This window comes from Tinamus guttatus, unplaced genomic scaffold (genome assembly GCF_059628265.1).
Source record: "Tinamus guttatus ecotype Peru unplaced genomic scaffold, ASM5962826v1 Tinamus_guttatus_pri_ptg000122l, whole genome shotgun sequence".
In the NCBI taxonomy this organism is placed as follows: Eukaryota; Metazoa; Chordata; class Aves; order Tinamiformes; family Tinamidae; genus Tinamus; species Tinamus guttatus.
The window spans coordinates 73,396-145,484 of NW_028288656.1; the positions used below are offsets into that span (position 1 = coordinate 73,396).

Here is a 72,089-nt window from a genome sequence, read left to right on the forward strand (position 1 = left end):
TTTGATGTGTTTACAATGCATCTCTGCTTTCCTTTGGTGGGCCAAACTGCTGCTTGTTAAAGGCTTGCTTTACTTAAATGTAGCCTTCAGCTTGTTTTGTTTGCCCCTTTACAATCTTTTTTTTTTCTGGATATACATTTATTCAGAGCATCTCGTTGCTTTATAGCCGTTTGCCAGATAGCTGCAAGAATATTACCTTTTTTGGCAGCAAGTTTTTTTAGTTTTCGGAAAACTAGAATTACCTTTTCATGTGCTTGCCCCAACAAAGGGATGTTTACAGTGGCTACGCAGGTAGTGTCGGGATGCAGTGTACACGGAGACAAGGGAAGGTTTCCATTGGCATTTGGCTCTGTGCCTTTGCTGTTCCTTAGGACTCTCCCAAGAAATGCTAAAGAAACCAATGGACTAAGCAGGTAGACAGGGACTAGTGATACATCTTGCTTTTCTGCAAGGCCTGTGATCCTAAGAGGACTTTCTATTTCTTAGTGGTACAGTTAAATTAGTCTAAGGGTTTGTGTTTTTTCCTTTTTTTAAGCACACACAGTAACCTCTCCTCCAGCATAGCCTACTGTCACTTCTCTGTAACTGCACCTGCAATTACTTTTTTTTTTAAATATATGCTTACATGTGCCTGTATAAAAATGTACACATGATTTTATCTTGGTTTAAATCATTTCTATAGTTGCCTGCTTCATTATCTGTTTAAACAGGATTCCCACTGGTTGAGACTATCCCTGACTCTACACTGTTGAACATACTATTCTGTTATGAGATATGAGGATAAAGAGTTTTATTACTTCATGTGTTGTAGGATACAGCATCCTAAAACAAATGCTTTTGCACCAAGATCAGAGTGCCAGGGTTAGGCTGGGGGACTACAGAAAAACCGTGCTGCCAGGCATACTTGCCGAAGCAAGGTAGAAAAAGGGGGGGAAAAAGTAAAACTGGTATGGAAAAGTTTCCTGCAAACCACTATACATTCAAAAGTATATTACATTATACCCTCACAGTTATTTTGCAATAATAAAAGTTCTTAAAAATGGTGGGGCTTTTCATTTAGTAGTTACTTCTCACATGGCCCAGAAAGCAGAGAGGGGACAGGCTGTGAAGAGCTTCCAGCTCCAAGGAAGTTGCGCCTTACCTGGGATTATGTCTTTCAGCTGTCTCCTAAGGATCTCTGGCGTGTGCCAAAGCGTTGCCTGCTCCGTGAGGCTGTGTTGTTCTTCCTATCCAAATGCCAGTAGGAAACCTAGGCTCCCACAAACTCATTAAAATAGCCTCTAGAGAAGGCCTTGGAAGCAAGTGGACAGCAGTGCCAGGCACCTAGCACAACTCCGAGGGGAGTAGTTATCCAAATTTGTAAGTAACAGTGCTTATTTCCATTTCAGTGAAGGACACATAGTAAATGAATACAAATAGATCCATGGAAAAGGAAATGGAAAAAGAAAAAAGAAAAAGAAGAAATTCTGACTTAAATGCTGAGGAAGATGTGATGCTATATATTTAACATCAGAAGTTTAAGACTCTTCGGCTAAATTATCTTTATACCTCCGAACTATTAACAGTCGATACCTTTCATATTCAAGACATTTTTATTACAAGTAGGTATAACAATTATTGGCAAAAGAGGGAGGCTATATATACATATATAAAATCCAGTGCAAAAGGGAAGCACCCTACAGAACCTGCATTTCTGTTCCCATTAACAGGCAACATTTAGATGTTGGATGAGCAACTGTCATCTTGGACTTCAAGCAGTTCCTCACCGACACAAAGTTTAGACAGGAATTGCTAGAATTTTAGCTGTCCACTTCAAAAGAAAAAAAAATGAAAGACTTGCTGACAGGTGCAAAAATTAATACAAAATGTATTAATAAAAATATGAAACAAACATACATTAAATAGTTTTGCTTCCTGGTACATACTTCAGATTTTCAAAAGAATTTTATAAAATTTACATTCTTAATGAAATGATTTATTGTTGTAGAAAACACATTTTTAATTTCAAGTTTATATTATATTAACTATAAATATCTAAGGACAGAAAAAATATCCCTCCAGCTGGCGTGCGGTATTTCTCAATCGTTTATGTCTTCTGCTCTTTGCCTTTTGGGGAAAACATTACAGCATAGGGCTGACGTCTCTTTGGACGCTGACAGGGAGCAAGATCCTCTTTAATGTATCCTAAAAGAATAAGGCAGACTTGAGGTAAGAAATACAACACGGAAATGCATGCAACTTCTGTTTCTTATTTATTTTAGACCCTCAGGTGGACCTCTGTCCACCTGAAAAAGGCCAAACAGTAACCTATGGATCAAACACAACTTGAACTGCCCTCTGATGAGAAATCTGCGTAGACAATTTCCACAGCCTGCCCAACCTAGCTCACACTGACAGTAAGCAGAAATTTCACGCAAATCAGTTAGAGCATCTGGTTTTTGTCAAACCCTTACTGTTTATCAGCACTAACATCTGCTGAAGTAAGAAGAGTAGAGTTGTACCTCATCATTGGAAGAGCTTCTGTTCAATTCTCAGTTGTTCAAAACACAGGGTACCGTTAAGAGACAGAAAATACATCCCCTGCATCCTACTTCTACCGAGCGACAACTGCAATTGCTTGCCATGCTGTATCTTCCCTTTCCATTTTCTGATTTTTTATTGCATTCTTGTGCAACACGGCCACTGCCATAGAAAGAGAGATCTAAAATCTGCCTCTGATACCCTGCTGAGAACCACAAAGAACCAAACAGCTGCTGCTTTAGCAGAACAAGGAGGCAGCTACAAAGCTGGTTTCAACAAGGGCTAGTAACAGTCTCCCCTCACAGGTTACCTTATCCCTTGAAGTTATTATCAGACTAACCAAGCCCAAGGGCACTTACCAGCCTGTAACTGGGGGAAACCCTTGCAGTAGATAATTAAGGAGGGGCAACGAAACTAGAGCTTCAACAGGAAATCTGACCCCCACAAAGCGAAAGGCTTCTATTCTGAACCCCATATTCATATTATTTGGAACCATGGGTTCAAATTCAAATGAGGTTGACTCAGTATGTCTCTAAAATTCAATCTGCAACTCATACTGTAAGTCATATTATAAGTCTATCTGTAAGAAACAAACCAACCAAGCACTACTCATATTGAGGTCAAAAAAACTACTAAAAAAAACCTACTAAAACTGTTCTCTATCCTGAAAGATTTTTTAAGGATGATACTGTAGCAGTACTACACAACATCACACACATGACCCTGGCCTTTCTTATGTCTGACCTGAATAGAGGAAAAAAAGGCAGAGATGAACGTTTTATAACTAACAGCAAGTGCATTAATATGTAAGTAATTCTGAGTTCATCTAGGACTCCTTACATCCCAATTTCACTTATTCTAAAGAAATATCCAGTATAGTATAAACTTAGTAGATTTTAGAGTCATTAGTAAAAACTAAGTTCTATTCCAAGTTCCAGAGGCTTTAGAAAAGTTATTTATGGATAGAAATATCTTCTCTGTGAACAGGAGTCAAAAAACAAACCCCCAAAATAACCAGCTTCTGAGTTTCACTAACAGGCAGGGGATATGTATTAGAACTACTTAATCACACCCTATTCTCAGTCTTTCCATTATTATATGATTATGGGGAGCTCTAAAGATCCAGGCAAAGACCAACAGTGCTACCTGCCTGTCTTCAGCAAGCACTACCTTTGCCTCTTAAAATGTCAGCCTAGCTCTTGCTTTGGTTCAAAGACAAGTAAATTAAATTCTCTGAAAACCTCTATTATTTCCACCTTCTCTATCTAGGCTCATGAGAAAAGCCTCTCCTGCTTTGTATCCTTGGTGCTGCTGGAAAAGGCAGTATTTGTTCTGAGTAATAATTGCCAGTGGATAAATGGAGCTCAACAGACCTGTGTGAGAAAGGCTGCTTTACGAAAAACATATAATTTCAGGAGTCCATTTTAGAAAGAATCAGCTGCAAGAAAAGTGCTTTATAACTCATTTTATACACAAACCTCTTTCCACACAAGTTTGAGTGGAAGGAAATCCAACCTCCCAGAAATTTTCAGGTGTACTTGGAGGAATGTAGCGAAATCTGTGCCTTGAACACGAAGCTAGTTTCTTTTCTCTCTCTTCTGCTGGAATGTCTGCATAATACTATATGTTAGAAAATAAAAATGCCGAGTTAACAAATTTATAGATCACAAGTAACTGCATTACACGCTGAAACTATCCATCACTGTTTATGAACTGTTATCCAAATATGCTGGTGAGACTAGCCAAGAGCAAAGATATGTTATCTGGCCATTAGCCAAAAAGTTTACTGAATTGACAGATAGCACAGGGGTCAAAATAAAAGAGAATTTTCGAGTGAGTCAAAACTTTAGTATTTGCAAATAAAAGAGAAAAAATGAAAACCCAAAAATCTATGCTAAAAAATCTCAGGGTCTAAATTTACAGTATTTACAGCAGACAAGTCAAAAAGCTTCCTGGTTCACTACCCTCAAATTTGGAGTGTGAAAAGAGCTGGTGAAACATATGCTAACTGACACTGGGATTCCAGGAACTATCTGCCAGCTGGGGATTCTCCAGGGTATGTAGCAAGTTGGCTACCCACTCTCTTATCTGTCAGCTGTGCTGGGGGCTGTGCTGAGAATAGTGTATGCTCTGCAGGCTTCTTTGCAGAGAGATCCCTATGCGTAGCATCACAAAACCACATTTGTTTAGTGCAGCTTTCTAGTGTTTTCAACTGTGATTCAACTTAGCATCTCCCCAAAATAGCAATTTGGAATCTAGGTATTATACAGTAGTGAAGTATTTTCAAAGCTGAATGCACTACGTGATTCAAGTGGCAAACCCAGTCCCTTCCCAGGCAGGACTGCACAAGCAACCTCGTAATAAAATGGTTCTACCACAGTAGGACAGTACTGTGAGCCAGAGGGGCAAACTAGTTTCAAACCTCATTCAGTTGGCTAGAAAATGATCTGGAGTGGAGATTAGGAGAGGAGCAGAGCATTTGTGTCAATGGAGTTTGCTACCTATCTCCATCTACCAGAGAAAGGATCGCAGAATCCTTACTCGGAATATTAAAGCGCACCAATAGATTCCCTTTTTTTCTTAATAGGTGGCAAGTGAATTATAAAACAGGTATAAAAATACTGTTCCCCAAGAGCATGATATATATGTATACAGATGGACAGACATGTACACGCATGCACTGATGATGAGAGAGTAGTCACAACCAGGGCTGCGGGAGACAAAGCTGCACGAAACAGGAAAAGAGGCAAAAGGGGTTTTTTTAATTTTAATGTCTCTGTAAACTACAGGAAGGGGAGCTCTGCCTGAAACTGAGGTATATTTTCTTCTCCTGAAGAGCTGTACAAATATCTTGTCTCATTCAAAGCTTTAACACCAGAGCATATTTTCCTTTCATTTTACAGGAATTTTATTGCATGTGTGTTTCCTGGTCTAAAACATAGATTCCGTTTGTTAGCAGGTTGTATGCAACATAGGAGATTACTGGTCTGTCTTCTACATAGTCCTGCTACCCAGGGTAGAATGAACTGCCAGTTCCACAGAAAACAGTCAGAAATGGTTATAAGGTCCTAGTAAAAGGTTCTACAAAACATTTGTGCACTGAGCCAAATACAGCCCCAATAGTAGAACTGCTGCCAGTTAGTGAATGTGGATAAATTCACTTTGAAAGCATTTGCCACTGTCTTATGCAATGCTCCCTCAGAAAGGAAAAAGTCTCTGCAAATACACTGCTTGCAAAACCTTGCCAGAAACAATTCATTCATTTCTATCCACTCCCTAAATATTTCCTCAGACTTTGGAGACTTTTCCAAGCCATATGGCTAATAGGTAAGCCAAGATGTTTTAAGCATCCTTTCTGCTTTGCCTAATACTCCCCCTTTCCATAAGCATTTCCTTCAGAGCTATTCTTGTGGTGGTGCAATGATAGAGCCAAGTATTCCATACATTCCTAGGCATCTGTCTTGAAGGGACTATCATTTATAAAGCCTAATGCAGAAATCTGTGTTGCAATATTCCGTATTACATATGCAATAATCTCACTATTTTATATCTGTACAATGTGTCTGTACAATGTGTCTAATGTGTTCTAAAGCAGAGGCTATAAATGTTTCCATATGCCATAGTTACCACTTGAATTAACTTGCCAGAAAGTGACAAGAACTAGATTTGCTGAGAGAAGATCCATGGCTTGCAGAGACAGGAAATTAAAATAGTTAAGACACAGTGCTTGGCCCAAGAAATAGACTGAAGTATTTTTTTTTCATCCTGTTTTCTTTCAAAGTCCCTAAATTAAACGTATTTTTGAAAATGGAATTTATAGTTGACTGTAAAACTTGATAAAACTCATTAAATGCAAAATATTAAGCCAATTTTTCAGGAACATGTTTTTGTTCAAAATACATTCCAATGAATATTTTCAGCTAACCAAATGTGACAACTATAAAATGAATAGCAGAAGAATTTAAGAAAAATGTTGGTTCTAAATAGGTATGGAAACCAAATGAAAAGTCTCCAGAGAGAATCTGTTCTTCAGTCCACACTTCTGGAATGTCATAATGTATTAGATCATAGCCTAATTAACTCCAGGCTGAAAGCTTATTAATGACCAAGTTGAACATTCTTGTTACATATGTAATAATCTCACTATTTTTTATCTGTACAAAGTATCTGAAAGCAGTTTAGTAATTTGAAAGAGAGGAAGGACTTGCTAGAGTAATAAAAGGGAAACTTGTAATGCAAAACCTAAAATCTCATACTTTTAAACATTTTGCAAATATTTTTGTATGCATTTGCATATATATACACATTGGCACCTATGCTGGGGTAGCCATCTGAAAATACAAACGCTCCAGAACACAAAAACAAAACCAAACCAAGACAGAGGAACAACACTTATGCTAGTTACGAGGGCTGGAGAGGACAAAAAGCAGTCCTAATCCAGCAGCTTTAAATTTTAGTAAAGCTTTTGAGCAAACGTGTATATATAGATGTATATATAAATTTTATATTTAATATATATTTTTATATATAATATTTTTATATAAATTTATATATAATTTATACATATTTTATATATATATAAATTTTATATTTATATTTATATATATATTTATATATATATAAATGATTCTTTGACTAGCTCGTGTGTATATATTTATATATGTGTATATATATACACACACACGTGTGTATATATACTTATATACTTATATATATGTATATTTAATAATGAAATAAAGAAAATCTTATTCAATCCATGATGTACTAAGTTTCTATCTTCAAAGCGATGTAAGAAAAAAAATGAAGACATTAACTTCTTTGCAGTTACTACAGGTAAAAACAAATAACTTATTTACTTCTTTGCCACTGTATGCCACTGTATGATGATGCAACTATATTCCTAATTTCAACAGCATTTTAAAGATAAAATGCAAGATTGACTAAAATTTAGGGCACTACTTACTACTTCACATTCTTTACAGGTATGACCCAGCAACTTTCGTCTTTCTTCCTTTTTTCGAATTACCTCAATATGAGGAAAATCTAACACAGTATTCTTTCTGAAAAACAAAAATGTTTTCACATGATGTATCTCCTTTACAAGTCTGGAAGATTTCTTTTATCAAAACACAATGAAGCACAGTCTTAAGAGGAAAAAATAAAATAAAATAAAATAAAATAAAATAAAATAAAATAAAATAAAATAAAATAAAATAAAATAAAATAAAATAAAATAAAATAAAATAACAAAATGCTGCAATATACAACCACTCTCCATTTCACCTCTGAAAAAGACTATTTTTATAACCAAAACTGTTTGAGGATTTTTTAATGTAATATGACCATTTTCTAGAAATGTGTGTCTGTCTCAGATTTTGATGGCTTTTCATAGGTCTAAAATAATTACTACATATAATTTCCTTAAAAAATATACTTTTTTAACATATAAAAAGGTAAGGCCTGTAACAGAAGTTCTTGCAATGATTTCTGAAAGAGGAAAGCATGTTGGGGGTCTAACAGATTGTTTTCAACTTTGTGTTTTCTTTTTCAAATGTGTATTAGGTTCCTACCTTCTGCCTTCTACATCTACAATGTAAAAAAAAAAAATTCTTTTGCATCTTTCCTTCTCTATAGAGAGAGCACAAGCTGAAGTAAAAAAAAAAAAAAAAAAAGAGCCAGTAAGTAATTGAAGGTTTAATATTATTACGAAATGAAGATTCGGATTACTAATAATGACTGTACAGAAAGGTAACAGATGCAGCATTAAGAGGTACAGTTATGAAATATTCCTGATTTATTGCCTGGAATGGGAAAAAAAGTCAGAGGTAAAGAAATGCTTTTTGGACAAATATCTTTGATCATAAACGCCTGCATGACCACATAACTCTAAGCAACAGCTTGGATTATGAAATACTGTGATCAATAACATTACAAAAAGCAAGAGTAGCAGTCTCTCTTTTTTAGTGAATGTGATGGACGTAGTTCTCCAACTGCTTATAGGGTGTTCTCCTACCTGAGCTTTTATCTAACGAACTGGGTTTTCTTCCTGAACACCTACAGCTACTAATAAGCTGTGTACAAATAATCTTATTTTATGGAAAAAAACAATCTCTATGGGGAGGAAAAAAGTCTTAAAATGCCTATATTAATAAACAAACTGTATTACCTTTCATCACTTTTGAAGTAGGGCTCCACAAAAGCTTTCTGTTTGGTCTTATCTTGTTTATCTTCATATTCTGGAAATATATATGGAGGGGAAAAATAAACAAAAATAAAAACCAGTCACATAAGGCTAACAAGCTGCCTAGAGATGTGTCTATAAAATGATTAGTCAGTTATTAAGAAATACAAAGATGGCATGTGCAGTCTGCTCTGAGGAAGAGATACTAAAAATAATAGAGAATTGGATGAACCAGAAACTAAAAAGTGTAACTGGAGAAGCAGGAATACAGTAATAAGACAAGTAAAGAAAAAAGATCATCATAATAGCAAAGAAAAGTTTGCCTAAATTTCAAAACATTAAGAAATCAAAGAAGAGAGGAAGTAAACAATGCATAGTCATAAATCACAGCCAAAAAGTGGTGTTTCCTTTCAGAGTCATCCTGCTCTACAGCCCCTGACTTAACATCCATCACAGCTTCCATATTTGTGTGGTGGCTACATCAATGAATTCCTAAAGTGGCTTATGTGTTTGCAATGAATGAATTGCCCCATGAACTGAAAAATGAGCTCATGGTTTGTTTGACAGACTTGATCCAAGAAAAAAGATCTGATTTCAAATCAACTCTTGCAGTCTAATAAAGATAAAAAAAAATCCCACTTTTTAGATTCTTGTTTGCTGCTGCTATTTCTTTATCCTGATCATCATCATGAAGAGTTTCTTTTTCATCACATGCAGACAGATCATCTTCTGCTAGGCAGGATTCATATTCTTCGTGACTTGTTCGATCAAACATTTCTGCTAAGGTATCATTCATTTTTTTTTCTCCTCCTATTAAAAAAATAAAAATAAATCCATAATAAATATCCAAATCAGTCTCCCAACAATTTAAGTCAAGAAAACAATGCTTATATATATTTTGATTGAATGCTTATCAAAAGAACAAATACCTACTTCCCTCTCCAGCACGAGTTAATACTGTTGACACACTTATTCTTTCTGTTCTTTTCTCAATCTTCTAAATGTGGGTAATGCATGCTTATTTTTCATAAAGATACCTCAATTTCATTGGTAAACACTGATTAACTGCTGAATCACTCTGATTGTCTTTAACCTTAATAGTCACGGACAATATTTTCTTGTTATTGTAACTATGGCGATATCCAAGCACAAGGAAATACCTTGTGTGGGGAGGAGATAACCTAACGTGATCAAGTTGCAACTTCAAACACACGCAAGGACACAGACGCACACCCTTAGAAGTCAGTGCCCTGCAGCCACAGATCACCATACATTAAATGTGATGTAAACACGTTTGGATTTATTTTAAATGCAACAGTTCTATTTATGCCTCATTAAAAATGAAATTAGTCTTTCCACGGAAAGTTTCATACAATTACAAAGCAAGTTTCCAAATTTGACTTGCGCGTATATTTGTTGCAGAGAAGTAAAATATGATAAATATTTAACAACTTCAGCGGTGTTAAAAGGAAAGGCACTGCCTCAGCAAGTCCTATCAGTTTATCTTATGTTGAAAAGGCCACTGATTCTATTAGGAAACAGACTGGTGATCACTGTAATCTCCAAAACTCACCAGTGCTATATAATGCAAACCATGTTCTACCCTATATACACACAGAAGAAAAATAACATACATTATTCTTTCCTCTTCCAAAAGAAGTCCTACCTGGACTACTTTCCCGGTTTTGCTCTTGGTTTTTCCTTTTTAATAGCACGCTTTCACTAACAAATGTATAATCCATATCAACACCTTCCCCAGCAGTCCTTGAGTGAGAACCATCCTGAATAAACAAAGCAAACAGACAATAATTGCACTCAGCTATAATTATGTACTCAGCACCACGTTTCATATTCTTTAATGACAATTACTGCAGCTTCTTAGACACCTTCTCCAATATTATTTTCTGCAGTAATATTTGCATAATAAAGATGCAGAAACCAGGTAATAGAATAACTCAAAGCACCAATTAAGCACAGCAGAATTTAGAAGTCATTCCCAAGTTATTATGTTTTAGGATATCCCATAAGCAAAACAAAACAAATACTGCTATGGAGAATTGTCAGTAACCCTGTTCTAACAGCTAAGCTGCATACAAATCAAAGCAGAACAGTCAAGATTTACACATCTTCCTCTGCTTAGCATACAGAGATATCACAGGGAACAATTTTCATGGGAAAAGAAATACGAGATTTGAAACATTTGTCTAAAAAATCATTTTCTTATTTAGTACCTGCTGCAAAGCTTATCAAATACAAGAAGAAAGTTGGAACTTTTTAGGATAACTTACAACAAATACTTGAAAAATGAAACCATATGTCAAGTGAGCTGAATTCAGATTTTTGTTAGAAAGTGGCAGTTCATGCTATAAAGAATAAAGTTTGTAATACTATTTTTTTCAGTACTGTGGAACACATGGACAAGTTACAGAAAAAGTGGCTTACCTTTGTATCAATCACAGTAATGTCCATTTTGTACTGGGAAAGGTCAGCTCCTGGGTCTATGCTCCACTGAAAGTTTTCTAATGAAGATTTATCTTTAAGATCTAGGTGCAGAGAATATGATAAAAAGACAATCCAAAAAAAATAGTATCTATCAGCAGCATGCATAGCATCTAAATTGTAAGTTGTTTTTTTTTCTTTTTTTTTTAATTAAATCGATTCCTCTTTGGATGTTTTAAGGACTGATTATTCTTAAATGATAAGCATACTAACTGGTATAAATCATTTTTTATTTAAAGATTCAAAAGCGATGAGTAATAATTTGAATTATTGAGTTATAATTTGTCAGATTTGGGAAGCACATTGCTCCTATGTGTTTGTATGAGGTAAGCACATAAGTATTCTTACAGTAAAAATGCCTGCACTATGTAAATGAACTAATAATAAAATTGTATAGGAGATCAATAAGAATACAAAAACTGAAGTAATAAAGACACTCCGGATCATTGTTCTAGAGATGACTCTGGAGTCTTTTGTCAAGTAGATGTTTAGCTTCCTAGCTACATGAATGGCTGAGACTTTTAATTCACAAGTATTTCTAAATAAAGGACGCAGTGTAATGGCTTAGCTGAGGAGTACACAGGCAGTAATTCTGCAGTCCCAGCTGGGAAAATTAAATTGTTAGTAATGGCACCACTTATGGTAAAGAAGATACAACATCTGTTAAGGGTAATATTTGGCAGAACCTGCAATTACTAATAGGAGCAGAAATTCTTTATAAGATGATCCAGAATCATAACTAACATTAACGACCGAGCTTATCCTTACACTTGAATACAGTTCTCATGCATTTGGTGTGGACGGCAAAATTCAGAATTCCTAAGACTGTTTCATCATCTCTTATTCATATTTTGCAGTAAGCCACTGTATACTAGTAATAATAATGCTAAATAAAACTAAGAAGAAGTTTCAACTAACCTGTTGAGTTTAAAGCTGAAAGCCAATGATATATTTATTGTAGAGAAAAAAAAAGAATACCAGGAAAATATTACTAAACAAAAACTTATTGAAATATAGTAAGTTCTGATACAGATTGAAAAGCTAGAGGTGATTTTGAAAAGTCCTGAATAACATGGCATAGGCTGGCAAGGAGGAGGGAAAGAGGAGCATTTTCATGAAGTTACCTTGTTCATTTTGCAGTGCTTTACTTTTTGGTAGTCTACAAGGGTTTGGTTGAAGTACAGATGCTGGTTCAGACTCTCCATACCCTGTCCTTGTTTTCTTTCTATTTGGTACATGGCCACTGGCAACCTAACAACATATTTAAATTTTACCATTTCCAAGCACTTAAAGTAATATTCCAAAGAGGAGGAAAAAAAAAAAAGAAAAAAAACAGAAAGACATACCTTCATGTCATCAAAAAGAGATTCTGTCTCTACTGTGTTCAGTAGTGGTACAATTTTGAAGGCAGGGATATCATCTTTCACTTGGATCTGTTTCCTGTTGTCTGGGAATGTTTTTCCCAGCACTGCCTCTTGTACATAAGGTTCCTCTTGTAAATCCCTGCCAAACAGGCAACTCTCGCTAGTGGCACCATTCTGAATGGATGGTGAACCCTCTGCAACGGGCTTCCCTAGCTGTGAAAACACGTCATGCAGAGTCACCTGCTTCAGTCTTTTACAGGCTTCCTCACTTCCTTGTTTTTTCTCTTGGCAACGACCTCCAGAGAAGCGATCAGACAGATCCAGGGGTTTGTCAACAGTATGTTCTCCATTAACAAGCTCAATATCTGCTCGGAAATGCACAGAGTTCTCTTTGTTGAAGGATGTTTTTTCACAACTAATGGCATGCTCATCTTCAGCTTTCTTTCTCTTAGCACACCTGCCTTCTAGTTGCTTATGGTGTATGAGAAAAATATCATTCTTGATAGCCTCATTTTTATCTGTACAAGTGTTTCCAACACAAATTCCAGCCTCGTTAGTGTTCTTCTTCACAACCATCTGCCTATTGATAGAAGCCTGGCTGATAACTGAGTTTATTTCAGTTCCAAGATTAAGTGGTGCAACAAAAGCAACATCTTCAGATTTTGATCTACTTTTATGAGATCTGGAACTGGAAGGATTGTTGAAGGGGTTGGTTTTAGGATTAGGCTTCAATACTGAATCTAAAATACAAGGGGCATGACTTGTGCTTGAGTTGTTCTTCACATTGCTAGAAGCTCCAAAAACAGGAGAAGCTACCTGAGAATCCCAGTCAACGTGTGGTGGAGTGTTCTGAGATGGCTCTGAAAGACTGAATACAGCAAGAGATTAAATATTTTTAAACACAGAGAGCTGGAGGGAGAAGAAGAAAGGATATGCAAAAGGCATCGGTTTCCTTAGAGCGATACATGCCAAAGCTGTCAGAACTGCTTGCAGTAACTGAAAACTGAAGTAAAAAGAAAAGGAAAACTTCTGGTCTAGGAGTATTGTTGCAAGAACTCTTAAAAGGTAAGCGAAACCACACCCGGTCTTTTACTTCAGTGTGGAGTCAAATTCTATTCCACATTCAACTGAGAATCAAGGACAGAATTGAGCCCACCTAAGAATCATTCCTACCAAAGAGCTTCCCACCTTTCAGTGCAGTTATATGGAAGAAAACCTAGATAGGCTCCTGTATTGATCTAATTGGCAGAGTATCAGGTTGTCTAACCTTCTGCAAATGAAGCAAAAAGTTGCAAGTTTCTTTCAGGAGCTCTAATACACTTCAGCACACACCTCGAGATGTCCTTCAAGATGACAAATGAGTGTTAAACAAATTTAGTTTAGGCCACTTCACCCTGAAGTGGGTGGAAGGAGCAACATCCCAATGATATGATATCTTGTCAGCAGAAGCAGCTCTTTGTTGATTTTCCCACCTTAGGCCAACTATTCCCAGATTTAGGAAACTGGGAAACTCAGAAGATACCTCTCAATAGCTAGAAATCAGGGAGGCAGAGTATATATCAATAGCCCCTATCACAAGTTTGAGAGAAAAGAAAAAAGCACATATTTACAACTTTATAGCTCCTTTTCTTCTGATGCTAACTTATTTACTTGAAAAAAGCTCATATAATATGAAAATATCTTTTTTTTTCCTTATCTATAAAATAAACTGCTTTAAAGTTCTACTAAACCCAGAAGTCCATTTAAGTCTGTTTGAAATAATATTATTCCAGCCAAGCAGAAACACACCCTAAAATGTTGTCATCGTTTGTTGATTCAGATGCTGGGTGTTTTCTGGAATCTTCAGACCGCAGGCTCTCAGGATCCTGGCTCGTAACAGTGTTATGGGCAGGAGGACTCAGTACACTCTGGGACTCCTTGCAAGGGATGGAGGAAGACAAAGAAGAGAAACGTGAGAAGTTATTGCATTTATAATTTTTAATTCTAATAGGACCCCACACATAAGAATTCCAATGTCCTATTCGATTTCAACCATTCAAAGCTCTGAAAAATAACAACATTTAAAGAAGACATGACATTTTCAACAGCAAATTTTAAAAGATAACTTAAGGAAATTCAAAACATTCTTCATTCAAATACACATATAGACATATTTTCCCCTCTATTTATAGGAAAAAAAAACTATGCAGTGTGCAAACTACTAGCTGCACTGTAGCAACCAAATGAAAAATGGAAAAATCTAATCTAGCCACTAAAGTGTCTTCTCACCAAATAATTTTAGTGTCTCAAATTTGTATTAGTGCACAAATAAAAGCCTGCAGACCTAAGATTTAGTTCACTGCCTTAATCAACTTGGAAAACATTTACAGAGTGGGAATTCCCTTCCCTTTGGGCAGGTCAGCACAGTTGTATTCCTTTTTGCTAGAGCAATTCTGTAATAAATGAGTAGAAGCAGACTAGAACAAGACTACTTGGGCTCCAAACACTTTTGCAGAATTTTAAGGCAAGAATATAATACTGTTTTCCAAAATAATTGTTACAAATAGCTGATTATATGAGAGATTTGGGAATATTACTTACAGATTCCTCTTGAACAGCGAGTCCAATTGTTTCTGCCACAACTGCAGCCAAGTTAAAAGATGGTCTTGGACCTGGATAGCCTCCAGCCCTCTGTTTATCTTTGCGGGTAGAAAGAAGCTCACTTAATGAGCTATACATACATGCTAGTATTTTATTCCACTCATAGATAACATAAACTCTGAACTAAAAAGATCACAAATTAAAATCTGGTAATTATGGAAATGGATTGCCTTGTTCCATACATAGTCAATTCTGGAAGTAGCGAGGGCAAGAGAGAGACAAAGGAAGGGTTTCTGACAGCAATGAAGAGCTAGATCCGAGAGGGATCAACTTCCTATTCGCATATGTGTCCCTAAAATTAACATACAGAGATGAATCCAAGTAAAAGTTGCTTTGCAAACTCTCAAACCAGGACATCATTTGTGTTTCCTAGAACACAATGTGGAATCATGGCAGTGCGTATTTATAATGAGCTGACTGTGTTCTGTATTGCCTAGATAATACTTCAATTATTCTTCTCATGTCTTTATCAGAAGAGAGATGAGTCTCACTTCTTGGAGGGGTTTAACACCACTTAATAAACTGAGAAGAAATGATATGATGGGGCAGTATAAGAACTACAACCTGCACAGCCTTGGCTTGCATGACTTGAATGTCACTTGTAGCCCAAAATTTCACAGAAAAACCAGCAACATAGAAAATTCTTGAAATGTTACATAAGCATTCGAAGACTGGTTTTGGAAGAAAGACTCAAGACAGCCATATCAATTCACAATTTCAAAAGAGGAAATATTCAAAAAGGCACTTTTAAATGTTAAATACTGACTTCAGACAGTAAATGTAACCCTTAGAATATTTTTCATCTACTTTATAGTTAGAAAATTAGACATAAGACAACTGGATGAGTAACCCAAAATATAAGAAGTCAGTAGTAAAGCTGCACTGGGCTTCTTTTTATTACTTGATTTTTAAATAGTGATACTAATCCAGTATATTTTATAATTTTACTGGATATGCATTTCAGCAGAAGTTCTGCTATTGAAGATAATTTCCTTTTGTGATTCCTTAGTTCAGACAGACAATAAGTCTCATCAGCTGATGACACCTCATTTTTTAATACCTTGTCCCTATTTTGAAAATTATTAAAATCAAAAGTGTTAATACACTTACTTGGCACAGGGGAGAGCTGTGGATCACAAGTGTCTGCCACTAGTATCTCCCCTCCGTGGTGACTGTTTGCTTGAGTGGAACATAGTGGATTTTTTCCAAACTCTACAAGATGATATATAGACATTTTCATGGGGTGAAATGAGATAGACTGTTATGATAATTACACTTAGATAAAGATCCTGATCTTAAAAGCACTTGAACGTAAATTTTAATATGTCAATAGGACCATTAATTTAAGCACAACTGACTGTTTTTATTTTGAGGCATCACTGTGACAAATTGTTCACAAGATTTTCATGTTAATCCTCTGTCTCGCAGGTATGATTCCAGCCAAGCAGCTTCTGCCACAAAATAACACTGACACGTGATTATGTCACTTCCCATACTGTGTGTGCACAGTAAATATTCAGTCTACAGTCTTCCTCTTGATATGGCAGCAAGACTATTGATTAAAAACAGTTTGTCTGGATTATTTTCTGCATCAATCTAAGGCTATATAAGGTTAGAATTAGATACCTATCATTCAATACCTATTAGATACCTGGTTGCAGGATAACGGCTATATAGACCAAAATATATATTTCCGTTTCCACTAGGTGGTGATAAAGATGTGCACATAAGGCAAACTTGAGTATATTTTTGTCTGGAGTAGTAGAAGAGATAGAGTTGGAAACTCTTACATTTGCATGTATACATGGATGATGAATAGAGGAGGGAATAATTAAGTAGGAGGTTAAAAATAGCTTTAAACTTATGGGGGGTATAACAGTTAACATTTATATTATAGCATAAATGGGGAAAAAAAAGAAAAAATACACAATAAACATTTTTTTAAGATTTCCTCCTTTCAAATACATTTACCTTTTTTTTAAATTTTTTTTGCCTTTAGCCCTTCCTTAAAGAAATCTTTAAAAATATATTTAAAAAAAATACAATATTCTTACCACTGATGCTTTCAGCAAGTTCCAGATCTGGGTGCGTATGCTCTGTGTATCGGATATGCCTGTTCTCTTTTTTCCTTCTCATACGATTAACCATAGAAAATGAAGAAGTCAGGACTGGAGAATCTGGAATGACACCTTCTTCTAATTCGGCTGCTTGTTGCTTTTGCTCTCTGGAGATAAATTCAAGAGGTTAAATAAAACACCAAGTCAGCAAAATGAACAGCTTTGGTTGTAGCAAATGAGACGATAGTATGCTTTAAGAAAGTAACTATTAAGAAAATACAGTACTCTCAATTACATGACAATGTAAAAAAGTAGTACTATAACCAAGTTTTCAGACACATCTGATAACAAATTCACAATTGCTCCATCAAGCCTGAGAATTCTATATGATTCTTGCTCTTCACAGCTAGAGTCAGCATCCAGCTACTGCATTATGGAAGACTTTCTCTTGGAAACTAGGACCTGGGAAGTCTCCATTTTCTTCTCTGAAGTGTGTGCTACTTTAATTAAAAAAATATTGGAGCTGATGAACTACTACGCCTCTTCCAGTATGGAAGACCCTGTGTACTTCCAAAATATTAACATACAATAAGCATATTAAATACAAATATTAAAATACAATCGGAAACTTTTAGCAAATTTTCAACGGTAATGAATAGAACTTTGTTAGAGACAATCCCTGAATGACATCAATTATGAACTTTATTTTCCTGTCTGTGTCAAATTTAACAGCATACCGAAGAGTCAGGATACAATCAATAAAACAAATGACTGTCTTTTGTTGTCAAAACCTGAATTTACAGATAGAGCAAGGATGTAAGAACAGGAGTATTTATTCCAGTTCTGGTAACTTCCAGGCCGCTTGTTTAGTACTGCTAAGACCACTGCTCCTGTCCTACAGTGGAGATAACGAGGAATGGGACAGGCCTCCTTCACTATCTTTCTTCAGCAGCATTTTGCCTTATAACTCTCAAGAGAAAGCACAGACTAAAAGCTAACTTCCTAACCATCAAGAGAAGGAGGTAAGGTTTTGGATCTAAGAGGAGGAAGAAATAAAGATATATTTCTGCTTGCATAAAAGGTAACCTATAGTATCTTACACAGAATAATCTAATAATCTGATAGAAAACCATGGCATATGGACCATGGATTAAGTTGAAAGAATTTCTGCAAAGTTAGACTTTTTAAATATTAAAAGTTACTCACAGTAACAAAAAGCAGCTACCTTGCTAAAGTTAGCTAGCCGTCAGAGTTCTAATTAAATTTATTAACATATGTGGCCTTGCATGAAAAATTAGCCTGCTACACTTTTCTGCATTTTTATTCTATGCTAACCAGATGGTACTTCCTAAATGTAACCCCAAAAAAACAAATTAAGAAGCTGCCATAGATGCTGTACATTATAAAAATGCATTAAATTATTTCTAAGTTACCGAAACATTTATCTGAGATCCTATAACAGATTTTTGAAGAAACTTCCATGCTATTTCCATCTATGGATAATGAAATTCTAAACTGATAAAGGACTGGATAGTACAATTCTTCTAAAATTTTATTGCCTATTTATAAGGGACTATTAGATTTTGTTTTCCAAAAATAGTAAATCTTCATAACAAAAGAAATAAGCTTTTTGCAGTCTTTGTTGATGACATGCCCTGAAGAAAATCTGTTAATTCACTCCTACATTATAGTGTTGCACTAATCTGAATTCTTCATTCTAAATAAAATGATGCAACTACAGTTCAATCGAAACAATTAATGTAGTGATTATATTAAAAACAGCAGGGCTATACTTGTTAATCACTATTAATCCACACAATTCTCCACTCATTCGGAAAAATATTTAGCAGACTGAGCAAATAACTTAAGTGTTATTTTCATAATTGTCAACCTTCCTACAGTGGCCAGTATACCTTAAGACAGTAACTGGAAGTTAAATTGCAGGGTTGGGTCTCAAGGTAATAAAATTGGATTATTTTGTCTAAGATGAATTAGTTAATTCCTAACTGCAGTCAGGCTCCATAGGAAACTCATTGTAGAATGGCAATTATACAGTTGAAGGCATATACAATTTTATTACCAATTGGCATTAAAAAGGAGTACTCCTAGTGGTATGTAATATAACATCTCAACGAGATGAAATACATACAGGGAAAAGAAATGTTTACGCAACTGAGAAATACTAAGGAACAGAACTGCAGGAATCATGAACTCAGTTTGCTTGTTCTCAGGCCAAGCATACTTTTGAATGAAGACAAGAAAAAATTATATACAGAAGAATCAAGTCCGCCTCTCCATCTCCACCCCCATTACTCCCCTGCCACGTAATGCAACTGCTTCTAGTCAAATCCAAAACCAAAATGAAAATAAATTGCAGGTGATGTCAGACTACAGTTGTACAAGTACTGCTTCTGCCTTACATAGAGGAACATAATAATATATTTTAACCACAACATCATGTGGCATATTTTTGCTAGCATATCAGATTAAAATTTGATAGTCAATTTCTTGTCCTTTATTTTTACGGGTTTCTTGAAAAGTTGCCCATAAAATTATTGCAAGTTTCCTTCAAAAATGTGTGGAAAGATCTTGAGATGCTTAACTATCAGATAAACTAGTTTCTTGAAATCTCACCCTAGGAAGAAAGGATTGGCAAAGTGTAAGAATGTACGGCTTTACAATGCACAAAGACCATAATAATTTAAACAATCATCAAAACAGAATTTCTGCGACACATGCACACTAGAAAGTTGCCAGTTTTCAATTTTTAATTCAAAGTGGCAGCAGACTATCTTCCATATTAAGAACAAACTCAGCCTTTAAAGAATTAAAAGCTGGAATTTATATTCCCAGAAGTTGTTACTGAGGAGGAAAAAAAGAAAAAAAAAAAGAGCAAGAACAAAAGCAAGAAAACTCAACTTACTCTAACTTCTTCTGCAGTTGCTGGAATTGTTCAGATATCTTTTTATTTTCATCTTGTAAATTGTTCTTTTCATTCACTAAAATTCACAAACAGTGTACAGATGTTAACAGCATGCTATATTTGATTTTGCTAAGTCCTTTAAGAAAACAAAAACAATTTTAAAACCACAGACACCCCCGCATCCAATGGTTTACCAAAATTTTCCAGATAGTCATTAAAAAGGTTACAAAATGATTGTTAAAGCAAAGGATTATGGATTATGATACTAATTCCACTCAATCGTTATCTACTTTTGTCCACGTGCAATGTGCATATTAGTGAGACTGGACTGTAGAGGCAAGTGAGTGCTCACACAGCTCCAGGGACACAACGGCTTCATCAGGTTGACAATTTATTTTTAGCCACAATCAACTGGTTGTAGAGAGAGAAAAAAATGTTCTTACAAAATCAGTAAGATATTTAAAAGAAATTTAAAGAGAGGTTAGTCAGAAATCTTTTTTTTTTCTTAATTTTGAATTCATTCTCTGTACAATTCATAAACTTGTTCTGTCACCGTCAACCTTTTTTTCCATAATGTCTCAAATCAGTGGAATGAAAACTCTCACCTTTCCTACTCATTTTCTTGTTCCAAGTTTTTTATTGCATGTTTTACCTCTGAATTATTCTTTATTGATCTCCTTGCTTGGTTGAGACAACACACTTAAAATCCAAATCCAATATCCATAGGTGTCTAACATTCTGTAAGATGGTGGTCAGTATAATTTGCACCGAAAACAGGTATCATCCTGATTTTTAAGGCCCAGAGCTTAATACAAAGGTTGTTTGTATTCTGTTTGTTGTTGTCATCATTAAACACTAGAATTTTTAATACTCTTGACATAACTATGCAAAGTAATATTCCTGACACATTGATATATCAATATAGAATTTAGTATTTCCGTGATTTAATCAAACATTGAAAAGCCAATTTGTGTCTTTCATTCCTCACAATTTTAATTTCACTGTATACTAAGTCTCAATAATACTTCAGCATACATAAAATCTAAATAACTAAATTTCAATGAATTCTTGAATGGTGAGGCAAGATGATTCAGTGCTACAAAATAGAGCATTAACATCTCTCTTCATTAAAAGATTTAATGCCTTCTGTCTTCTTATCATGTAACACCTTACAAAGAGGTTTACTAGAACAAGTAGTTTATTTTTCCCTCTCTCATAAACCCTAGCTCCTTATTTCAATATGTACTGGCTATAAACTGCCTGGTGTAATGGGTTTCTTTTGTGGCTTCACAAAAGCTCACAAAGCATTAGTTTGCAAAATTTTGTCTTCAGATGCATGGATAAAACTCACTAAGCTCAGTGATAAGCTTAAGATTCTGCTGCCGGATATTCTCAAATTCTTGCTGTTTCTTTCTCATATGTTCTTCAGTTACAGCACAGCGATCACATAATCCCGCTCGTAACCTGTAAGAGAAAGGACATGTGTTATGAAAATATTGCCATACATGAAGCAGATTATCATTAGTTAACTGGATATTTAAATCAGAAAAAAACTGTTTCTCAAAACAATGCCAAACACCACTAACACAGCAATACCTTGAGATTTTTGAATGACCTTGTATCTTATGTACAATAGGCAGCACAAATTACTACCAGTACCAGATGCTTTTCAAACAATATGTATATTTCAGGTGGAGTGTGCTACACTCTGCCACTGAAAGCCTTTGTAAGAGGTTTTAATAAAGATTCTATACAAAGCCAATAAAAAACACCCACAAATTCACCTGTCTTCTAAAACTTTGATAGTATCATGAAGTGCTTTTTGCTGCTCTCTGAGCTGTTGATTCTTGGTGTAAAACTCTTCAAGTCTCTCCGCATCCCTAAAATCAAATAGAGAAAAGAGTTATTTCTAGCTTTAACTTATAGCTATTATCTTTTCAATACAGAATTATGGCTTTGGTGTTTTTCTTTCTTACTCTTGGGAAATGTAAACGATAATCAGCAGAAAAATACTAAGTTGAGGATAAATGAAAACAATGTTTTTGATGAATGGCAACAACGACTAAGTCAGAAAAGGAGTAGTTAGTTCCTTATTCCTATTACAGTTCAATTTTTCTTGATAAATATGACTTTTGCTCAAGATGAATATACAGCTGATGACAGTCAAGGTATAAATGGTAGTGCTAATCAAGTAGCAACTCCAGGGAACACAAGCTCAAGCACTTTACTGTCTAGTTGGGCTGTTGAAGAACTAACTGGGAGCTTTCTCACTCAAGTTTCTGTCTTTATACTCTTTCCTAGCAATAACTGCATGTTGTACCATGGCAAGTCACAGGAGGTTTGTAAAGCCCTAATTAATCTTTAGATCCACTAGAGCTCTAGTTTTCCAGGTAGAAATTTCTCCGAGTCTATAGAAGATGAATTCTTAGAATACAAATACTGGCAAGCAAACTCTCTTCACAAATTTCTCAGAAACAGGACAAAAGTCTGGAGGAAATTTCTTGTCAGAACTATATAATTAATAAAGAACATCTCTTCCTCAAAAGAGCTAAGGAAAAGCACCAGGAACATCAACTTCACAGCTTTAGCTTCATTTTAATCATCAGATCACAACATGCACTCAAAACACAAACCAAATGTAAGCAACAAGCACATATGCATTTTTCTCTACAAAAAAGGCAATTCTCATTAAAAAGTAAGCAGCGGAATCCACGTAACATGAAAATAACTAATTTCTGAGAAAATGTTCTTGGTTTTCTTTTTACCATGGTACCCTTTGTATAGTCCCTGAATGCTGGTGTTTGTTTTCAGTACGCTTTAGATGGCATGTTTAAGGAAACCATGAAATTGCCTGACAAAAAGCTGCTGCGCACACAAACAAATTAAACCATGTCTACAACTTGGTACAATTCTTTTACAGGGATACAATTTCAAATAAGCACTATCCTTTTAAGATATGCTATCCAAACACATTTACATTCTGTGGATATTAAGAGTAATACAGGAAATTCAGAACCATTCATTCATTACGTGAATGAGATAGCAAGCAGTTTCTGCTGTGTACCATGCAGATATATTTAATTAATTCTGAAAACTTAGATTTGAAATGTTATTTTTCTAAACTACACTCCAGACCTATATTGTGCCTTTCAGCTGCATACACAACATAAAGATCATGAGGAACCATTTAGCAAACCATTTAAAGTTGATTAACCAAACATAGGCAGGCAATGGAAAGTCAGAAGAGTCATAGAAGTGATCTACATTTTTCTGATGAAAATCTCATGTTCCATGCTTCAAACCTCATGCTTCATAAACTACAGTATATGAAGCTTAGAGTAAGGTCCAAAACTTAAAAACTTCTCTCAAGCTATCTTTATATCATTATTCTATGGTATTACTTTTTTTTTATTAAAAAAGAGTAACAACATATACTGCATCCCATCTAAATCCATAAAAATGCTGCCATTAAGATATTAAAGTGACAGAAGGAACAAACTGTAGTTTTTCAAGGATTCCAAAGCAGCTGATGGACGTTTTTGGCTATGAAGACAATTTCATAATGAATGGTCACTAACCTAGCATTTACAAGCCATTAGCTCCAATGCTGGAGTGGGCTAAAGCATAAGGAGCTCTTTGTCAGCTGATTATCGAGTCTGAAATATTAAACCTCAGGTATTCAGAAGCTTCAAGGAGCACAGGATCTCCAATAGAAGAGGACTGCATCTACAATGTAGTGATTGTAGAAAGACCCAACAAACAACAATTAAACCATCTGGTATGTGTCCAGTCACATAACTCCTGATACACGAGGCTAAGTTAATAACAGTTAGTTCAGTTCACCCTTTAGAAACAGCCAAACGATCACATTTTGGGGGAAACTGCACATAACAAATAATAAGGTGTCAATCTGACTTTCCCCCGTAGTTGAGCAAGTGCATCCTGTGATGATAAAACACAGCACTGAATATTTGCCAACTGAAAGCCTTCTAATAAGGCACACCCATGCCTCAGTAAAGAATTAGATTGCTTGTGGTACTGCATTATCAATGCTAATGTTTAGTAAGCCTATCTTAAAAGAGCAATAGATAATGTTAATTAAACAGGATTTTAATGAAATATCTGCCAAGATTCCACGAAACACACTCTTCTCAAAAGCTTTATAAAATCCATTTGAATCAATATGCTGACAGACTAAACAGGCAGTGGGATTCTACTACCACATCTCTTCTTGTCATGTTGTCACCTATTATGCAAACCTAAACGGAGGAGGAAGAGGCTCAAGCACCACAAAGGATGCATAAAATATGAAAAGATATCTAGGAAACATAGCAACATAGGCACAACAATTGAAAACAATTCCTATGAAAGTTAGATGAAAAGAAATAAGAATTTTTCTAGAAAGGAGACAGCTGTAATTACTGAACAGTAGTGCTAAAAAATAAACAGCAAGTATGTACTGTAGTACAGTAAAGCACACAAGAAAGCCAATGTATTTTTAAGATCCATTTAGCTATTTTATGCTACAGGAAAAGAAAACATTAATTCCACTAAAGGGACTTCACTCCTATGGAAAGACACTTCTGTTTCCCTTCCAGCCATAAACAGAAGCATACTAGGGAGTTCATAAAAGAACTAGATTTTTTGAGTTACTGTAGTTTGAGTTACCACGAAACTACAAACAGGATAATTATTTATGCAAAAACAAACAAACAAAAGCATATTAGGAATGAATGAGGCAGAAAAATGGCTAGCCTACAATCAGAACACAAAAAAGCATGCTTGAAAGCATTGTGGTGGCACCATAAAACTAAGACTGTGTATCTTTGGCTTCAGATGGCAATGCTGGGTATGTAAGTATGCTCTTTTTTATTATTGTCAAGTTCTTTTTTTTTAAAAAAAAAGTATTATTTCATACGATTATGTTGTTTTCAAAATAAAAAATAACAAAGTAATCTATTCTCACTTCTCTTACAGTACACGAAAGTGAAACTCATAATGCAGGCCATATGTAATTGAAAAAAAAAGAAAACAAAACAAAACTGTGAAACTTGCTACTTTCATTTCCTTAAACCCAAAGTCAGAATTTTAAGTGTCACCTTGCCATTTATCATTTAATTTAAAAGTGACTTTGGTCACCAGGAAGTCAACAAAAACTGATCTAATGGTGTACATGTAGACTGTTATTCTACATTCCTGTAAAACAGAGGTTTTTTTTCCCAACTTGCTTCTAAAGAACAGACTCAAGATTACTAATAAAAAAAAAGATATTATATAACACTTCTGCAGTTAAGTATAAGAACTGATGAAGATTTAGTATGGTTATAACTAGAAACTTTGCTGGCTAGCTAAAACTTGAGTTAAAGGTTCAGAAGCTGGTATTAAAAAACAAACATCTGTCAAGAGAATTTTTAAAATATTGTCTTATAACTTGCAAATTTCTTTTTGTAAATTTGAGCTCAATTTTAAAATGTCTCCCTGATAATTTTTTGTATTAGAAATGTCCAAGATCCTTGGTAGGCATCCTAAAAACATCACAGACAGAAAATCTTATCAGTTATTTGTTCAAGAAAGGCAAGCCTAATGTTCAGGTTAAACACCCTATAGAAAGCTACATACATCTTTAGACAACTTCAGCTGAATTATTGAGGTAAACAGTTTTATACATGTGTGAAGGAAATATCAGTAAAATCTCAATTGATTTTACATATATTGCTTGCTAATTGCATTCAGAATCTCCTTTAACAGATTAGATCTACAGGATGTGTACTTACAAGCATCTTTCCTTTTTCAGTTTGGATATTTTCAGTTGTAAGCCTGAAAAGGAGGAGAAAATATGTATTAAAAATTTTCATTTAACAAAATTAGTGGAAGGATAAGCAACCTTTACTTTTGCACTGATATCTGCCTAAAAGAAAGAAAAAGGTCAATCATCTGGAGGGAGAGGGAGAATGGTTCATTCTGGACTTCCTGGATGTGTTCTACTGGATCTTGGAAGCAAAAACAGCTATTAAGATTCCTAGGAAATGGGGACTCTGTAATAAATTAAACTATAAAATCAAAATAAAATAAAATAAAATAAAATAAAATAAAATAAAATAAAATAAAATAAAATAAAATAAAATAAAATAAAATAAAAATAAATTAATTAATATTTCCAGTTAAAATACTTTCTAGAGGGGGGAGAGGAAGAGGACACACTTATTACTGAGAGTACCAAGCACAATTTTTATTGTGTATACACATAATACCTTCTGCTATCTGTGTATACACATAAAAGCATTATTTACTTGCAATCTGGCTTCCAACCACTGAATTGAAAAGGAATGTCTATGTATAAAGGAAGCTTATCAAGAAGAATAATTTAAAGCTTTACACTATGCAACCACCACATACTCTACCTGAAGTATGCTCAGGTAGAGTCAGCCAAAGCTTCTTTGAACTCTTTTGGGGTGGACAGGAGAGCAGTACCTCCTAGCTGGCCCTTCTGCCACTAAGGCCTAACCACTCCAAAAGCTACAAAACACCTGTCTGCTGTAGAAGTTAAAAAAAAAAAAATTGCAAATACCAACAATGCTCTCAGACAGGAAGCACCACTGGACAGACAACAGACTAACCAATCTGCTCGCCTTTTTTTTTTTTTTTTGGGGCGTGTGTGTGCATGTGCAGGTACTTTAGGTATGGCAGGGTTTATTAGGCGGGCCACAAACTATAGAAATTTATGTGTTGATAACCATACACAATCACTCCTATTCTAAGTAAATGGTTAGAAACAATCAGGCTCTAACTGTGTAAAACCTGACACCCATCCACTGGTATTTTTATTAGATATTAAACAATGTAATTTATTTTAAAATAGTAGATTTACTTCAAACTGTGCAAAGTTATGAACAACGTCAGTCTGAATGCAAGGTGGCCTGCAAAAGGATTAGTCTCTTAGAAAAAAGAACAAATCTAATCTTATGAAACCAGAGTGTTTTTCAGAGAGAAAACAACAAACAAATAAAAACCCTCTGACAATTTAAATTCAATTTAAATCAAAACACCTGCCCAGTATTATGCCTTATTACAGAAAATGCAAGGTAAGAGAGTAAACACATTTCTTTCCCTTGTCCCCCTCCAAATGGGAACACCCCAACAGGGGAAAATACTTGCTGGGGAAGAGTTCAATTTCCAGGCCACCTAAAAGCAATGGTCAGGCCAACCAAAGACTCAGTGAACCCATGCCACAGAGTGCTGTAAGATGCCAGTGAGACAGACAGATAAAAAATGTACAGAGACTACTTCAAAAATTGCTCTTGGGAAATACAGCAAGATTCCTTTTATCTCTTAGTGTTCAACACCTGTGAGATGTTATGTTCTGTCATGCAGATCAGCATAGAAAGAGGGTTTATTTTTCTTGAGGAGTTGCTATTCATCAAGGCAATTAGGCATGTGCAATTAAAACTCCTATAAAGCAGGCTTTAATGCTGCTCCACGCCCGTCGGAAGGAATGAGGCTGCACAACAATGCCCTCCTGTATGAACAGGCAGTCTGTTCAGCAAGGCTTTTACACCGGGACAGGGGCAACCCGAGCCACAAACTGAGGAGGCAGCAGCACTGCACTACAGGTATCACTATCTCTCCTCTCACCTGAATTCAGCAGGAATCAAACCAGTTACCTTAAAGGTTACCCTCTTTTTTTTTTTTTTTGTTCCTCTCTCAGTTCAAAGGACTGTAACGAGAAGGCAGGAATCCAGTTTGTTACATGGATCCAAGAGCACTGAATTACTGTATTAGCTGTAATCTTTTGCTTTCCCAGAGAATTTGGAGGTTTCAACTGCTCTGATTAAGACAGCTTTATTTTTTCTTGCTATTTTTAATAACTGTGTAAGCATTTCCTACTGAGTTCTCTGAAATAGATGGCTGCAGACTATATAAATCTCAGTTATCTAAAATTCATAACAGCTTTTGTAAATTGTCCACATTAAAGTGATGGAGACTGTCTTTAAAACATCATTAGGCAGATTCATATAAATATACAACATCTGTGAAACTTACAACTTCATCGAATGTAATACTTTGACTAATGGACATGACCATTTCTGTTCTGATAAATTTTCAGATGCAGTAGGTTTTTGTTTTTAAAACTGACAGTGCCTGGGAAGGCACTTCGTGACTGAAGGTTTCTAGGAATGGGTTGGACAAGCTTCTGTCAGGACTGACACAGATACAACCCTACTTTAAGGGTACAGAGATGGACCAGATGACCTCCTGAGATCCCCTCCAGCCCTGATTTCTATGGTAATTTACTTTTCAATAGTTTCTGGCCATTTCATTATCTACAACAATCTATCAACAAGTTCACTTTCCTCAAATTTTTCTCTTCTACAGCTACAAACTTTTCTCCTCAGTGGAATCTCCTGCTTTTCAAAGGTAAAGAAGGAGGAGAAAGTAAAATCACACTTTCTTGCTCTATTACATAAAACTTTCTTACCATGTTTTTACATTGAAATACTACAATAATTACTTTTAATATAGAGCTTCAGATGTGAATATATCCTCAGGAATAATGTTAAAAGATACATATGCACAGCTGATCCAGAGAGTTATTTCAAGCTCGGTGCAACTATTAACACCTGCAGAAACTAGACATTTTGAAATATTATTGGATTTCTTTCTAATTTCTGTGACTCAGAGAGCATGTCAAACATTCCACAGATAGGGAATAAAAGCAGAAATTGTTTTAATGTTTTAACTGTTTTAATGAAACTGAGTTTCTGAATGCTTCTGAATTCCATAAAACTTAATTGATTTCATCCATGATCAATATCTTTGGAAACAGTTGTAGGAGTGATACCCATGGTAAAGTTGCAAAAAGGTGCTAGTTCAGGTAATGTGGTAGAAAAAACATTGCCCTTTAAAATATAGTAATATGAGAATTAAATAAAATCCTTTTCAAACTTAAAATGTTTGAAATCTTCTAAAAATATTCTACACATAATCTAATTTGTACAGTATGCCTGACCATTTCACTCTCATGTATATATGCTTTTCATAAATTTGTAATAAGAATTCCACATTTGTCCCCCGCATTCAGTTCATTGTCTACCTTATAGAAAAAGTCTTTTCTCGAATCACTAGCTTCCCCTTAATACTACCATCTTTAAAATACATTTTTGCTGACATTTAGATTGGAAACTCATGAGTCAATTTTAATTCTTATTTATAGACTTCAGAAACAAGCAAAGTCCAGGCAAGTCTGTGTTTGATGTTTCTAAAATATCTTCCAGTACCATTTTCTACAAGAGGATCCCCACCTTTTGAAAAAATTAACTATCCTTCAGGCATGTCTTTGATGTTATCATGGAAGACCTAATTTTACCTAACACAGTGCGGGACATACTGACAAAGGGCTAGGCATGAAGAAGTCTGCCTGGTGGCAAAATTACCTGGCCCCACCCTACGCGCATGCTGAAGAAAATCTTCATATGCATAAAGAAAACCAAAACGTTACAATCACGTGCTGCATATCCCCCCAAAAACTAGAGAAGGGGTCACTTAACATCACTCTGTGTATTAGAGCTTTTTGTTTTTCAAGTTTTTGCTGTTCAGACATGCCACAGATTGCCAGATCCCATTCTGTCTGCACTTCCGCATTTATCTGCACTTGACATCACACCCACTCTGGAATGAACCATAAAGAATGAAAAAGAAAAAAAAGTCATAAAAATAGGCAGTTTTGTCTTTCTTTAAGAACACAATATAAAATTATAGTTCATATGACATGAACTATTTTTTAAGACAGTGCTATTATCTGCTACATCTTTCCTTTTAGCTGCCAAAGTGATGAAAGTTTTTCAACACTTGCACAAAATGTCAAGGCCCAGGGCTGCAGTGTTGAGTCAAACCTTCTATGCCTTCCTGTGGGAGGTATGAAATACCCACACATTGTAAAATTTCGAAACTGGGCTGGGGGGTCAGGACAACAGTTCATAAATGAGGCTATAACTAGACCTAAATGGGCAGACCTGGACCTGTCTTGAGGCTCTTGAAAATGACCAAGGCCACGGCAACAGCTTGACTATGAAGATGAGTTTGCATGACTAAAGACATTAATTCACAAGAGTTCACTGACTTTTATTCCAGCATAACATAAACACTACTCCATGCATAAGGAATATTAAGAATATAAATACATGATGCAATAACTCATCTTAATTTGTATATTACTAATCTTCTACGTTAGTGTAAAATGGAAAAACATTAACAGTCTAATGATAGTAAGAGTGATATCACACAGTGTAAAATAATAAGCATCCCTTGTAAAAATGTTCTGGAAAAAATGTAGAACACTGGGAAAAAATAATCATTTTTCTCTTTGGTAATCATAATCTGCAATGTAATTAGGCACAAGCTAGGGGTAAAAATGCAGATGTTTGTCAAAGTCACAACTTAAATATATCTGAAGTGATGAAACCCAGAAGAAATAAAAAAAAAAAAAAGAGGTTGGAAATCTTCATTTTGAAACTTTGAGCCATAACCTTTTAATAACAATGTAACGTTTAAGCATTTGTGAAGCAAAAATAAGTGGCAACTAACATTGTGTTATTTCGCTTCACTGACCTAGCAAATCATTTATACTTTTTTTCATAGTTTAAATCCAATCCTGCTAGGCCAATCTTAGCTTGTAAATCTCTAACAGACCTTGTGCAACCATCTCAATCAGCATAAAACCCTAAAATATATTCAGCGAATACAGATGGAGTGGTACGCTGGTTCAAAGTTTCTCTACAACAACAAACAATCTCTTGTAAACCCAGACCTGACCGATTTACCTTGCACTTCTTTATCGTGACATTCTTTCAGTTTGGACCACAGCTCCTTGAAGAAATCTCCAGCAGGTTCTGCAGAACTAGGGCTCCCACAGCCTCCTCCAGACGCATTCATCTTGCTCCCTCTCTCCCAACTTCTTCCACTTTGCTACCAAACAGGCTCGCTCTCTCACTTTATGTTCTAAATTACATAGCTACGAAGCTGTTTCAGAAGACAGGTGTATGCCTGTAACGACAGATCGACAACATTTACGTTCGCATTTATCAGAGAATAACTTGCAGCCATGGATGAAACACAAAGCTTACTGTCTATCCTTGTCAGGCTGTGCTTAGCTACTGACAGTCACCCTGGAAGTGTGGGAGCTGCTAAGTACTTTGTCACAAGCAATTATAAACCAACGGAATTTTTTTTCCACCTTGCACAGACACCAACTTAAAGCTAGACCACAATTTTTTGGAATCTTCGTTTTTTGGCCTGTGAGAAGCTATTGCTCAGCAGAATCCCAGCTTGCCAAAGCATCCCAGGCTTCCAAAACTTTGCTAATAATAAATACTATTTCATAAAGCTTTTAACATGCATTCATGTACATGCAGTCTTTACATAAACATGGTTTTGAGTTACCCTCTTCTGCAAAGGAAAGTCCAAATCTCCCTTGAAAATTTTCTTGATTCTACATTGAAATTGTTCACATTCCCCGATAAAAAAGAAATAGATTAATCTCAAAATGTATAAATCCCCCCAAATATTAGTATTTTAGGACAGTATCTTAATAACCAGACAACACGCTCTGATAGAGCGATCTCACCCACAATATTTCTGTCTTTTGAAGGATTCCTTAGCACAGAGGATAAACTACAGGGGAAGCATGGCACTCAGATGTGGGGATAAGGCAAAGGTAAGATTCAGTTCTAATCGCTGCAATGGGTGTCTGGTATTAAAATACTCATGTAATCCTTCTATCTTTAAGTCCTCTGTATGTGTAACTTACATACACATACATTATTTTTCCCATTCTTTAAGCAATCAATTTTAAACAAACATTTTTGAACAGGGACGGGGTATAATTACCAGATGCACACTGCAACATAGATTATTTTGTAATATAAATTGTAATAGGAAAAAAGGTACATTGTTTTAGCCCCGACGTAACATCCTTACCACACACACCGCAGACTCTTCCTATACACAGAAATAAAAGTAGCATCTGGCTCTCAAATTCTTGAGATAAAAGTTATAGTTGCACTTCAGACCAAAAAAGGCCTAAAATTAGTCAAGAAGTCGCATTTTCTACTTTAAAAGTCTTCAGGCAACTTAAAGCACCCACATTGCAGCTACAGGTTTAGCTGATCTCCTGGACTCACCATGATAAAACTCTTAGTCCAGTGGCTAGTGACCTACTCTAGGACCTAGAAGCCTTGGCTCATGTCTCTTGTCTCATATCTTTGTGTACAGCCTTAGGTAAGCCAACTTTCTCTCGGTTTGCCTGTCTTTAGAATAACAGAACAGATGGAAAAAACAGTTATTCTTGACAATACAGGGATATCAGAGGCAGGGTTTTTTTTTCCCCCAATACCACAGTAATGCCAAATACCACACTAATGGGAGCTATGAAAGAGCCCTGGGTAAGGCCAAGGTAGCTCCCAATTTACTTTAACGTGCTCTCTTGAGAAATTAGCTAGTGCTCTTATTCTGAGATAAATCTTTAACAGAAAATAAAATTACCTTTTCAAATGAGCAATGCCTACAAGCCACCAACCGAAGCTGAACGATAATCTCCTTGCATCTTTGCAGCTGAAACGCTTCACTCTGGGCAGTCACAATAAGCCATCTCTGAGCACATCTTTGGGGAACACATTGCCTAGTGACATCAGTAATGTCATTTAAACACTTGCTCTTCTACCTTCACTGACGAATACCTAAGAAACCATCTTTTTCTCTGTTGAGTGTTTAGATAGTGAAATCAGCAAACTTGCTCTTCCTTATCCTTGATTTGAATCTTTTGGCTAAGACATTTTCAAGGAAAGGGGACTTGACCAGATGTTAGAGAAGGGGGGGAATCAAACCCTGCAGTATTTGCTTAGTTACTGCAAGCAATTACTATGTCAACAGAATATAAGCAAGAGCAATGGGTTTGTCTCTAACTTTGGGTCCTTCAACATCCAACAAACGGTACGTGGGTCTCTACAGGTGCTCAACAAGCCTTCAGGAAGGCTGCCCCAAACAGGCACTCACAGAGACCTTCCGGCAGCCCTCAGCACTTGCAGATGCACAAGGGCGATGGTCTCATGCCAACCTTGGCTTATTTCGCAGTGCTGATCAAGGGCTTCCCAGGCTCCAGAGCTCCCCGGCGCCGCACAAGCGCCTGAGCACGTTTCACCAACGCTCCCTCCAGGACACGGGCTCTGGCCCCGCCGCCAGGGCTGGCACCCTCGTCCCATCCCGCCGCCCCGCGCCCCGGGGAGCGGAGCACGGGGAGGCGCCCCTCGCCCCCCCAGCCCTTCCGGGGCGGTGAGCGCCCGGAGGCCGCCCCCGCGCGGGGCCCCGGTGGCCGCGCGGACCCCGCGCCGCTCCGGACCGGCGGGAGGGCTGGGAGCGCGCGGGGGTGCGCGGCGCGCGCGGCTGTTGCGGGGGGGGGGACGGGCGGGGCGCGGCCGTTGCGGGGCGCGGCCGTTGCGGGGCGGGCGGGGCGCGCGCCGGTACCTGGTTGGCGCCCGGCGCGAAACGGCGGGAAAAGGGAAAGCGGCGCCGCGGGAGCCGGCGGCAGGGGCGGGGCTCTCGCGAGGTTTCCGCCGCTGCTCTCGCGAGAGCGGGCTGGGGCGCGCGGCCGGACGGCCCGGTGCTGCATATGGCTGCCGCGCAGCCCTGCCGCGAGCTAGCACCGTTATCACACTCCTCCTAATCATCCTCTGCCTGCTCCGAGCTGCTGTATGGCGTTCGGCGTTTGCACAGAGAGAGCGGCCAGCCAGGCCATGGAACATTCTGGAAACACGCGGCTGCACTAAAAAATAAAATAAACCAAGCCAACCTGAATGAAAAATGGCTCCTGCCAGTGTGTAGGCTGCAGCCGGTCTGGCAGAGCGGCCCTGCAGGAGTTCAGGCCATGCGGCAAAGCTGCCTCCCGCCACACGGGCGCTGGGGATTACACATGGGAATGGAGGCGGTTTTGCAATGCCTCGCTTTCCCTTCCTGTCCCTTATGGATCCGGTAAGCTGGCTGGTAAAGCAGAAGTGCTTAGAGCGCGCCTTCATGTTTTGTCTGAGTATAAATCACAGAATCAAAGATCATTAAGGTTGGAAAAGCCCTTTGAGATCATTGAATCCAACTGCAAAGCCATCACCACCAGGCCTGGTAAGCCACGTCCCTAAGTGCTACTTCTGCAGGGCTCTTGAGCAGGGACACGGACGCAACGACTGCCCTGGGCAGCCTGTTCCAACACTGCACCATTCTTCCTGTGTACAATTTTTTCCTAATATCCAACCTGAACCTCCTCTGATGCAACTTGAGACCTTTTCCTGTTGTCCTGTTGGTAGGTATTTTGGAGAAACACCTATAGGTTCATACAATTAGTAGACTTAGTGGCAGCTGAAGCTGGCTGATCTATGTGGTACATCCATTTTTGAACCACCTTTTTTTTTTCTTTTTGGCGCAGATTATAGATCACCGCTCAGTCCTTGGGATCAATCCTGCCATTTGCTGAGAGGTAAACCTCTTGACTTTTAGTCTGCAGTTTTACTTAATTACAAAATAGAAACAATACACAATTTTTCACTAATGCTATTCTGCCTTCACACAATTCTGCTGTACTGTTTTGGTACATGTGGAAACGTTTTCAGATACAATGCAGTGACAAGCCTAAAGGTCGCATGGCGATCTGCTTGTAAAGGCCGGTCCTGAAAACATAAACTTCCTCAACTGCTATTAATAGCAATAAGAATAAAGCTAGGTGCACAAGTAATTATTTTACTAGTTGTTAATAGCTGCTTCATCTTGCTTTTATTAAGTTGCTAGATGACAATCTTGAAGTCTAGGAACTCAATAAAGTGTTATAAATATGGAGCCATCAGCATAAATAAAAACGGATGTAAAATGTTATTTCGATATTTCAGATGTAAAGTATTTTGAAATACTGTTAGAGTGGAGTCCAAGGTGATTCATCAATAAGCAAACATGAAATCTATTGTTCAACTTTGTTGAAAATAATCTCAGTTTCCAGTTAATTGTATACCTTGATCTTTAGTGTTTTGATGTTATTTTTAGTTAACTTTCTTCCTCATTCCTCACTACTGATGAATCAATTATTTTTTTCTACTAAAACATATCCAGTGTTCAAGAGCTCAGCAGTCGATTAATTCCATCATGGATTTGCCCATTTTCACATTAGTACATGTGCAAAAGACTGTGTAGTAAAATATAACACATCTTGTGGAAGGAACTGCACGAACAGGTTATGATAGACACACTGATATTCTTAAATAGTGACTGCAAGCAATCTTGTTCCCTTAATTCTACTTTTGTATTTTTTATAATCTAAATGTTAGTGACTTAGGAAGGTAATCATTTTCTCAGACTTCAAACACCAGGTGTCTGTAAATATATACACAGACCAGACTAGTAGCCGTACAGTTACGCTGCAGATTGATGAGTCGCCTTGTAATGAACTGGACCCTTCTTTTTATTTCTAGGAAACATTCTGGAAAATACTTTCATCTTCCTTTGAAATTATCTGCATGGACGTAATTCTCCTATGCTGAACTTTACAGCAGTTTAAGTCCATTGACTCCTGCAGTGTTTTGCTAGTCAACTCTAAGTGAATTCAGAATAAGAGCAGAAGTTGAACTTTACCTTTATCTCCCTTCCAGATTTGTTTGATTTTATGTAGAAAGATGCATTCCATAATCATACTTGACCACAAATGACTGAATCAGTGATCTCGATCTCTTTAAATGTGCTAAGAAACTGCTCAAGAGTCAGATATTCCACGTTCATTTATATTGGATATTTAAGCTGACTTTTTTTTTGTTTGTTTCTGTGAGTTTAGATGCAAAGACTAAAGCTGCCTTTGAATGACAATTATCACTGATTGTTTGCAATGATAAATAAACTGCTCTTTTCATGGATAACTATGTAATAGCGATGTCCTTATTTACTCACATACTTTATAGCAGGTTGCACCTTTACATACACTAGCAGAGTGCTCACAACCTCCATGCCACGCTGGGTCTGCGCTGAGAGATAACCACGTTGCCCAGTTTCTGGGCACATTCATTTCATGGACTTCATGTTTCCGCTGCCAATGAGGGCATCAAAGGAGCCCAGTTTCTTACCCAGTGAGTGAGCGCGTGCGACCCAGTTCAGCAGCTACCCTCCTTCCTGGGATTTGAGCCAGGCGCACAGAAAGTGGCAGTGCCCTGGATGATTTCTTATGAGGGGGAGAGCACATGGAGCACACCGTGCCTGGTACTGACAGCATTTGCTTTTCTTCTGGAGGAAAGGGGATGAGCTGCTCCATCAGCCCCGCTAGCTGAATTTGAGTTTTCTCAAGCAGCTGGCAGGACCCTCTTGGAATCAAGCCAACGGCGAGTTCCCTGGTGCCAGTAACATTGTTCGCTTTAAGGAACCCTTCTCTTTGAAGTGCTGACACTGCTCCTCACCTGCAGTCTGGAAGAGCCCAGGTTTGTTCAGCTGGAGCTCTGGTCTTTAAAGATGGGTTGATGCAGGAAAAAAGCAACCTGAGGGAGGCTGTTTTAGGACTCCAGTGCAGTGTTCCTGGTGCTCACACTCTAAAGAGCAGCACCTATATGTGTTAGCTGCAGGCTGAAGTGGTTTGCTTTAATGATGTTACTCAGTAACATCAATTGATATGGATTGCCTGAGTAGTTACGCGCATTTTATATTAGCCTTGGACAGCTATTTCAGTCTTGGAAGGATGGAGTAAAACTGTGCAGATGTGTGTGTCATGCCAGCTACTTTTTACTGTAGTGAATGTCAAGAATTAGGACAGGAGAACATGCAAAACAGAAACAGCAGATGGGAAATGGTATTTTACTTACCTTTGGGGAAATAAATCTCTAAGTAGTGGCCTGTGCCCCAAAGAAAAAGCAGCCAAGCAAGAACCCAAGTAAAACAGAATACATAAATTGCTAAGGGAGAGGGTGGGAAAGCAGTATATTAAAACCTGATTTATTTCATCTGAATTTTAAAAAATGTACCGTGTCCCAATTCTGTAGCTTCAGAAAACAGGACATTGGAACATTTTATGGTCTCTACAGAGTGTCTCTGGTCAAACCATACAGTTCAGCCACTTACTTAGTTTTTTTTTCCTTTCAAAAGTGATGTATTCCTTAGTCTAACCACATGTTAATTTCATATTTGGCAGTGAAATCAACAGAGATGCTAAAAATAAATTTTTTTTTTTTTCCTAACGCACATTTTATCCTCTGTGAGAGGGCAAAGCCTTTATTATGTTGCTTTCCATTCTCCCACACTCTCAAGAACAATTTTAACAAACAGATAAAGTGCAGCCAGTGAGAAAGTCATTTCAGTTCTCTCATTCAATTTTTTAAGCTGCCTTTTTATTGGCACTCCACAAGAGAATAATAATGTTCATTTTTTTTGCATCAAACTGGAAATAGCAGGCAGTAAACACCTCTGTAATTGAAGCTTCCTGTTGTGCGACTTCCATAAATCCTTACATAATCCTACATAGATCTTCGTATATCTAATTGTTTATATCTACTGCAGCAGGATATATATGTATGTATATATATTTACATCATAAGAAAACTGTAATTGATTCACTTAAAGATACACTAAAAGAAGACTTCCAGAGAGGTGGAAGTAGCTATATGATTTTTCAAGAATGGAGATACACAGATGATGAGAAGATTCAGATTTAGTTTAGTTAAAGAGTTATTTTGTCCTAACAGGCATGACAAAACCTGTCTTCATTCCTTTCTATTCAGCTCAGCAAGTACTTCTGTTCTTCAGTAGTTAATCAGTTACTAGATTCCACAGCTTTTGTTTTCGTACTGTTTAATATTTCTTTTTTGACACTGTACCTGTGAATGGATTCAGTTGCAGATCCAGATAAAACTTTCAGGGCTGCCTGCTGGTTTTGGTTAGGATTATATTATTATTGTAGTTGCTACCACCGTTACTCCTTGCATTCTAAACAGGTAAGTTTTTAATAAATGTATAGAAAGAAAGCAGTAAGAATGACAAGTACACTTCCTATGTTACCATTAAGTCAGTTTTGAAAATGTAAATCTAGGTTAATTAAGTCACTTCATAAAACTGAACAATTAAAACAAAATAAGAAGTTGGGCCAGCACATATTAGTAACCATACATCTTACTATAATGGCAGCATGGTTGGTCACCACACTGCAATTAGGAGACAGGAATTATAAAAACACTATAAAAGAGAAAACCGACAAGGATAACTTAACTGACCAGCTCAAAATACTAAGTCACTGGCCGTGAAGCTTCTATGTCGCACTCCTGTGCTCAGTTCATTAAACAGTCTCTCCAGTAAATATTCTGGAAGACAGAGCAGGTGATGTTGAGCTGCACACGGAAGGGTCCAAAAGCTGCAGCCACAAAAATGTCAACAAGCACCACAGAGGCTGGCAGTACCCAGACATGTTAAGGAGGCAGCCTTAGCATAACATATATTTTTTTTTGCTTAAGTTTATCTTAAATTAATTTTAAAGAAAGACTTTCAAAACTCACCCTTCTGTTTGAATTGTGAAAAGTTCTGTTCTTGATCGGGGTGATAAATATTTACTATTGACTTCCCCTCCAGCTATAAACCTCAAGTGTAAGTGAGATGAGGAAGCCACTGTGGACCACACTAGAGAGTGCCGAGAGGAGATCTGCTGCACCTAAGATATATACAATGTGCAATGGATAACCTAATATGCCTTTCATTTAACTGGCTGGGCAGGTTTCTGCATTCTGGCGAGCGTGGAATCATACCAGAATTTGTTGGCATAACAGGCCCGTCGGACCGGTTCGCCGGGCGCCCAGGAACCTGCCCAACCAGTCTGCATCAAAGGCCGGCCCAACATGCTGCGGCTCCGCTCGCTCGCTGCAGGCCTCGCGCGCCCGCCCGCCCGCACTTATTCACGCCTCTGTCAGCTCCCAGCGAGCTGCTCCCGAGAATGATGTAGCCTCCAGCAAAATAATTCACCGAGGGGTGGGGGAGTGGTAGGTCCTTGTTAAGTTACAGCAAGATCTCGGCGTTTAAAAGGTTTCCTTCGTTTTCTATGCAGATGCACTGGGCTAGAGGTCTTGCCCGGCATGAATGTGGAGGGAAATGGGGACAAAAAGGTCTTTTATATATCACTCTCCATACGGACTTCTTAAACCAGATTAGACTTAAACTAGATTTCTTAATAACCCACTTTTTAATGTGATAAGCTAAGAAAAGAAAAGAAAATAGCAAGCTCCAGTCGTGCTCTAAGTGCGAAAGAGTTCCCTGTGCTGGGATTCAGCTCTGTTCCGTGTGGGGGAGGCTCTGCCTCTGTGCGATGTCGCCTTGCGCTGGCGCGCTCAGTGTGTGGAGGTGAAACAGCTCGGGGAAGATGGAGCGTGTGGGCCACAAGCAGGAGCTGCTGGCGAAGCGGCCCTCTGCTCCCGCGCCGCCCTGGCCTGGCAGCACACAGGCCGCAGCAGCCGCCGCGCTGCCTCCTTTCCGTGCCCGGCGGGCAGGAGCGCTTGCACGTTGGTCCTGCCTATGGCGTGTTGTTCAAGCTGTAGGCAGAGCTCAGGGTATCTGCCCCAGCAGAATCCTGTGTAAACTCCGTGCTTCCTTTCAGCTAGCATAATTTTCAGGTCTCGTGTTGCACTTCTTAGGGTTGTTGATTAAAATCTGCTGGAGCTGCAGATGGGTAGCACTTTGGGAAATGTGATCACAGGTATATAAAACTAACCTGCTAAACATATGCTTAGGATCCTTTAGTTTTTATTTAGCCTCCTAAATTTAAACACTCAGGCTTGGAAAAGGTTGACTCCAGTTAGTGTTGTCTATGGTTGACTAACTTTAGAAACTTGTGCTTGTTTATTGAGTAATCCCACTGTGGTATCATTTATCCTTCTTTTGATCTTCATTTCGTATTTATTCCTTTTAATAATAGCTACTAGACAACTAGTGGTCCGGACAAGAGCTTCCCATCAGCTCCAACCAGCCTTGTGCAACACAGGGAGCAGTTTTTTGTCACTGCTGAGAATAGCTATCAGAAATGCTGATATTTGCATATGCCGCATTCAAACTATTTTCACCAAAGGAAAGTAGCTTCTGTTATTACATTTTATGATGGCCTTTAAAGGAAAGCTTAATTCCGACGATGGCAACTGGATTACTAACTGAGCTGAAATGACAGATGTATACTGCTTGTGCTTGCACACGCACCTCCCCAGGCTATGATTTCATACAGCTCAGCAGGGCTGGGCTTGGTCAGTGCTTGGATAAGAGATTTACAAGAAAAGCTGCTGCAGGAAGTGGTTTTGGTGATTCAGTGTGATTTCAATAACTGGGCATCAAAGCCAAATGTAATAGAAACACTGGGTTCTGGACATGTCATAAGTTTGGTTGTCCTAAGATGGGTTCTTTAAAATACTCCAAAGCCCTTTCCATAAGCAATCCATTGTAAGTCCTTGTCCAACGTGAATATAGGTTGTCTGGAAATACTGCCTTCAGTTCAGTTGGGAGTGCTGCATATCTGGGTGGATTGTCTGGCCCATTAACATGGGTAAATCTCAAACCCAAACAGGTGATAAATGACATTCAGTGTGAAGAAGATGCAGCCTACAAAGCAGTCTGAAGAAGGGCTGACATGCTTGCAAGCTTGTCTACTCCTCCCAGCTCTATCAGCTGGTCTCATAAATATGCTGCCTTTGTAATTTTGCTTCTTGTATCCTGAACTTATCATGGCAGTATGAAGGTTCAGGAGAGAACATTTTGGCCATTTTTAAATGGGTAGAATAAATGTCAGCTTTTTTGATGCTCTCTCTCTAGATTAAACCTGGACTCATGTAGTGAATCGAATAGTTGGCCTTTAAAACACCCCACGCTTGTTTTTTAACTCCTTGTAGCATTGGAAGATTGTGGGGACAAGGGATCTTTGTTATATTCCTTTGATTTGGTAGCTTAAAGGAGAATTTGAACACATTTCTCCCACTTCGGCCTCTCACTCCCCTCAGCACCATGTATGCACATTACATATTCAGTACAGACTTCTCCCATAAGGTTTCTGGCAGGGTTGAAGTCTTAGGTTTTGCATTCACTTCCACGAGTTACAGAAAGTTTTTCGGAAGTACAAAAGCAAAGGTGTAGGAGAACATGGCCTTTGCATGTACCAGTGCACTGCTGGTTAAACATCACCGAACTGTTATTCTGAGGCTTGTAATTCATGACAGTTCCAAAAATATATATTCCCCAGAAAATAATGTTAGAATATATGATTTGATCAGAGCTCTCTGCTTTTCCTCCCAAGAAGATTGCTTTTCCTCCCAGGGAAGGCAATATAATTATTTGAAGTATGGAAATCCAAATCCTCTCTTATTTCAGGTATAATTTGCAATAAGGAGCTATTACAGATAAATGCTCTTTCAAATTAAACCTATTATTAAATTCTTTTCATATTGAAAATAAAATAAATTCTAAATTGTTTATCATCTTCAGCTTCAGTTAATAAAAGTCACATCATGCCTCCCTGTAAACTCTTCCAATTTATACAACAAATTGTAAACTCTTCCAATTTATGCATAAAATCTTCTTGAAGGGAAGAGGCTCAGAAATGTGCAATTCTGAAAAGTAAGGCAATCTAAATGGTGCAGGCTTTGACTTGTTCTTATAGTAAAGGTATGCACAAACATTCATGTCTACAAGTATTCATTACAGAGAGTTTACAACATACCTCCCTGTAGCTATCAAAAGCTGCTCAGTGCTTTCACAAACAAATTCAGATAACACGCATGCCCCCACACCCCTATCAGAGTTAGGTAATATCTCTCGCCTCTTGACTGGTCGTGTAGCAGGGTTAAGGACAGTGAGACTCCTGGTTCATAAAGAGCAGCTTGAAGAAATAGGCCAAGTCCCACCATGGGTGGAGAAGGAAGGTGGTACCTCATCTCTCACCTAGAGGTTAGCTAGAGAAAGATGCCTCAAGGTGAGCCAAAGGATGCAAACTAAAGCATTTTTTGAGGCTTTTCTGTACAAGATCAGGCTTAAAGTTTGTTGCTACTAATTTGCCGCTGATGACAATTTCTCAAGTTTTACTGAGCTGAGACTGCAGGGCTGGGCATTGGCAGGGTATCCAAAAAGAAATACAGCAAGAGAACTATCACTGTTCTCGATACCAGAATAATCTTGATATAAAAACGTGGCTATTTTGCTCTGGAAAGAAAAAGGCTTATCTTTTTTTTTTTTTTTTTTCTGCTGGTCTGCCTCTAACAATTGGTTCAGGCATTCAGGAAAGATCAGTTTTGTGAACTTTTGGGTGCAGAGAGGTCTCCCTGTGGGCTATTATGCTACAGGAATGCTGCAAAGGAATTGCTGTGAGAGAAGAATTAATTCCTAGGAAATTCCAACATTCCTTTGGGCTCTCAGAGAGGAGGAGGGAAAAAAAGGGAAATACAAAAGGAAAGTAGAAGAAGCTCCTCAAATCATTAGACAGGAATTTTTATTCTGGAATGTGATTGCATAAATAGCTAGAACCTCCAACTTTATGTGAAGAGGTCCTTAAAAACAGGGTTTTCCAGGAGTCTGTATGTAAACTTTTACATATATACATAGTTCAGTTAGTACTTACTGCAAAACAGGCTGCCACAGACTGAACTATCAACATCCCTTTTAATTGGGTTTTCTTCTTGACTATCATCTGTATTTGACAAGGTCTGAATTAGTATCGTGCAGCAAACCCTCCTGTAGGTCTTTAGGAACACTTTCCTGTCTCATGGTGATTTAGTTTGGTACTTACATCCTCTTCTGCAGTCCTTGCCTTCCTGTTCTTTGAGCTTTAGTGAGAAATATTTGATATTAGTGAGAAAATATCTTTTTGCTATAAACTTGAGATGACACTTTGTTATTAAACTTTTTCAGAATTCAGAGCATCAAGGAAACCCAACTACCCTTGTGCTCCCATATGTCAATTCAGCAGTTTTTTCCAGCATTTTCTCTTCTAATACCTAAAGGTTAGTCTCATATTTCTTGTATCTAGAAACAGTATGTGTAGGAAATTATAAGGAAAAAACCATGTGAAAGTAAATGTAGGTTAAAATAAAAACAGTTAAAAAATAAAATAAAAGCACATTAATCCTTTTCAGGTAAAAAGCTGAACTTGCTGAAGTTAGAAGAAGCTTTGCTAATGCGTTTTGAATCCACTTACGTTACTTTTCTTGTAGAGTGAAATAATCAAACAAGTTTTGGGAAAATGACCTTTCTACAATATACTTATGGGTAAGCTGCCTGCTCTTCAAGGTTAGGGGAAAGATAAACTTGTGCAGCTGTTTCCCTGTGTGTTAGCAGGACACACTCAGGGTCGTGCTGCTACCTGTGCAAGGGTCTGTCAGGCTTTTTTTTTTTTTGGTCTAATTTATCATCATTCTTACATTAAACTCAGCTTCATGACCTCTAATGTGTGCTTACTGTTTCCACTTAGATAAATGAGCTATTAAGTCTCAGCTTAGCCACACTGAACTAACATAATTTATTTTAAAATTAGTGGAGGTGAATGAGATGAATCGGATGTACTCATTCCAGCTGATCTCCTCTGCTCCCATTTCTCCAGTTTCTCTCATGTGGTCAGCGACTCAAGAGTGTCGCACTTAACCCGTTAGTGCTCCCAGGCCTTCAAGGGGAAGAAGTTCGCACCAACATAGTGGTTTCTTTTTATGGTTCACCCACTACTTCTATATCCTGCTTAAAATGCCAGTCCTGGTTGATTCCAGAAGGAGACTGTTGGCGGAGGGAGCTTCCCTAGAAGCTAAGTCAGTTTTAGGGGCTCCTCAGCAATGTTTTTACTCAAGTTGCACCAATGAAAGTGTTTGTGGGCTTTCTTGGTAGAGGACAGCAGTTAAATAATCTGGTTAATAAACACTGTACCTCAACAAAAGGGACTTTTAAACCTAAATTCACTGATAGAGCAACACAGCCCCTAAGTCCTGCATTATGATAGCTGAGATATTGATGAAATTTGACAGGACAGGCCAAAATGATTGGCACACAGGATTTTTTTTTTAAGCAAAATCTGTGCTTCGTTTTCAAACAAAGTCATGAATAGCAGCACATCTGTTTGATGGGGAACCCCACACTCAGCCTTTTTGAATATCTGAAGCAGACTTGGAAACTCTGCCTGTGCACAATAACTAAAATCCTATTTTCTATGATACTAATGCTGTTCAGGACTTATGAGGAACACAACAACTGTACAGGTGCATCACTGGACTAATTCTAGAAATGATATAATGCTTTTCCAACTTTTTTGTCACTAAAAAGATGGGATCAGCTAAACAAACAAACAAACAAAGAACACTGAAAAGATAGTTGTGACTTAAGAAAATCTTTTGTGTTAGATGATTGTTTTCCTCCCCAAGGAAAGTTGTATGGCCCAACATAAACTCTTCATTTGAGCAGGAAAGAATTAAACTTTGAAGTGATTCTTCATTACACGATACTGGTTAAGTTTCTTTCTGCATTCTGGTTACTGTGCTGTGAGTTACAGTGTTTTCTGTAAAAAAAGAAGAGCAGACACAATGTAACTATTGTTGTTTCTTTAAGTACTTGAGATCTTCTGAAAATTCAGAAGGAACTGGGAATTTGCCTTAAGGAAGGCATATTTTTCTGGTACTTGCAAAAGCTCCTGACATAAGGCAATTCTGTCATAACTGACCATTCAGAGAGCCTTTACCCAAGGCAAGATGAGAATTGTGAGTCATGCAATCCGAGGAAACACCACTGTTTTAATGGAGAAGGGATATTTAACTGACTCAGTCCGGCCAGAGCCAATTCCTCTGCAGCCACTTCTGTTGATTTCCATTCCTAAAGGCTAAACTATGCCAGGAAATCCAGCTAGTACGCAGACTTCAGTGACCAGACAGCTATTTGGATTTGCTTAGTGAAATCAGTTTAAAATCATGTCTTCATGGAAGTTTTAAAATCATGCCTAACATAGGAAAATTACAGAAGTAAGCTAAGGCTATCTACTTTTCACTAGTCCCTTCTGGGCTGACTCTTGCAGTAAGTAAGAAAGATTATTTGCACAAATGGAAAAAAAATGGTGCATGGTGATGCATTCCCTACTCTGCTTTGCAGTAATTACCTTATATAGCTGAGACCTCAGTAAATCCATGAAAGGTATTAACAACCCATGTGTGAGATTCATCTGTGTTTATGTATGGTTAGCACAAAGTAGATGGAAATGTCCACAAGCCGGACCCGGAGCGTCTCCTCTAATGTTGGTGCTTATGCAGAAGAAATGCACTAGTTAATTGGGTGAAGTGAAATTTAACTTATCTAAGAGGAGCGTTTCTACCATCCCTTTTTCTAGTTCTCCCAATATTTTCTTCTTAATGAACAATTGGAATTAGATCACAAGTTACCAAACAAAACTATCTGTAGAGTTTATAAGCCTTGTGTGTCTTTGCCAATCAGCAGTGTGGTTTTCTTCTTATGATTTTCTTCATCTGGAAATGGCAAAATCTTAACATGCTGGTGAAGTTCTTCTTTGGCCCAACATTGATGAAAAAAAAGTCTGATGCACCCTCTAGAATTAACCTAAGCACATTTATGAAGGAAAAAAAATAATAAAAAAGGCCTGACGATCTATTTCTAACCAAAACTAATTGGGTAACCATCACTTTCCTTAGCTCGCCCAAACACAGACTCTCCACCTACCTTCTTAAAACCAGGCTGACTCATACATAGTCAGGACTAGACAGTGTGTTTTATAAAATGGTGGCAAATAGGAATCTGAAAGCAAATAATTTTGTCTAACAAGTCCCTTTTGGTTAGGTAAATGAAAACGTGGAAGCTAGACGAAAACCTGGGAGAACATCTACCTCCATCCTGAGCATTTAAAAAAATATTTATGGATTAGTGAACAAACAGAGTACATGTACTTCCAGTTATGAGTATTCCTGACACTCATGTCTGTAGTTCACTCCTGGCTCGTATTCAAGTAAATACAAAAATACCATTGACTCCAAGAACAAATATCAGTAACTTCATAGTTGAGTTATGCTTTAAACAACACAGAAACAGAAGCACAAGGTGTTAAACCACCTTGAGATTCTGGTCTCAGGTCAGCAGCCATTTAAGCAGACTACCTCATTATACAGTAAGGTACAAATTGTTCAACGAATGAAGTGTATAAAGGTTTTTTTCAGCCTGAAATGAGTGGTGTCATTCTAGATGAGGGAAGAATTTATTTTATCATGTATTTTCCTTTCGTTTACTTATTGCTCTTTAGGATTCATGTGTTAGGACTCGTCCAAGAACTGTCTCCATTTATGCTGTGGCAACACATGGAACCAGGAGGTGAAGTAGATTCCCCTGTTTTATAAACTGGACTGGCAGTGAACCTGCTGCACACATTCCTGTGCTGGAATTAGAAGACAAGGAGTTTCCCGTGCCCAAGCAGGCAATTGCTGCTTCTTCAGGGCAGACAGGTATCTAGCTGTTCCTCAGTAAATGGCCAAGGCAATAGTGTCTATTTGGAGGAGAAAGCAGGAGAAAGGGAGAGGTTGTCCCTCTCTGCAAGAACAATCCCTACTTTCATGTTCTTCCCAGCAGTGGGATCGGCAAGACACACAGCTCTTGAGTGTTGTCAGCGTTGATGAGTTACCGCTTCTTTAGAGTGCCAAAATCCAGTCTTGCCCACATTGCTGGGGAGCCCTTGGACAACTCAATGTCAGCAATGCTGGTTTCTAAGAATTCAACAGACTTACCTACTTACTGCTCAAATGGTGCCTTTGTTGTTCTTCCAGTCATACCTGCCTCTCATATTTTAAGTACAAAGCAGTACAAGGATTAATAAAAGTGGAAAGCACATGCTGGAACATGGCCTATTTGTTACAGGAAACTATTGTCATGCGGTACTGACAATCTGACATAGACGTGATTGTCTGAATTGCTGTGTAAAATGGGAGACTTGCCTTTGGGAACGTGTATACCCTTTATCAATGGCTACCCTCCAGGCTGTTTTCTTAATGTCAATGAGAATAATTTGAAGACAGAAAGAAGTTGTTTTTTTGGTCACCAATAATACAAGGTAAATTTTCTTCAGAAACAACTTTTTTTTTTTTTTTTTTTTTTCCCTCCAGCAGTCATACTCAATTACAATGCTAAGCAATTGGAATCATACATACAGAAGACATTCTGGTCACAGTGAGTTTCATTACACAATGATGGTACTGGAATTGACTTTAAAAAATGAGAAGGACCACTTCAGTTTCTCCTTTCTCACTTTTTTTTTCTGAAGTTCCAAACCCTTACTTAGCTTATTTGTGGACTGTGGAAGAAAGCAAAAGCTCCCTTTTGCACCATACCACCCATTGGCTTAAGAACTAGGCAGGATCTGGCCTGGTATCTGTAATTCGGATTGAGATGTCTGCTGCTACTCACACAAATTATGCTCACTCTCAGATGCATTTATTTTATTAGACAAATAACCTTAAGAATCAGTTCACAAGTACTGATCCGAGGCAATCAACATGTTCAGTTTCCAAAGAGTTCATCCTCTTTGTGGAATTATCACCATCTGCTAACAACACTGCAGCCCTCCGAGAAACCAGACATCTGAAAACACCTGAAAAGAATCTGAAAACAACATCTGAAAAAAAAAAGTAACATGGATGTTTCCAAAGTCACCAGTGTTTTCAACACTACTGAGCAAGTAGCATCCTTAAGAAATAAGGAAAAAGAATATATCCAAGCAACTCATTCTCATTTCAGTTCTGTGTCATATTTTCCTGTGATTCAGCTTTGGAATAATCACCTTGTAACAGTTGTTGGGAAGTTGGAAGAGTTAAACCAGAGGTGAATATGGCCCTTTTGTTTGTACTATCTGTACTTTTTGTACTCTAAAGCCCAGGGTGACACCTGATATTGTACTCCATCAAAGCCTTTCAAGCAGTGCTCCGCGTATCAGATTAATGATGCTCTGAGTTACACAGGCAGCAAATCAACCAAATCAATACACATACAATAGCTCAGGTGGCTTTTTGTCAAAAGAATGAAGGACTTGCTGTGGCAACAACACCGGAAGGACAGAAATATGAGGGCAGATGGCTGTAGGGCCTCATTTGGGCAAGAGAACAGTCTGAACTACTGTCATCTCACCCGGCATGTAACCTGGGAGAATTTGGCTCCTACTTTTCCTCCCTTCCCCGTGGTCCTTTGTTCATTGTCTTTCAGCAGTGACTGATGTTGGAAATCCATATGTTACTACTGCTTACGGAGTCTAACACCAGAGGAAAGCAACCTGAGCTTTAGATACACTGCACAAGCAAGAGGACTTAATGTCTGTCTTGGGAGGGACAGTTAGGCTGAGTGTTTATAAAGTCAGGTTTTTGAGAACGCTGAAGTTGCCTGATTTTGAGCAGCCACTTGGCTCAGGTTAGACCTCTGCACTTCTGTCAAGTAGGTTAGCCACCTGAAGCCCTAAATATAAATTAGGAAAAAAAAAGTAAAACTAGTCATTTTTATTCAAATGTTTGGTCAAGACATGAGGAAGGATTCAGTTCTGTGTTGACAGTGCCTGTGTTACCTTTTTTTTTTTTAGTTAGGATGTATATTTTTTATAAGGCAGGAAGATTAAAAGATGTCTATGAAAGGAAGGCAGGAAAATGCAGAAGTGCGAAGAACCTGACAAAAGCATACTCTGCTACTGACCTTAGGGAAACCAGGCTCTCTTCTGGCTTGATCTGAGATCTCAAGGTTAAAAAAAGAGAATTAGCTGAACTGTCTGCTTAGGGACAGAAGATACTGGAGAATCAGATTTTATTTCCATGCACATTTTCCCCATGTAACTGAAAAACAACAAGTAGCATAAATCCATTTGTCTGAGACCCACACAGGAAGAGTGCGCATGAAGAAAGAAGTTGGCTTCAAATTCAGCAGTATTTTCCCTTGTGTGTCACAAAGCACGATGAATAAAATAGCATTTCCATGATACTTAGATGTTTTATAGCACATGCTAACAGTAGAATCAAGGCCAACTGCCAAGACAGTTAATTAATTCCACTTTCCTGAATTACCCATGAGGTTTAAGTTGTGTGTGTCATAATTAGCTCTTTTGAGCTGTTAAGAGCACAGAGAGTGGTTGTTGCCTGCTATCTTTCTACCTGTCTCAGGGGAACTGAGTCCTACTTTGTGTGTCAGTATGAGGAAAGGCGTGGTTGACTTGGTGGCTCAAGGGTGCCATGTGCCTTCCTGCTGCTATTACAGGCATGGTGGGGTGTGCAGAGGGCCCTGCTTCACCACCTGAGGATTTCCCATTGCATGAGATGAGGCAGAAAAATGTACAACACCATTTTAAAGAGGGGCAGAAAAGAGAGACATAGCAGCAGGCCCAAGGAGACCCTGGGGAGTTGTTGACACCATAAGGAACTGAATCCAGATCTCCTGTTTCAGCCCATGTCTCCACTGTGGGACCTATCTGCAGAGCTCCATGCTAAATTGTGCCCCGTCTACTTGCTTTCTGTGACAGGCCAGTTTCCTGCTGCTGCTAAAGCAATGCCAGATCCTGCTCATGCACCTTCAGAGGCTCCAAGAGCATAAGCAAACATAGGAAACTTGCCACTCCTGCCTTGGGCTGCTGGTCTATCTCCTTCTGCTGAAGGTGCGTGCTTCTTTTTAATTATCCTCATCGGGTTAGCCTCCACTGGACCTGATGGTTGGTAATGAATGAGAATTTTAATGTAATAGTCTCAGCCTGCTGCCTGGCTGTGTAGCGTGACAGTACCTCATAATCTTCTTGCGAGACATGTTGCATGTTCTGGAGCTGGTTGATTTGACTGTTTCTGGTGCTTTGCTGTGACAAATCACCACCCATCCTGCGGCTGGTCCTACACCTCACTGAGCCATGTGTGTGCAGGAGCCCATGTATTTTGAAATCTCCTTTGGACTGTGTGGGGTGGGTCAGCGGTTTGTTCCTTAACTCCCTGGCACGCTACAAATTCAGCTTTCTTGTTATATTACAGGGTGAAAGGATGATGTATTTGAGCCATCTCTACCAAGCAGACCATCATCCATTCCCCTGATATGGGCAGAGCGAGTGGAAAATGTAATGTTCCAGCTGGTGAATCTGAGGTACCCCACAGGCAGAGGGGCAGGGAGGAGGGGGTGATTCTGCCCCCCCACTTCCCAGGGGAGCCACGGCCAAGTGGTGGAGGAATCCAGCTCAAAGCTTTTAAAACCGGGGTCCTCGGGGAGGGGTGCTGTTATGAAAAAGCAGACTCAGCCCACCAGGAAAATAAAGCAGCTAATGGTGAAAAATTAGGGTGTTTTTACAATTGCATTTAAAACCCTGGAGGAGCCTATAATGGGCTAAATGGACTACTTAGAGAAAAGCCCTCATGTTTTCCTCTTTTTTTGTGTGTGTTTTAATTTACTGTGTGTAGCTGCCATTATCCATAAACCAAAACTTACGACTCTGTTACAACAGGAGAAAAGAACACTTTATTGTCTGCTGCTGGCACCTCACCCAAAGTCCCCTCCCAGCTTAACAAGCGTTAAGCTTCAATAAGACACAAGACACTTCAGAAAAAAAACATCGCCACAAGGCTAATGATGACAACAGCTGCCAGCAAACTTTCCATTGCAAGCAAGTAAAGACTTGAAACAAATTTTAGCTAGAGTTTTGTTTTAGTAGCATCAGTGACATGTCTGTGCCGGCAAAGGCTCAAATTGCATTCCTTAACACTAGGACCTATCTCCTGCAGTCATTACATTGCAACAGCCTGGTAGGAAGGAGTAGAGTTGAGAAGTCTTTAACAAATCTGACCTTTTTTTTTTTTTTTTTTTTAAGATATTTGCGCTCTAAAAGGCCAGTGAGGCAAGTCATGGGAGTTCATAGATGAGAATTTTTGCATGCCAGAAAGCTAGCCTGCCTTTGATGGCTGGAGGACAGCAGGAAAAAGAGGCTGTGGGTCTCATTGTAGCTAGGTCAATAATTTTGTAATGCCATTCACTGTTCTGAGGTTAATTCTCTTTTTAGCAAGTAATTTAAAGCACAGTCTACAATACTGATCTTACTGGAATAACAGCTCTGTACAGTATGAGAGGTTTGACCTAAAATTTTTCTTCTTTATTTTGCTGTACTACAGTGTCAATATCATTTATACACCTACCTAAATGAGGGTTTATGAAGTCTCTCTGTACAAAAATTCTTGAAGATAATTAGAGGAAAACAGGTCCAAATCCCAGCTAACAGTAAAACTTCTGACCAACATAATCACAAGATGGCACAACATGAGTAATGAATGCTGTTTGAATGAATTAACTCCATGAAATGGAGTTAATGCAGTCTGTCTGTTAATGCACTTTTTTCCTTCTCTGAAAAAGTGTTGCCATTTTGCCAAATATCTTCCATAACTACAATAAAATAGCAAACGAAAGCTGGAAAGCCCTCTGACATCCCAATTTCCTTTTGTCCTATAACAAGTGTGATCCTGAAGTGTGGACTGTTTGTGGAATTAGCAACTGTCTGAAATTGGAACTTGTGCCTCGCTCAGGAAGGACGATTCTGCTGTGTATAGTTGCACCCAGAAGTCCTGCACCTCTAGATCCAGGTAGAATTGACAGATTGGAGGACACAATTGCTGCCTCTTTCTTGTTTAGTGGAGCACAAGCCAAAAAGGTGCCTAAAACTCAATGTTTTGCTTGGTTTGAGTGCTCTGGCTCTGAAGCAAGTTGGGCAGCCTGTGCCTTGCTGCACACACTGGCTTGTCTAAAAGGCTTGTAGGCTGACTTACAGGGACAGGATAATGTTGCTGCAGGGCGCTAAGGACGGGACCTGAGCAGAACCAGGTAGCTGGTGGGCTGACATGTGCTTGAACCCAGGCAAAGGGAGACAGCTTCTCTGAAGTTCCTGCATTTTGAGTGTTAGCACCAAATTGCTTGGATATAAAGTGAATTTGAGCTCAAGAATGTGCTGGGATCCAAGCTTAAAATGCAGTCTAGAAGTAAGCATGATGATCTCCATATCCATGCAGGATAGTGTCTCTCATCAGAGGAAAATCCTCCTAATACCAGTGACAGTGGTGCAAGGTACCATTACTGAAGCTGCGTTAAGGTATCATGCTTTTTGTTTGGCTATGGTGACACCAAAATAAAGTACTGGAATAATGTGGCTTGACCTGTATATCCTGTATTAAATTTCTACCACAGGAGGTTAAAGAAACAGCTTTTAAAGAAAGCTTAAACCAAGAATATTTGTTATTAAGTCACTAAGTGATCATAAACGCAGAGCCCCATGTTACCATTTTTACAGAGTCATTTTTCAGACCGTAAATGAGCTTTATAGTTTGCAGCTGTTTAGTAAAGAGAACAATATTTAAGAAATTGGCAAATCCCCTGAGTAAAGCATTTACTTACCCTGTAAAAATATGTCCCTTCCACTTCTTCTCCAGAGATGATTTATATTTGTTATCCTATCATCAGCATACGAAGAATGTTATAGGAAACAGGAGTGTGTTTTAAAGGGACTTTTATACCGACTATAGTAAAAATGCTAAATGTAGAAAGGAAAGAAGAATATTGGGTTTGAGAAGTTCTGCTGAGTGTTTTATATAGAAAACTGGATGCTAAAACTGCAAAGACAACTTCATTTGTATTTCAGGGATATAGTTGTGTTATTTTTATACAAAATGTGTCTATGTTGATTGTTTAGGGTATATTTCTTAAATTCATTCCTGTTAGAATACAGCAAGAACAAATTTCTATGATTTTTCTTCAAGACAGAACTCCCACATTTGGCCTAAATGAATCTGACTAGGCTTGATTTATCTTTTATTTATTTTCTATGGGACATGTTGTGGTATTAATTTAGGCAAGACACTCCTCATTGTTTTCACTGGGGAGTTCTGCTTAAAACATGGATCTATGCTGCACTATACCAATGATGATCTTGGAGTGAGTAATCAGATTTAAAAGAAGAGATGAGCTGCTTTTGGAAATCTTTTACTTTTTATGTGCACGCTTAACTTAAAAGAAAAATAAAAAAGAAAAAAAGAAAACAAAGGAAAGGTTTCATTTGAATTTTGCCACACAAAAGTCCTTCCTTGTTCATTTTAAAAAAAAAAAAACACCCTGAATTGTATCCTCCCACAAGGACATTTAATTTAATAAAGCAGCCTCCTCGGCATTGCTCCACTGCTGCTTTGGTGCCTCGGGGGGAGGATTCTTCCTCATGAGGGGGAGGATCTTGGCCAGGCTTTAGGGAGACGCTCAGGCTGGGTGTTAGGGAGTGGATTTGGCCCTGAGGGCAACGTTCCCCTTTCCAAACAGCTGTATGGATTTCTAATGCAAATTCGGTCTACATTATGTGTGCAGGAGGATTCGTTTTTGGATAGATTGCCTGTTCTGCCCTTATTTCTGAGCTTCCCTGAGCGGCCTCCTCCTCCTCAGCCTGGCACTTGGCAGAACTGCCCGCTCCGCGTTGCTGGTCTCTCTGCCGGCTGCCCCACAGGAGCATGGAATGATCACAGTTTAATGAAGGTTTGGATTAAATGAAGGATCACACAAGGTTTGGCCTTGGTGTGCAGCAGACTGCAGCCCTGGGAAGAGAAATGAAGCCTTCCCTTCCTTCAGGGCAGCTAAATGGAGCTTGCTGCCCTTTCCTCTGCCTGGGTCTGCAGCCACCCCAGGGCTGGTTCCCTCATCACCTTGCTGGGGCTGGTCCCTAGCCTCTGTGTCCCCTTATGGGGCATTTAAGCTCTTCCATCTAGAAGGACTGATCAGTGAATATAAGAGATGATATTACTTGTTGCTAGAAGATTTGAGAGTGAAAAAGGTTGGAACGGAGCCTGGATTGAGTGGCTTTGCAGTTGGTTTAGGTGGGAGAAAACACTTGCCAGGTGGTCAGTGCTTCTGTGCAGCATCTTGAATGACATTTTCCTGACTTTGAGAAATGCTGCAAATGACCAGTGCTTTGCTGGTTAGTTTTCAGAGGACACGAATGTGTGATTTGGTTCATTTGATCCTTATACCCTTGTTCCCTCTCTGGTTATACCCACTTCATTCAGTGCTTGGAGGATGCACAAACAGGGGAAAGCCAAAGAACTATGGAGAAAGGATATGAAAGTGCTGCCACATCCAACAGCAAGACTGCATTTGGCATTACATGCTTGCCCTTCTCTAAACGAAACTTTCTTTGATTAAACGTTTTTTTGGCACAGATCAAAATGGGTAAGTTCATTGCAAGCTGAACTCCAGGAAGCATAATAAGCAAGAAGGGGAAATGTTGTTTTATCATTGGAAAACTCGAGAATATTGGATTTTGACATCCAGTTATCTATATTTATGCAATAATGTGAAAAGTGTGGTTGCCAGTAACAGGCTTCTAACAGATGTCCGAAGAAATGCAGATAGTGCCGCCAGATGGCGCATAAAGCCCAAATTACCCGTGAAAATGCCTAAAACACAGTGCTGCCGGTGCCACCTAGTGCCGGGACCCAGGCTCCTCCTGCAGACAAGAACAAGCTGTGTGTTGTTAAAGGAGGGCCCCCGAATGCCAGGCTTTTGCAGCAGCAGGTTACAGGCCATGCCATGAAGGTAGAGGTGTGAGACTGGGAATGTGTCCACCTGGCAGTGCCCAGTTCTTCTTGCACTGCTCCCAAGGCATCCAGCCCCCACGGACACCGTACACGCTGGGTGGACTTTTGGCTGTCCTCCTGGTAATTTTGACAGTGTTGGTATTTACGGTCAAAACTCATCATTTGTCAGTGCAAAGTGTAAGTAAAAAGAGATGTTGGCCATGAGTTAAAAAAGGTCTGAGTATCCTTCTCAGAGTGCGACACTGTACACTTAAAAGCTTCCAACAGAAGTTTTACAAACTTAATGAGTTATTATTCTAGCTGTTGGCATCATACTTTGCTTCTCTTTACCCTGTAACAGCGAGGCAAGCAGAAGAAGATGGCTTTAGAAAGTCATTTTGGAGTATTCATTTTGAGGAATGAATCCTCAATCCCTATTGCTTTGCTGCTGAGCTTGCAAATACTTAACTGGCAACCTCTGTTGTTCATCAGAGGGAAAAATTTTAAAGCAAATGAACATCAAAGAAGTTGTGAGAGAAGAAGGACTGGCAGTTTCCACTTTAGACTATCTTATGAAAAAAAAAAAAAGTTGTTTTATCTCGGAATGGATGGGACTTACTCATCTCTGCACAGCTGCCTGCATTGCACAGTCCTCTCAGCTTGCCTGAGCATGCCTGTTTGCAGAGTGGGAAATGGCCCATCCTGTTGTGTCAGCTCCTTTTCCCCTGAAAGAGGAAAGTTGAGGCTTTTCTTTTTCAAAATCTCATCTATGATTTTCTACCCTTGGTTCATTGCATACCAAATACTTACTGTTTCTAACAGAACGAACATCCTCCTAAGAGTTGGCACTGGCTAGTTGTAATTAATTAATACAACAGATGCTTACAGGCATTGACTATTAAGTCATTATTTTGCGCAGCAACCTGTTAGTCTTATGATGTTCTTCCAGCCATGCCAATTCTCTATTCCGCCCATGGAGCACAATCATTTACCCCCAAGCAATAGAGAAATATGGGCGTTGTTGTATTTCCAGGTGTTTTTTTTTCCCCTCCCTTGGTGTGGTTGTGGGATCTCTGCTCTGTGAAGGACACCTGAGCCACCTAAAAAGCCTTTTCAGGGGAAAGGTTGGTGAAGGAGAAGGAATGAGGTGTTTGTGCCCAGCATGTGTCCAGAAGCCAGGGACTTGCTGGGACTGCCTGGTTCACGGGCACACAGAAACCATGTGAGACTCATGACTCAGCTTGAGTAGTGCCTTGGTCTGAGCTTTGGATGTTTAACAAAATCATGATGAAAATTCTTATTTAGTTCATCTTGAAAAAAAAAGTGTGAGGACCTAACAACCTTTCTAGGCCTGATATTTTTTTAAAAAAAGAAAATTCACTGATCACTAAATAATGAATAAACATTTTGTTATATATATGAGTCTAAGAAAATCCAGTGCCAACTATTTCCGTTCTGTTAGCTTCAGTGGAGTGAGTTGCCCAAATTCAATGCATGCTTCAGAAACTGGGGTTTAAGCACATCTATAGAGCGAGGTCTCTGCTCAAGCATTTTGCTGAGTCGAGGCCTGGGACACATGTGGGCCAATGTTTGCATGTAACACAAGGACGGCCAGCAGAAAACAAGCACGACGAGAATGTATTCCCTCGAAGACACTTGGAACAGATAGTTGTGCCTGCAGTTAAGATTGTCTGATGCTTCCCAGTGAGAAAATGGGGGGAGAGTAAGTGGGAACAGATGTGGGGACAGAGCAAGAAGCCAGGGAGAACAAGCACAGCAGAGTCTCCAGCAAGAAAATACATTTTTCTTCTGTGATGGAACTGCGCTTTCCCAACTTTCATCTTGTGTTTGCTGTCTAACAAATAGCTTTGAAATGCAGTCACTGAAGATCTGTCTCATCTCTCTCCCGTGGCTGGACATAGACAATGGTCTTCTGCTGTGCCACCAAGTGCTCAAGGAGATTAGGGTAATCAGAGGCTGTGCTGTGGATCTGAGTTTCTGGGACCCGATGACTACCCGTGAAGTTTTCCAGTACTCTCTCTCTCTCTCTTTTTTTTTTTTTTCTTTAAGGGAATTGCATATAAAAAGTACATTATTTAGCTTGCAAGTCAAGTACTACAAAGTTACAAAATATCAGAAATAAATTGACTGTGTTACATTAATTTGTCTCTTCCTTGTGTGTTCGTGACATTTGCATGATTTTTTCCCACAGAGTCCTTGACTATAGGATGGGCTGTACTCAGAACAAATCAAATTTCTGTCAGTTTGAACTCTGGGAAAAGCCAGAGAATGGACCCAAAGTTGTACTCTCAGCCACCAAAGGGCTGCAGTTTGCTAGAGCAGTTCTGTTAAAATCCAGCTACGAGAGGAATTAATGCATGCTTGAAGCAAAAACAATCAAACTCTGATTGTTTTTCATCTTCTTTCTCTTTCTGAAACCTATGAAACAATGTGGTTTTGCTTATACTTTCTAAGCCAGGCAGGTGGTGAATTCCCCAGTGGATTTTGTGTTGCCTGAACCCTCTGCTGTTTTGATTTAGCTAGTAATTAAAATCTCAGTTAAATTACATCAATTTTTTTTTCTTCTGCTGACTCATTCCTTTCATGTCTTAGGTAGTCCAGGTGGGATGAACAGAGAAAAAGAGGTAGGGGCTTCCAGTCAGGTGAGAACCAGTAAAAGCCCATGGAGGTGAGCACTGATGCTTTCTTGTTCTTTGCAAATGGCACATGAAAAGCAGAGCCCCTCAGGTGTCCATTTCCTATTGGAAAATGGACTGACTTCAAAACTTCGATGTGAAAAATGAGAAAGGTTTCATTTCTCTTCATGACCTTTCTGGGCAGTCAGGCCAAGTAGGTGTAAGGAGGTGAAGTTTAAAAGGACCCATCTTGCTCTTCTCTCGTTTACACCATCTGGAGATGCTGGAAGAAGTGATTATTCAAGAAGGAGCAAATGTTGTAGCAGCATTTCTTTAGAAGTACCTGAATGGAAGTTCAGGATTCTTCTGAGCAAGGACAGAATGTCTTGGTTAAATTCAGCCCAACTGTGAGGTCCTGTATTTCAAAGTTGGGTCAGGCTTTGCTTAAGTCATTTGATTCCTTCTTCTCACAGAAAACTGGATGCAAAAGCGTTGTCACCAAGAGAGGAAGAAGAGGTGAGCAGACAGCAGGGGTTTTGGGTTCTGCTGGGCTACCTCTGCATCTCTGCATAAGCTAATTCTGTCTTAAGGATTCAATCTTAAGGATTTCCAAACATACCTATTGCTCCCAGCCTGATGTCATGTCTGAGAAGCCCAAGAAGAAATGGCCTCCTGAGGAAAAAGTAAAGAGCAAGGATTTGGAGGATAATTGGTAAAAGAGACTGAGGTAAACCAGCATTACAGTATGCATGACCTCCAGTACTTTTTCTGGGGAACATGGCCAAAATCTGTTAGGCTCACTTAACTGTGGCAGCTCTTGTGGCCAGGAGCTATTCTTGCAGGCTCTGTAATACTTCCCCACAGAAAGGGTTTGTCTTACCAGATGAAATGCATATTTTCTTGTCATGAAAGATTTTTGATGTCTCATCCACCCTCAATTCATATTCACTGTCGTGGTGACCTGACAGAGAGGAGGAGACCAGGAGGGGTGATGCCATTGATGCCCTGCAATAGTGAAGGAGCTCCTGGCAAGGCCCGGCTGCACAGATGTTTTCTTAAAGAGTTTATAGAAGCAAATATATCTGCCGTCTTGCTGCATGTGGTTCTCAACAATAGATTTAGCTACTTCTCATGTATAAACAGCCTATTAAAGCTGGTCAAGGAGTGTTTTTTTTTTTTTTTTTTTTCCCCAAGACAAATATGTGGAAGTGATGGCTGCCTGGTAGAATATAGACATAATGAAAGGTGGAAGCATCAAGTCTGTCCTCCTATGTCATTTTCAACATTGCCCTGCAGCCCTTGTTCTCCACTTTACGTAAAGCACGAGTTCCTAAAGATCCTGGAGCTAAGACTAATGTATGTTAGCCCTTATTTTTGCTGAGGTAGGTTAGCTCATGATATTCAGTGAAAAGGAGGACTGGAAACTTGCTGATACAATGATGGTTTGCTGAAAGACAGGCCTTGGTGCCCGTATAAAGAAAACAAAACCCTTTCACAGTATGCATAAGCCATGAGCCCACTCTCCTCTCCTCAGAGCACTGGTTAACAGGATAAGCCTGCCAGCATGTCTTATAAAAATGTCTGCTACCAGTTACCAGAATCTGGTAATGAACAGTAGTTTCAAAGACCTTTTACTCTCCTCTCTCCACAAGCCTGGACTGGATTCCTTTTCCCCACTATTGTTATTTATTTATTTATTTATAAAAATAATGCGCACTTTGTCTATGAATATTACATCACATATGCAGACCTGCCTGTTTGAAGAGGAAGACTTGATCTGAGACAGAAGTAAGGGCACCCAAAATACTTGTACTTTTTAACCTACTTTCCTACATACTGCTTTCTTGCTGTTTATGTGCCTTTTAGTCCTACAAAACTTTTGATTTTACTGTCTAATTTTAGTCTATTTAATGGAAGAGACTCAACACTTTAATTTCTTAAGTGTGTAGTGAAATTTAGTGGCTGAGCAGAGTTAAGGAGCCTGAATTATGGAGCAAAATATTATTACTGGACATTGGAAAATCCTTATAGGAAAACAAGGAGCTGATAGATGGCTCAGCCACAGGGAATGTTTCAGTCAAAGTTTGCATCTTATTAGACACAGGATAAGTCAGTCACAAGACACAAAGCCACAGGAAACTGGACTTCATTTTCTGCTGCCACTTGTTTTCTTAAATCAGAATATTTGGGGGTTTCCTCTTTCCACTTCCACAGAATTATTACTATGCTGTGATCCAGGGCTTCGCAGTTCCACCGTTATCTTTTACCTGTAGTTTCTTTTCTGTGGGCATGTCATAACCTGCAATGTAAAAGTTAAATACGCAAAATATGGATAGTAAGCATGAATGCTAAGAATGTGTTGGTGAGGTCATCTGCTGATAAACTGTGGAGTGTCGCTATGGTTAAAAACAGTAAGTAAAAGTGCTTTTTCCACACCTGATTTTGTTTTGAAAACAAAAATGCACGTGCAACTTGTTTATAGTAAATGCTATGATCATGACTACGTCAGATTCCTCAATAGATCTTGGATGACAATTCCTTGAGAAAAATATTTTCCTTGTGAGTGAACTTGTCTATGTTGGTTTAAAGCCTTGAGGATGAGTTTACTTTAAGGGTATTGTTATTGTTTATTGAATCATTTATTTGGTTATTTTATTATCCACTTAGCAAGATCTGTTCTCTTCAAAAAGGGATGAAGATCTGCCATTTTGAAAATAGAAATAAGTGAGATTAAATATTCTTTGAGTATATTTATTCACTGTGGAATCTGGGTTATTTCATAAAAGGGGTGAGATAGAAAAGGTTAAGAGTTCTTTCCAATCTACTACTTGTGAAGTTTCTTGATTTGTGCTTTCCTTCTTGTTTTAATCCCTTACAGCAAAATGTATATTATGCCTCATTTTATGGTAAATCACTGTCCAGTTCAATCCTGTTCAAATCACTGTCCAGTTCAGTACTGCTATTTAACACTTAAATAACAAATTCCTAGTAACTCCCCAAAGGAAGCAATGTTGTTAAATTAAGCTGTCCCAAGCCTGAAGTGTTATCGTGAAATAATGAATATTCCATAATCAGGAAGTGGCGGAGTGGAGCAGGCAAATCTTTGAAGCCTTGTGAAGTTCTGGAATTAGTGTCTGTATGAAAATTTAATTAATGCTTCCTTTTAAAATCTGTTTTCCATCAAATTGGCCAAAGTTTGATTGGGACCTGGAAATGTCATCTGAACATATTTCCTCTTACAGGACTACTTTAAACAGAATATTTGTAGTCCACAATTATAGCTGCTATCCTGAGCTTTCTTCCTTCAAGCATTTTCCACCATTGTCACTCTATTGAAATAGCTTCATCTGGGCAAACGTTCAGTCATCCCCAAAATGTCAAATGGACTTTATTTTAGGCTGGAGTATCTATGCTAAAACAAATTGCACCCTCTGCTTCCCTTCATTGCCATGTATTCACACGAAGGCTTCAGACTATGGAATCAAGTTCCTTGCGCACCGCAGACAAAGCCATCGTTCCACCCCGCCCGACTTGAGTGAACCATAAACCAGGGACAACCTTGTTTAACATATCACTGCATCTGATTGATATGTTAATATCATCCAAGTTCAAAGCAACACGTCCTGGCAAGATAAATGCTATTTTTTGTTGTAATTTACCATTTCCTTCTTCCGTAAATCCAGCAGACAAAATAACAATGGTGAGGGGGAAGGGGGCTGGCTCAAACCAATCATTTTAAAAACTAAGAATGCTTTGGCAAAGTACGTCTAACCTGTTACTATAAACATCAGCAGCCCTGTCACTGTCTCCGCCCGTATAAATACATTAATGGCGCCCCACCTAAATCAGTGAAATATGCACACAGTTCAGACATACAAGTTAAATCCCAGGCAGCAACAATAAGGAGTAGGAACCCAAGGTCTTTTCCCAGGTTTTATCTTTCGCAGGCATCAGCGCTGAGAGTGTAGTAATGTGGTTGCTAAATTCTTCTCAGCCCAAATTCTGCTTCCTCTGTTTGTGTGGCGCTTCCTCCCGCGCTCGCTGCGCCGGCGCGGCCGGGCGGCCCCGACACAATAGTCCCCGGCTGAGGCTGCCGTCACCTGTCCTCTCTTGTCTCTCCTTGTCGACCTGCTGCACCTAAACTAGAAGAGGGGAGCCCAAGGGCAACAGTGGCTTTCAAATAAAAATAAAAATAAAAAAGATAAATTGCATTTGCTTGACATAGAAAATAAGTGTTTTGCCATGCAGACAGTTGCACCCCTCGAAATCCTTAGCAAAGTCCTTGCCTAAATTTTTTGTTGCTTGAGAAATGGCTGGCGCACGCTGCGCTGCTTAAGAAAGGCCACTTTTTTTCATTACTTATTGTATCAATGGCTATTTTAGAACTGTGGGAGAGAAACGTTTAAAATAAAGTGCTCAGTGACTTCAGAGAAACTGCTGCCGATTGAGGGATGAGAACTGGGGGGAGAAGACAGGCAGCGGCCCAGTTCTCTTAGCCTTCTTGAGTAGGCTGAAAAATAGCTCTTAAACAGAAGGTATTTTTTCCTGCTACAATTCCAGCTGATGAGGAGATGGGAAAAGTTTAGCCAACGTCTATTCCGAGCACCCATTTCCGTTTTGCTACAAGGCCTCAAGAATAACTTGGAGTTACCCAAGTCTGTCATCATCCAGGCTTATCTGGATATTTTGAACATAAGGGAAGAGTAAGTGGTGGCTGAGATGAAGAACTGACATCTGAATAAGCTGCGAGGTCCCGAGTGGCACTGTGAGGTCTCTGATGTGCTGGCCATGGTCTCAGGTGGCACCTGGGGCCCTTCTGCAGCTCCATCCCTTGATGCGGCCCCTCTTGGCGGATTCGCTTTTCCTGCGGGGAAGGGCCTGGCCGGTGCACCCAGTGCTGGAGCAATGCAGATAGCTGAGCTCGTGACATCTCCTTCGCTGCTCTGGGGCCTTCCTCCCTCTGTGGAAATGGAGAGAAATTCAGACTTACTGTATGTGTCCTGGGCTGAACTCCGTGTACCGAAAGATAAGGCAGCTGCTGACTCCAGAAGAGGTTCAGCTTGGGGGGATGCACTGGCAGCGCCCTGGAGCGATGGTCTTCATTAATGTGAAATGGCTGTTTGTGTTCATTGCAGTGGGTGGGGGCACCTTCCCTTCTTGGAGAGAAGCACTGGCAATTTATGCTGCTTAGGGAAAATGTAAATAATTACAAATTTCCATCCTACTGTCCAAGAAAGACAGCGTCGTTTTATACATTTGGTTTGGTACATTGCAATTAGAATCACTATTCTGGAACATTATTGAAAAAAATTATTGTTCTTTCTGAAATGTTAAGTCAGTTTAATGACTTAAAAAGTTAATAAGGGTCGCCTTGTTCTTATTATTCATTTATTATCCAATTACTTCATAAAATTGGATCTGAAAATGTAAAATGTATTTTTATGGAATAACAAATGCTACAATTAAATTTTAAGGAGTAGATTGTTTTTAAATTCTTGTGGAGGATATTAAAAATGAATTAAAAATATTAAAAATTGAATCTGAAAATGAACAACAGCATTAAAATGGAATGAAAACAAAAAGAGAATGAAAACAAGTTAATAACATTGTTGATAGTACATGGGCATGGAAATATTAACCCTTTCAGTACTGCAGTTGAAAATTTTCCCTGTCTCCCCTGGCTTGGCCCTTTCAGCTGTTACCCACTTAGTGCTTGTAGGACATCCTGGGTCTGGTTCTGATCCCCATGGCTATAACCTGAAACAAACTGTTATCATCAGTGGAGCTGCACTGGTAGAGTTCTGAGGTTAACCCATGTAATCACCTCTTTCAAATTTAATGCACTTCACAGTTACTTGCCTTGCGTTGATGTACTCAATAAATTTCTAGGTAAGTCATCCAATTCTATACACAGACAATACTTTGTTGAATTGCTAGTCTGTAAGAAATGAAATAAAATAAACATACAGATATTTTTATGACAAAATGTAGTCAGTTCATTTTTCTTGAAGTGACTGGTAACCAAGTTAAGATCCTTGTGCAAGAAGCCTGGTGTCTTTTACATCTGTCCTATGGAGCTCAGTCAGCTAATGCATCTTTTTTCAATTGAGAGCTCTGTCAACTTAATTACCAAGGCAGAAATAGGCAATAGGAAATCTGATGTGGAGAACAGAGTGCTCACTTGTAATAAGCCCAAAGCTTCCTGGCTGTATCTAAGCAATCATCTGAGAAATCTCATTTATAAAATTGGCACTCTCTGCTACAAATATGAAAAAGATGGAGTATTTTTTCCATAATTTGAAATTATTTGTTGAACTTCTTAATGCAAATGCCTGCTTAATAAGTAGTGTGCAAAAAATGACCTATAAATATTTAGAAAAAAGAGAAAAAACATGGGAGTATTCTTAGAAACGCAACACCTACCTATGGAAATATTTGAAATGAAATTTGACTTTTATTCAAATAAGAGCATTTATATGAGTCCATTCTCCTAACAAGGTTTCTAAGACTCTACAAAATAGTTTGAATTGAAGGAGTTAAATGTGTTCATGAGTCTGCTGATGGCCTTAAATTCTTTAAATATTTGCATAGGAGGGCAAGATTATTTCTTTCTGTATATGCTTATGCTTTTTAAGTCTTTAAATATCAATGAAAATTCATCATCATAAAGGGGGGTGCATAGATTTGCACATGCATGTTTCCGAGTCCATTTTACTCCAAATACGTGGTCTTGAAAATCAAAAGACTTTTTAATAGCAGAGATTGCTCTGCTATTTTGCTAAGATTGTCTCTATTTTTTCTCACCTATTACTGGCACGTGAATGAACGCAGAACTACTTTATTTCTAGAGTAAAGTTTTATGTGATTAAACCTGTGTCTAAAAAAAAGGCTAAAATCTGCTTTGCTATAGATAATGTGTGATAATTATTTATTGTTTCATGGCCTCGTGGCAGCTGAGTATTTGCATGTTGAAGCATATGGCCTAATCTGCTGCACAGGCCACCAAAGCTGTGATATTGTCCACATTAACCATTTTTTTTATCAGCATACTGATATTTCACTCTTCCAGCATATGTGCATATAAACTTAGAAATTCCCCAGCAGGACAGGAGATAAAGGGCCCCAAGGGAAAAAGAACAAGGAACTCAAGGGATAATCTTCTCTTGTGTCTCATTATAACTTCTTTGCTGAATGGATGCCTTACACATTGATTTATAAAAACTATTGCCAGCTAATAAATTGCAAGACAGAACTAGCTATAAATAAGGTAGGTAGATTTTTTTTTTCAAAATTCTGAGCTCAAGCCAAGGTTAAAATGTAATTTATCCATTCTCCTTACAGTTGTTTTCACATACTTCTGGAAAACTACACAGCAAATGTGCCATTCTGTGAACTTTACAGCTTTTCCCTGGTATTTCCTCTTATCTCTTGGTGAAAATGGAGGATGTTTTGTGACGTGCATTTGGAAGGACAACTCACTTCTAGTTTCATCTATTCCACCCTCAAAGTCCTCTTTCTCCCTTATTAAAAAGATTTTGCTAAAAAATGATGCTAATGAACCTATCTGTGGGGAATCACTCGAGAATTATAAAAACACCACAGAAAGGCAGGGGAGATGAAGAGAGCAGTTAATGAGGGATTGAATCCTCATTACTTATCCTGGGTGAATCCAGAAGTATCACTGTGCTGCCAATCAAGAGGTAGGTTCAATCTCTACTAATGCTAAACACAAGCTGTTCTTGAGTCACAGAGTTCAACTATGCTCTGACCAGGGGGCCCACTGTCAGCTTATTATATTGAGTTTCCCATGATTTCTTACTGAGAAGTTGCCATGTATTCTCCTGGAAAACAAACCCTACAGCTTGCTTTCAAAAAAAGTTACCACGAAGCATCCTGAAATCCCCTGGCAGCACACTGGAAGGAGCAGCTTCAAAGTATTCAACTCTATTTTCACCGGCTTTTAATTAGCTGCAACTCAGCAATTTAAATACTCCATGAAATAGCTGTCAAAATGCTAATAAAGTGTTGTACCTATGAAAACCTCTTTCCTCAGCCTGTCAGCTCTGGATTATGGAACATCACGCTAAAAGAATAGAAATCTGCTGTTATAAGGGTTGTTCTGCCCTCTACACCGATAGTAGACATGTGTGTTATATATATCTTACTCACTGCTTGAAAGAAAGCAGACATAGTGAGCAGAAATAATCTTTCAGTTGCTCTGAGATCTTGAAGGGCTGTCTCAAGGACATGGACTGGTGCCCTGGGTAGACCTTGCTAGAGCAGATTTCCACCCACTGCTGGCATTTGCCCAGGACTGTTGGCATGTGCCAAGGGGCCCTTTCATTGCAGGCTACGCCAGGGCTCAGGTCAGTCCCCACAGAGCCAGAGTCATTTTCTTGCTGTTGAAGCTAACACACTTTGCCTTTTTTTGCTGTTGTTGCTTTTTTACTGCTGACTGAGCCCATGTCCTCCATGCAGCAGAGTGAGTGAATCCCCAGATCATGAGCCTAAACCAGAGTTCCTTCTGAATTAAGTCAAATAGCCTGGTGGGTTTTTTTGTTATTGTTTTTATTTTAAAAGGTGTTTGTAACACACACTTGGATTTCTGTCTATCCTTTTCCTTTCCCAAAGGCAAATAACCTGCCATTTGTTGGAACTGTAGAAACACTGTAAGTCACCCTTAAGCAAACTTATTCTGATTTACACAAACCACTCTCAGTAACTGTAGTTCAAAGATTTTCCTTAGAAACACTCTTTCCCTTTGTGCTTTAAAAAACCACTGAATTTGGGCACATTAAAGCCTTTCTTTGGCTGGATTGGTTGCTTATCTTTTGCCCAGCCATTCAACTCCTGTGCCAGAAAATCCTCCATAGCCAATTGGACTTGCCTGCTATCCTTCCCTTTTCCTTTCTTTCCTACATAATTATTTATTATCTATTATTTCACAGTAGAAATCAATCCTCAGCAAGAAATACCATACTGGGACATGACTGTGTGTCCCTTGGCCTGTAAACTTAATCCTGCTCATCCATATTGCTGAATTGCAATTTTATAGTTTGACAACTTCTCTGGACACCTGTAGCTAAAAACAAAGACCCTGAGCCCTTCCTTATCTCAATCTTTCAGATGCTCACCACCACAAAGGTCCCTGCTCAACAGAAGCAGATTGTTTCGTGTTTTTTTTTCAGGGAGTTCAAAGTTGAGTAGAAGTGCTTTTCGTATTCATCTATATATTTGCTTGAGGGCTGGAAATAACTAAGCCACTTTTCCCCTCAGAGAAACTCCTTAGAGTAATTGCTTTGATGTTTTAGAACACTGAATTTTCAGCTGAAGCCCAGCAGTAGGACAGGTGTAACGTGTTGTTCCAGGGCAGAAACTCTGGCTTCTGGCAAGGCTCGAGTCATGTGCAGTCTCATTTGAGTTGGAGCCCTAATTTGGATGTTCAGATTGGCCCTCTTTTCTCTCCTCTTTGTCTCGACGCTTCTGGAAATTCTGGTCTAAACTTGCTGGTCAGTGGATTTAAAATTTGCTAGGGAAGGAAACGGGCATAGACATAAAGCACATGATCTTCCCTTTGGGGGTGAGGTTAAAATGCTTCTTTTGGGCCACTTTCCTCTTGGATCTTACAAGTTAGCCATCCTGTGTGGCATCTGCTAAGTTCAGTAAACTGAACAAAGTCAGAGTGCAAGTGTAAACATTAGTATATCATTGCCTATAGTGCTCAGTTGATAGCATAGTCCCCAGTGCAGTTCTGGCCACGCCAGTTGCACAATGTTAGGCATGTTGGGCAGAGAATAGCTCTTAGCCTACTTTAACAGCCAGTAAGCATAAGGCCTTGAAGTTCTCATGCTGCTGGAGATTCAACAGAAATACTCTCAGCGCCTGGATGTCCAAGGAATGGACAATCCGCAGATTCAAAGCTAAATGTCCTTTTGTCTTTGAATTTCTATTGCATCTGTTTGGGGTAAAAATGTTCTTCAGCCACTCCTCAAGATCCATGAAAAGTCTGACTCAAAGTGCATTTCTGCAAACCACTCCCCAGATTGAGAGACTGAGATCTACCACAACTCTACAGTGAAATGTTTTCTGTTGGTGTAATATTAACCATGAGAAGTAAAATGCGTATTCCTGTTGAAGAAGACACCCTTCATGTCCATTGCATTTCCCTTCACCTCAAATCCTTCCTCATTTTCTAGCATCTTCTCAAGCTCAGCTCGTTCAAACAAAAGCAAAACTCATAGAAGCAGCCAGTAAAGCAGCTGAATGGGTCAGAGGATCCTCACTTTACTCAGATTAAAGTTTATACCACCTTAGTGGAATTTGGTCTCCTACAGTTTCTCCATCAACTGGACAACAAATAGAAGACAGCATTTTCTCCCACTCATATTTTCTTTCTCTCTCATGTATACACATGTTAGTTTATGTAAAATTACTTAATCCATGATGGAACCATTTTCCAGCATTGTTCAGCAGGTCTGAGTTTTCATCCAATAAACAAGAGGTAAGGGGTACAAGTCAAGTCCAGGAAACAAATTGCCGAAATTGAAGCAAAACTTCATTTAGCTCCAAATGGCAGACTAATTCAAGAAATCTCCAGCCAAGCCTAGGCGAGAGACCTAGGCTTGACCAGTACAATTATTCTAAAACAATCACTCTATTTTGCTATAAAACATACCCTGGTATGGAAGACAGTGATTAGCCAAGACAGATCCTGTCTTACTCTTACCCTTACTTTGCCTCTCTTTAATACATCAAAGACAATTCTTGTTCAGACAAACCAAGAACCTGGGCAGCATTCATTCCCTTCATCTGGCATCCAAATTGTTTTAATCTTTTGCCATTTAAAATAAAACTTTCGAAATCCATTGCTGACCTCTTTTTGACCCATCTAATTTCTCATCAATAATAATAGTGGGAAAATACTTGGACTTCATTGTTTTGATGTTGTGGGTACCTATGGATGAAATTTTCAGAACCAAGCCATGTTTATATTCTCCTCCAGGTAGCGATTAATTCAATTCAAATTCAATTCAAGTTTCAATGGCAAAAAATCAGACAGCAAGTGAAAAAGCTTCTAGAGGGGAGTGATGTACACCCAAGGAACAAAACAGATCTTGGCCTCTTTTCAGATTTATCAAAATATTTTGAAGTAATATAGCCCTTGACTTCTGTCTATTCTACTATTAGCTGTCATTAGCATCATTGTTAGTACCTAGAAACAATCAGAATTGAGGCCTTTTTTGTTTTAAAGGAACAAACATGAAAGAATTCACAATCTGTAAATTCGGATTACTGTAAAATTTGGAGAAAAGAATAAACAAAACCCCGGCTTTCTTAGAGGAACAGTAGATGGCTTTGAAATGTAGCAGGCTACCTGCCTCACAGAATCAAAATAACTCTATAAATACAGTTTTTGAGCAAAAAGACAGTTTTCAGCTGTTATCCTTTGACAACACTGGCTTGAATTATCTATAGGGCATACAGTGCTTATGCATTGTGCAACCTATGATCATGGCAGATGCTAGGAAGAAGTATACAAATTCACACTACATACTGAGCAACTATAAGGCTGAATAACAATTAGAAAGGACTGAACTGGCCAGAAGGAACGACTTCTATGCTTTATTTATTAAAAATAACATGAAATAAGCTGTTGATGTGCACTTTGATTAGAGAACATCTTGAATTTCTGGAAGATGACCCAGAAAAATATTGTGATGCACAAATGCTTTCCCTTTTGATTGACTATTAGTAATTTTCATCATTTTTCTGTAACATTTTTTACATTAGTCCATCTGAGATCTACTCAGATAGATGGTAGAATGGGTAGAAGTCTCAGATGCTGGATTTGTCTCTACTGCTGTTTGCTGTCAGTGAGTGTATCTGGAGTTTGCCTTAATAATGCAATGTACTGTATCAAAACCTGGGTGAGGATCTTATAGATTCACAGACCAAAACCAGATAAACTAGACATAGTAAGAACATAAAGAACAACTCGCAAACCTTAAAAAGTGCACAGGAACAGTCAATATATTAATTTCTTTGTATCTGAGGTCCTAGTTCTTCATAGTTTTAAGGATCAGACAGATGTCCATTCCCAACAGAGATATAGCAAGCTGCTTTTAAGCACTATTATTTTTGGCTATAAGGAGCTCAGTTAATTAATTGGCAGGTTTTTATGGTAATCCAGCTAGCAGGCACTATTTCAATGACCCAGCCATCCCTGATGATTAAAAAACAGCTTCTTTCTACTGAAGCAGAAGAGTTGGAACGAATCACCTTCTTTCTTAATGCAGCTAATGGATTTGAATGAATAATAGTGTTTTTTTTTTTTTTTTTTTTTCCCTCTGGAGTATGCTATTACCCAGCCTAATACTTTTCACTGTATTCAGCATTTCCAGAGTAAGAGAAACTGGAGACATCACTAGTGCATTTCAAATAATAATCCTCCCAGGTGGGAGTCAATTATATGATGATTTAAATTAGTGATGCTCCCCAATTCCATACATCTCTGTCTGTTTACATTGGCAGGCTGAATTTGACCCTGTCTTCCTCAGCAGATAAGGCAAGAACATGAAAACTTTACCTTTGGGCTCTTAGTTGAATGCCCTGCTCTGAAGTTCACTGATGTCAATGGAAAAATCCCATTGGACTCAGTCAGTTTTTGTGTCCTTCTAAATGGCCTAATTATAGAGAGCACATGCTAAATCAACATGGGGCTGGTTGACTCGGGGGCCACATCTTTCTTTCCTTACATGCATATGTCCAAAATGGAGTATATGTTTACCTCAGTCAGCGGATATTTACCTCTGTTCATCTAGAGTCTGAAGTCCTAATCCTTTAAGGACATTTACTAATGATGTCTTCTCCATCTACAGAAAATACTGACTAGGGAACCTAAGTAAAAGACTAGAGCTCTGAGAGAGCTCTAAAGGAGAAAGGATGAAGCACCTCCAGATCATCTGAGAACCAGACATCTCTCCCCACATTTTCTTATTTTGGGTACTTTTTAGACTTATTATTAAAAAAGAGCATCTAGCTACAAATACTATTGTCAAGATTTGTCAAATCAGGCTGTAGCTGTAAAGGTATTTACATGGAGTAGACTCTTAAAATCAATGTTCTTCCCAGATTCAGGGAGCTACCTTGAACCTGGTGCTGCAGGGACAAATACTTCAGTATTTTTTTCTTGATCTGATGTAAAGAACATCTATCTTTCCTATCTTCCCTCCCACCTTGTTTTGCATTATTAGGCCATGGCAGAAAAAGAAACAAAAAAAAAAAACAAATAAAAAAACTGAACAACCGTAACTTGTACCATTCACTAATGACATTTCAGGAAACATTGCATTAAATAGAGCAAAGCAGCATGCTTGTGCAATTCACTTGATTGAATGCACAAGCATGGGAAGCCAGGTCAACCCCCTGCTTTGGTCTGAAATCCATGGAGCAGACAGAACTCCCTGCGCAGGCGGTGTCTCCGGATTCCCAGGCCTGGGTGAAACCCTCCTTCTGATTTATGAGTAATGAGCCTGCTGGTGATTTCTAAGGAGCAGGCTCCCAAACAGAAGTGCGGATGGGCACTGCACTGTATCATGTGAGCTAGACAACACCTAGGCAGACTCTCAAAGGACGCTTTCACCGAGATGAGAAACTATTCGGTGATTGAGTGCTCTCCTGTCACCGTCTTCTCTTCTCTCGCTTTGCACAGCGTTTAACCTTCAGATGCTGTTAAATTCAGACTTTTTTTGAGTTTTTGTTTTAAAGAACTTGTCTGCACTTATAGCACAGAAATGTATGAAGGCGAGTGGTGGAGGTGCCAGTGAGACTGATTGATGTAAAAGTCTGGTTTGGGGTTGGGGGGAGGAGGGAAAGTGGATTCCTTTAGTGGGGCTTAAAAGAAACAAACTTAAAAACAAGACAAGAAAGTTGAGTGGAAGCTGAGAGGTTGAATGTGAGCTCTGCCAAGATTTGAAAAGTTACAAGCTAATGCTGGTACTGCATGTTTTCTTAATGATTGAGGAGTTAATCATTTTTTTACACGGAGCTCCCAGCCCAGTGTCAGTGTAAGTTAACAGCATGTTATTAAGTCAGTGAAGTGATTCACACTAAGATCTGATATTGGTCTTTGAACTGCAATGGAGAAAAAAATTCTTAAGGCATGTTTTTATGGAATTGCTCTTTGTCAAAGCCCTTTCTTAGCCAAGCTCCAAAAGATAATTGGCCAAGTCTGCCCATTATCCTCTGATTGTTATTTCTGAGGGTAAGAGTGGATTTTAGTTTGTGCATTCTGCATTTAGGTAGCTGCATTCTGCATTTGCTTGTACATGTGAACATGTCTAAGGAAACCTGCCTGGACACACAGTGGTAAGAACCAGCTCCTGTAAGATATTTGTCTCCATGTGCTTTCCTGTGTGCAGGCAAGTTTGGATGCTAAAGCAGCTCTCACAAATGCTTGCCCATCCAAAGGAAACAAGAAGCTTAAGGCTTAATCACAAATCTCAGTCTTCATGTTAAATAAGCTTAGACCAAAACCTGCTATACGAAAACTGTTGAAGTGTTGTCCCAATGTTGAAGAAGACATGAATTGAGGAAGGGTTCACCCGGTCTTTTACAACTAGGAAGCAGTACAGGTATCAAAAGGCTGTAAATGGGACTGTTTGTTACACTTGGGAAAAATTAAAAAGCCTAAAAAAAA

At 38.7% G+C, this 72,089-nt stretch overlaps 1 protein-coding gene across 1 annotated transcript; it reads right to left on the bottom strand.

Annotated features, from left to right (window-relative positions):
* Positions 1 to 1,573: 1,573 nt before the first annotated feature.
* Positions 1,574 to 31,163, bottom strand: RBBP8 (RB binding protein 8, endonuclease). The gene is made up of 18 exons (XM_088521397.1): positions 31,002 to 31,163; positions 25,959 to 26,001; positions 21,969 to 22,064; positions 21,536 to 21,648; positions 20,185 to 20,260; positions 17,259 to 17,428; positions 16,315 to 16,416; positions 15,145 to 15,242; positions 14,353 to 14,480; positions 12,547 to 13,432; positions 12,325 to 12,451; positions 11,144 to 11,244; positions 10,368 to 10,482; positions 9,341 to 9,511; positions 8,687 to 8,756; positions 7,484 to 7,580; positions 3,999 to 4,140; positions 1,574 to 2,184 (listed from the first exon to the last, which is right to left on the bottom strand). The coding sequence occupies exons 1-18, from the start codon at positions 31,111 to 31,113 to the stop codon at positions 2,087 to 2,089; spliced, it is 2,745 nt and encodes a 914-aa protein (XP_088377523.1). The 5' UTR covers positions 31,114 to 31,163; the 3' UTR covers positions 1,574 to 2,086.
* Positions 31,164 to 72,089: the final 40,926 nt, after the last annotated feature.

Bases quoted from the DNA above. Each gene is read 5' to 3' on its own strand.
- RBBP8 (XM_088521397.1), bottom strand. From the start codon at position 31,113: ATGAATGCGTCTGGAGGAGGCTGTGGGAGCCCTAGTTCTGCAGAACCT. The intron at 26,002-31,001 runs GTAAATCGGTCA...CCTCCTTTTCAG, and splicing joins TCACGATAAAGAAGTGCAAG to GCTTACAACTGAAAATATCC. The intron at 16,417-17,258 runs GTAAGAATATTG...ATCATCTTGTAG, and splicing joins ACTTGCTGAAAGCATCAGTG to AGTTTGGAAAAAATCCACTA.